The 69,126-nt window shown below is 32.5% G+C and overlaps 2 protein-coding genes across 6 annotated transcripts; one reads left to right on the top strand and one right to left on the bottom strand.

Annotated features, from left to right (window-relative positions):
- Positions 1 to 13,075: 13,075 nt before the first annotated feature.
- LOC134250880 (uncharacterized) lies at positions 13,076 to 60,823 on the top strand. 5 transcript variants are annotated; one of them, XM_062733234.1, is made up of 5 exons: positions 13,076 to 13,111; positions 22,736 to 22,874; positions 49,690 to 49,773; positions 56,887 to 56,978; positions 59,814 to 60,823. In XM_062733234.1, the coding sequence occupies exons 1-5, from the start codon at positions 13,091 to 13,093 to the stop codon at positions 60,015 to 60,017; spliced, it is 540 nt and encodes a 179-aa protein (XP_062589218.1). In that variant the 5' UTR covers positions 13,076 to 13,090; the 3' UTR covers positions 60,018 to 60,823. The 5 variants fall into 5 exon arrangements, with proteins under 5 accessions (XP_062589218.1, XP_062589219.1, XP_062589220.1 ...); XM_062733235.1 differs by lacking the exons at positions 13,076 to 13,111; positions 22,736 to 22,874 and adding an exon at positions 29,674 to 30,316; XM_062733236.1 differs by lacking the exons at positions 13,076 to 13,111; positions 22,736 to 22,874 and adding an exon at positions 35,011 to 35,186.
- A 4,566-nt stretch (positions 60,824 to 65,389) lies between these two features.
- Positions 65,390 to 68,133, bottom strand: LOC134250893 (peroxisomal sarcosine oxidase-like). Its single transcript, XM_062733252.1, has 8 exons — positions 68,024 to 68,133; positions 67,706 to 67,857; positions 67,389 to 67,602; positions 67,008 to 67,190; positions 66,529 to 66,675; positions 66,045 to 66,194; positions 65,819 to 65,894; positions 65,390 to 65,705 (listed from the first exon to the last, which is right to left on the bottom strand). The coding sequence occupies exons 1-8, from the start codon at positions 68,123 to 68,125 to the stop codon at positions 65,581 to 65,583; spliced, it is 1,149 nt and encodes a 382-aa protein (XP_062589236.1). The 5' UTR covers positions 68,126 to 68,133; the 3' UTR covers positions 65,390 to 65,580.
- Positions 68,134 to 69,126: the final 993 nt, after the last annotated feature.

The following is a 69,126-nucleotide window of genomic DNA, read 5'->3' as shown; positions in this document are numbered from 1 at the left end:
TACGCCTACCGGAAATCGCTCGAGTTGCGCAGAGGTAAAATATGTGAACTAGATCGGGCCTCGTTAAATTTTCTTGAATGTCTACTAACTTGTCTCTGGTTTCTTTTCACATATGACCTCAATTATCTAAATTAGCATTTCAGGCAGTTTTTTTTCCTTTTGGGGTAAATGGACGCGCCCTTGACGTCACGGAATGGCGTCGCGGACAACGGATATTTGAGCGAAGTTGTGGAGAAATGTCACCGCTGCTGCTGTAAAACATACATTTGAAATCATATGCATTAAGAGGCATAAAGAATGGTCCCTTCCAAAAAGATTGGTTTGTGTTTTATAATTTTCGATTGAAGATTAATTGTGCGACAGCCTTGATATTAAGGGGTTCCCCGGTGACCTAAAATGCGTTGCACACCTTGTGTTATTATTATAGGTATTACGTATCTTTTTTATTTACTGAAAATTTCGGTAAAATTGATAGGTACGCGAACTCCTGTGATCGAACATAATACGTGTTGTTATCCGCAATATTGCAAAATGATATTATTGACGATATATGAGATTGATTTGCAATTAACACATACACGGTATACATATACATTGTACGTCTTATATGATATTATTTTCTACGATAATTGACATAGGTATCAAGATAAAGATCATTCACAAAGAATGCATTAATATTATTTAACGAAGAATCTTGACTTGTCTGTATTTATTGTGAACAATATGCAATAAAAAGACAAAACCTCTGTATGTGATAGGTGTAAGTTCCAAGGTCTTTAAACTTACAAATATGTACATGTCGATGTGAAGAACTTTTTTTTATAAGTATCCTTCCACTGCAAGAAAAAATGCCTCATAAGTTCATATGTTTATTTTTCTTTATGACTTTCTGAGCACTTTTTGAAATCAATGTGTATAATTTGCATAGTTTGATTTATGTATGTGATAAAGAAAATTGAATTGTTTGGGCTTAATTATGCTCTTATAATTTAATCTTTTCAAAAGGTTACGAAATTGGCTTAAAATTAATTGAATATAATTATTATGATTGTGATTTATAATGAAAAGATATATCATGAAAGAAAAACATTCTTAAAATATAGCGTCGTTAACTTTATATATTTTGAAGTTTTAAACAAGCCGTTACTCAATTTAAATTTCAGATAGCTCACAAGTATGCTTTATGTATGAACAATTTCTATAAAGAGGTAAATTAATGACAAACAAGTTGATGAAACAAGAATTTCAGCAGTCTTGTTTAACGTCTTCATTTCCTAAGTTCTATGGTTGATACACTGACCTTGTTAGCAAATTCAATTTTTCAATGGAATCAAATGCTGACTGACATTTTTCATACTCATTGTTTGTCCATTATTTATACACTGAATTGACGACGGGTTTTTCCGTTGTTTTCCGATCATGACAAGGAGTACACTGCGCGTGTGACCGGTTGGCAGGGGATGCTCACTCCTCCATGGCACCTGATCCCACCTTTGATGTTTTGGAGGTCCGTGTTTGCTCTGCCCCTATTTTGTATTGTTTATGGACTTTTGATCTGGAATATTGTTCGTTCGTTATCTCCATATGTTTTATCCTTGAAGAATATCACATTCCTAAAGATCTAGTGAATATTGATGTCTTCTTCAAGTTAAAAAAAACGGGAAAATGCACATTCAAGTTAATGATATTGATCAGAAATAGCATTTACAAGGTCATGTCACACAGGAAATGATTGCAACATTCTATTTGCATGGGATTGGTATGATTCAGAAAGGATGAATTACAATTTGTTATATCACTTCCGTATTTTAGAAGAAAACATATAGGGCCAGATTTTTATTGATACTATTCTTTGTTCTTTCCTCAGAAGATATTGAACGTAGTTAAACGTACTTAAAATCTATTAATACACATACACTACCAAGAATTAAGGAAATCTTTGCATACATGAATGAAAGAAAATTTTCTCCAAGATTGACTGGAAACAAGCATCTTAAACTTCTTGTAGACGAGGCGCCCGAGGACAAGCTGTCCATACACAAGCATAACGGATTGAAGACTGTCAAAATAATGGACTTCGAAAAATTGCGACTGATAATTTGCAGAGAAAAATTAAGCACGTTCTAAAAGGATGTCATAGGGAATCAATGTATTTTAGTGATATGATTAAATATGATAACGAGGAAGACACAGCACCCGGGTTTGGGGGCAAATTGTTTTAAATTTGGTGAGTAAAAAAATTGGACCATTTGCATTTTCCAATGCGAATTCTTCAAATAGAATATATCTTTTTGTAGATATATGATCAAATGCCAGGGTCTACACAGGACATAAAAAGATGAAGCGGTTATGAAGGTACCGTCGCCCACAATGACTGCGAGCTTAGCCACAAAGTCACATAGATTTCAATCGACCTTACTATTTAGGGGTCATATGATTGATATAACTAAAAATGAAAGGGATGATGAAACGTGGAGGTCAGTATAACCTTACTACATCAATACACATTTGATATATTGATGTTCTAAGGATGGTTTTAACTAAAAATCGACTGCTAAGTATATCTGTAATTGAAAATTGACATTATTTCTTTAGAGAATTCCGACGTCTTCTTGTGTGGTAGTGGAATACAACGCCGTGAGTTAGGTAAAATTGGGTTTCCTATAGACATGCATACAGGCGCAGAAATGTAGCATAAATGAGACAAGCAGTGTTAAAAGAGGTAAAAAAAAAAGGAAAAAAAATTAAAGCACAGAAAACTTTAACAATGTCATTTTGTGTTGACTTAAAAATTCAGTGTAGAAAAATATTGACCAGGTGGTTGGTCCGAGGTTCCGTGCCACAGCAGTTGTTCACGCGAAAAAGATCCTTCGTTATCAAGGCTTTACATGAAGAGTATAGATTCAAAATTTGTAGCCTTTAATAGGCAAGTGCAGGGTCTCCTGCCTGTTTGAGTATATGAGTGAATATGTATGAGTGAAAATTCTCGACAAAGATTTTTAAACAAAAAAAAAGAAGATGAAATATGATAGCATAATGCATGTTTCTGAAAAATATAGGCATATTCCATTTTGTTTTTTCTGTTCGTATAAACTGTACATGAATATCTTGAATATATATATATATATATATATATATATATATATATATATATATATATATATATATATATATATATATATAAGCTCACTAAATGATATATAATGTATATATATATATATATATATATATATATATATATATATATATATATATATATATATATATATATATATATATATATATATATATATATATATATATATATATTGCGGATAAGAGATAAAGCGGTACAGACGGACGGACGGAATTTTTAACGACAGACACGTGCACAAAGACAAAGGGTTAAGCATCCCCTGTAGGTGACATAAAACAGCTATTTTAAAACTGATTTTGGAGAAGACTTAATGAGATATTTTGAACAGTGATCGATTTAACATGTTAAATATGGAGTAAGAGGGGGTTTGACACGTTTTGAAATTCCAGGGTTGAGATCAGGGGGTCGTAACATAAAGGCTACTTAAGTCTAAGACCGTGCTTAAGTAGGACTTAAGTACAGTTTAAAACGTAAGACCGTAACTAGAAGCGTGCTAAGATTTGGTAATCTTAGCAGAACTTAGGCGGCCGGTAGAGGTGACTTAAGTATATCTTAACTTTCATGTACATATATTTATAATTATTTAATGTTGACTTTCGATGTTAAAATATTCCTCTGTTCATATTATGCATTTAAGAAAATAATTATCTCTATTTGACGCCGATTTAAGAATTTTACTTTTTCGTTGGGGAGGGGGGGGGGGGTTGATCACTGATTCCAATATCACTCCCAACAGAGCATACATGTAAATACAAAATTTAATTTTAGGGATACGTCTGAAATTAGTGGGACCTCGGTTATAGAAGTAAATTGAACACAGTAATAAACCATGGATCTGTATGTTCGTTTTGAAAAAATGAGTTGAAATGATTTGTTAAAAACAGAAAAGAAAGAGGATGATGACAGTATATCATAAAACTTCTGCAGTTTTTGCTTCTGACATGCATGGCCTGATACATAGCGGGGATTCAACATGTATTGAACTCTTTAGAGTTTCAAATTTAAGTAGATAGACGGTCGATTATCTTTTCTTGTCTGCGATAATAACAGGGTAAGTGAACATTTGTCAAAACAAAAGAGTTACACAAGGAAAACTGAAAACATCTCAGGTGATAAAATAATTGCCGTAAATTTACAATGAACCACAACTCGCCACTTTCTGAACGTGCGGTATTTGCTTCCAAACATTCCGATTAATTCATAACATAATTATAAATTTTAATACGAAATCTAATCTAACATAACTTAAACCAATAGGCAAGGACGTCAACTTCAATATGTAATGAATTAAAACCCTAACCGAATCACTTTTAGCAATATATCTATATAACATCAAAAAACACAGGTTGGCTCATATGAAATATTTTAAACATAAGTTTGACTTAGCTAAGACCTAGCTTAGTTTGCTTTATGTTACGGTTTAAGACATACTTAAGTAGTACTTAGACAGGTCCTAAGATTGTGCCTAAAACGTACTTACGACCCTACTTAAGTCAAAAACTTAGCAAGCTTTATGTTAAGAGCCCCAGGTTCTTCGGAGTAAGCAAATCTGCGGAGATCCCTGTGTATTGATCAGAAAGACTAAACATCTCGTAGTCAAATTCAGCATAAAAACATATACCTTGCAATGGGTATGACCGAAGTCAGCCTAAATACTACCCAATGATAGGTTATATTTGCCAACGAGATCATTAAAACGTGGCGCATACATATTTTAGCGCAAACTCAAGTGAGAACGCATTAGCGCAAATAAATTTTAGCGCTTGCACTTGTCAGTAAAATATATACATTTGATATATTTTTTTTTATCCACACCCGTATTTGATTTTTTGGTTAGTCAAGCACGGAAACACATTAGTACTCCCGTATATCTGTAAACATTCGTTAACTTACCGCGGTACGTGTTGCTATCACATGGAAGTGGCACAATGTTAAATATTAATTTTATATCTATTTTCTATTAAAAGAAATGGAGTATTTACTCATTTAAAATCATATTAAAACAAAGCATGCTGCGACAGAAAATTACTTCGATAAAACGGTAATCCTAATCAGGTATTGTCTGCAAGCTCAATCGCCATGCTTGATTGCATTGTTTACCTCGAGGCGATAGATGATTGACACGCCGAGAAGCCAAACTTTGAAGGTGCTAATGATAATAATCGTTTAACAACTACTGGGGTAAGTAATAGTTACATGATGACACGAGATGATGCATACAAAATATCGTTGAGTTATTGCACGCGAGGAGGCGTTAGCCTCCGAGTTTGCTATAACGAAACGATATTTTGTATGCATCATCGAGCTGTCAATCATGTAACTGATTTATCCCATGACCCTTCATTTGACCTTTTCCCATATTTGGTATTTTCTTTACATCAACTAATAAAGACTCTGAAACAGAACCACGTGATAGTCTTAACGCGAAGGGTTTTTTGGTATCCAAGTAACGGATTTACAAATTTGGTAATTTTCATAGTACTGTAACACGTGATCAATTTCTTGAGATAATCAATTCATTTGTTCTATGATCTGGCGAAAATGGCAGAAGGGGTTCAGCGTAAAGAATCGTCGTTTTTCAGCAAGCCTACGACGAGGATAATTTTCAATCGAGTCAAGCAGTTCAGATGTATGAACTCGGGCGATGGGATTTAAAAGGCCCATGGGGCCAGGACTTTATGAATTTCGATTTATAGTTTCCGGGATTGAAACGGGAAAATTTTACGGAATGGACTGAAAATACAAGATTCGGAAAACATGTGTCGGCCATTGAAATAAGTGCGCTTAAAAAAATCAAGAAAGTAAATTCACGAGCCGTAACACTTCATGGGCAGTCAACATGGTTCAAAAGTTCAACGAGTGGAAATCTCAAAAACAGCAACTTTGAGTTTAAAACCATTCCCGAAATACTTAGTAAATACCAAGAACTTGTGTTCTTTATATATCACGTTTTGTACACTGTAATTGAAGCCAGGTGCGCATATGGTTTCCCCTACCCCGAGGACTTTATATCCGATTTGTTCCGATATTCTACGGTACATGAGAGCAAGGTGTTCATTATATGAACTTTTCAGAGGATGCCGGGAAGGAAAATGCTACTATTGAATGTGCGAATTTCTATCATGGGAGATGAAGTTATCCGCTTCGAGAATTATGCTTCGCCTGACGGTGTCGATGTCTTTTTTGTAAAGATTTGTGCATTTTGATTTAAACTGTGTAATCTGTTTTGTTTTGTTTTTCTCTTGTTTTTGTTAGTTCATTAAAATCTAGTTCTAAACGAATTTTTGTCTCATTTGCATAGCTCCTCCTACATCCGGAGTATAATCGTTGGATATCACTAGCTTTATATCACATATGTGATATTTAATATATCACCACACTTATGTTGATATGAAAAATACACCCTTGCGAAGATCAAAGAAAAAATTGTCGGTCATGGGATAACAATAGTTTAATTGAATTATAATTTGGCAGAACTTTCTGTCTTCCGAACATGTGCAGTACTAGTGTGTATATAAAATCCAATGACCCTTCGACATTACGTAATCGCGCGTTCCGGTTTATGTGTACTTATGCAAAAGCTTTGAACACACACAAAAAATGATATTTAGAAATCCTTTAGCGCACAATAAATTTTAGCGCTCAGGGGCTCTTGCGCCAAAGGCGCTAAAATTAGTAGTGCGCCAAATATTCTCGTTTTACAGTATGTTGTAGCCAGCATATGTTTAAAAAGTCATAGAATCGGAACATGCTTCTCGGCATTAATTAAACTGGAAAATGTAAATACCATATGCAGATGAAAGCCACAAGTTGTGCCAGTTGGAATTGTTAGAAGACTCAATAAATGTTGTCCACTACAGCATCCTTAATATCAATTTTAGAATATTAGTGTGTAGAATCAGAATGATTTTCAAAAAAGTCATTTTGTTGAATTCAATCTCAGGATTATAAATTAATGACTCCCATCATAATTAACAAAGCAGTTGTCGATATCGCAAAGGTCAGTCCTAATTATATCTCCAGGTATCATAGTATAAAGTTTAGAAAACTAATAAAAATTTTAATGTTTGTATTAACTTTAAAAAACAGATTTTTTAAAATCATTAAATTTTTTGGGGAGCTTTTGATAATCTCTTTCACATTTACAGCTCCTCTAGAATACACTGAAGCACAACACGTCTTTTAAAAGTTTGTCCTTCATAGCACTTTTAATTTTTTTCTCTATATTGGTATTTTTGTCATATTTATGGTCTTCTATTTATTTGTCATGTAAACCCGTTAACCAGTCTCTCCATCATTATGCACTGGAAGAAGATAGGTAACTCTTTTCAAACATCTGGAAATTCATGAGATGTTAAATTGATCTTTCCTTCCACTACCCGGTAATTATGATTAGAAAACAAAATTTTACATGTCTTTTCATCTTATTTGATTAATTTGATTTTCTAAGCACATTGTTTCCAAAGTCTTACCTTATAATTACTGTTTTAAGTACATGTGTGTATGTTGTTAATTCTGGCCATTACGTATAGATCAGAAGTTTTCTGTATGTTGCATTTCCCCATCGATCCTTTTACTTTTAAAGAAACAATTGAACTGTAGGTCCCTAAACAATTTTTGTATTTAACCATTAGTACACATTAACAATAGTTAACTAGATAATAGTCATAACAATTTCCTGGACATAAAAGTATTATATTTTGTTGATTTCGACCAATTTTTGAATTATTGCCCTTTCAACATTCGAAGAAAGACGTGAAAGATCATTTGGTCATTTCTAACTTAAAAGTTGGTTTTTCTAACCTTAAATTTTTCCCCTATTTTTAGCCGGGCTTATTGCTCAAAGAGCAATTGCCGGCTTATGTTATCCTGTTCAAGGCAGGAAGTCAATCCCATTGTCGCCATTTTAAAGTTACGTGCAAAAATATAGTTCTTACTCTCAACCGCTTTTACGCAAAATAAAGCAACAAAAATAAAACGAAGTTTTATCTATATAAATAAACATTTAGTAATGACTTTGAAAACTTCCGTCCTAAGTCAAAGAACATAATTCATTAGCGTAAGGATTTTTGATAATCAGTGTTATCGTAGTTCTCTACATATGCGAGATGAAGCAGGAGAGGAAATCAGACTGGCCTGTTTGTTCACATTCAGCTGAGATACCAGATTAATTCTGATTCTGACAAAATCGGACCGTGGTATTAGGATTGAAAAACTCACTGTCAGTGCCTTATCATTTATATTGACCTTTTCATCAGAATATAAACGTGATTCATGTAAGAAATTCATTCTACTCTGTAAATGAGCCCGGCTCTCTGTATTTCTGAGTACTTTGATTTTCAACCTGTGCTTTGCCTACTTTAAGATATTAAACTTTGGTTATTATTGAACTAGCAGATATAATTATGAACCATTGCTTTAGGTTTAATTAAAATATAGTTTGTTCTGTTTATTTGAGCGAATGTTTGGTGCACTAAAATTCAATTTATCTAATAAAAGTTAAGATAAATCGTAGCAAAACACAAAAGAAAAAATGTAGCAATGAAATTTATGGAGATAAAGAAAAGAAGTCGAGTTTAAAAGTCGATTTGACAATACAAAATTGGAGCAAAGAAACAATGGACCTCCAACAATGTCAGGGGTGAGATCAGGTGCCGTGGAGAAGTGAGCATTCCCTGCCGGTCACACCAAGCGAATGCTCTTTCTCATAATCGGGAAATAACAGAAAAATCCGTCTGTGTGTCTATAATGGCCTATCAACTAGAATGAAAAAACAACAGTCAGTGATTGACATTATAATAAATGGAATTGCTTCCAAGGTCATACATGTAGTATCGACCATAGAACTAATGAAATGAAGACGAGACTTTAAACGGGACTGTTGATATTCTTGTTTAAGAACCCTTCATGGGTAGTGCATGCTCTTGTGTATCAAATCAACCGAGAGATATAAATCCCGTATTCGGTTTACAAAGGTATATTGCTGCATAAGTAAGGGAAGTTGATGATTGAAAAGTTAAAATCATGAAGCTTGATTATAAGATTAGTAGATACCCATTAACATCAGAATGCAGTTCGCTATAATTGGTTTTTTCAAGCTGCAACAGGACAAGGCGATCATTTATGTACACATCGATTCAAGCGGAAAGCATATCATTTTACGTAAGCCCTCTTTAAAACTTCAATTAAATTTTAAGTGATTTAAGTATTAATGAGATTGCTTGCTTTTTTATCTTCATATTTTATATCCTTTATCGGTGTTTAAGGTAGGATTCTTCTCTGGTTTCTGACTAGATAAAACATTTAAAGTATATTTGCTGATATGTCTTGTATATTTAGGTGTAAGGGATTTAAAAGACTATATTTTTCTTTCCTCATCACAATTGTACAACCTTAAATAGAAATGGTAAACTGCGTTTGAAAAGTAGCACGGACTATATTTTTGGCGGAATGGTGGCGTATGAAAATATCCTCTTTTCTGTCTCTCAAAATTCTAACAGAAGAATGAATTTAGTTATAATTCTAACACAATCAAAGACTTGAAGAAATTTTCAAATGTAAGTTTAATTAATAATAAGAGACTAAAGTTTCAAAATATATCAAATAAATATGATTTTGCAAACATACTAAAACTATGTAGCTTTTAAACGCTTCCAATCAAAGTACAGATTTGAGCCAAAAATCCATAAAAAGTATATTTTCTCTCTTATTAAACGATTAAAACTTTTTGTTTTTATATCATTTTGTACATTTATAAGACTACTTTATTATATGTGAAAATAAGAAAAAGTTAAATATAGGAAGCATAGAAAAATAACTAATATGTCCTAAATAATTAAGAAAAACAGAGAAAATTCGGATTAGCCAATATCCAGTTTAGTTAAATTATTTATGTAAATTTGGTAACATCATGCTATAGACCCGATATAGTAATATCTTTTTATGCAAAAAGAACAATCTCTAAACGTTTGAAAAAGAAGTAGGCATCACATGATTGGCAACAGTATTTTTTTTATTCACAATGTCAAGACAAAAGATAATGACCTTGACCTGACCTTGCCTCTAATATAAAACGGTCAAATTTAATCTCACTGAAACGATCACTTACTGATATTGTCTTTTTGATTCTGTGAAAATTTCATTAATTTTTAAATATAAGAAATATGAGAAGAATCCTACCTTAATATAATCAATCAGCAGGACTTGTGTTTGTATTTAAGCAACAAAAACAAACAGGCTAATACTGTTACCATGATTTTATTTGCGATGACTTTATTTCACGATTGACCAGGGATAAACTAGTTCGCAATGATTAATTCAATTTTCGCGATCAAGTCTTTTTGAGTTTGTTGTTAATAGATAGAGAGACTGGATCGGTTGGCTGCGAGAAATATTCGGGATTACGAAGCTCTCGCAAATCTTTCAAACATTTCTTGCACGCGAATAAAAGTTGGTTTGCAGTAAATAAAACTGTACGATTTAACGTTTTGGTAAAGTGAAATACTTGCATAATTAAAGAGTTTTTACTGATTAATATTTTGTAATATTATGCCGCGAAAAACATTGAAATTGATATTCAGTATTATTTTATCAGGTGCACATAAAATTTTGATAACAAATGTCAAAATTTTTAAAAGTCACATATCGTTCAGAGACGTATTGCCTGTCATCGTCGCAAACCACGGCCAAAATGTATCTCCCATTCTGGCCGTGGTTGAACGAGCAGAGAATTCTTCGTAGCTCTTTAAAAAATTGACCAATGCGAGTAAAGCATAGTCGGATGATGAACTTTTTCGCGACCTTTCAATATCCAATCGCAGTATAGAAAATATTTCTTGTATACTTTTGACGTCAGTTGTTGATTTCAATTGCAATGGAAACAAAACTTGCCACTGACTGAATATGACGTCACAATAGAGAGGCGTAAATATTCAAGATTACGACACTTTTTGTGTTCAAGCAGCCACGGGTAGGAGAGAGCTATAAATGCGGACTCCGGACCGTGGCTTGAGACGATGATTGCCTGTATTCAACTTTGATTTTCAAAGTCATCACGAAACGACTTGGAGTCTGGTATTTTATTTTTCATTTAAGGAGCTCAAATTTGATTATAAGCATTTCCTCAACAAAATATCATTTTTTTCGCATTTGATGCAATATACATAGAATTGCTCTCCATGATTTGATTCACATTTTTTGTATGGTAAGGATTTTTTGAAAAAGTCATTCTCTTTGAACTCGATAAATTTATGAAAGGTTTTATGAAGTGATTCAGGAAACAATTATACATCGACTTCTTCACTTAAAAGTCCAGTAAACAATATTGTAAGACTATTGCCGATATTATTAGATATAGCGTGAAAGTTAAGATATTAAACAACATTTTTTTGTTATTTGCCTCGTTTTCTTACTATTGAGATCTGTTTTAATTCCTTTTAATGAATATAGATTGGGATTTTTTTTTACCTTGTACAATTTCTTTGGGTTTTTTCTTTATATTCATATGCAAACATTTGTTTCACACAATCCATTATGCAGGGATCATATCGTTAAATAAATGAAACGATTCTACAAATAGAAACATAGCCCTTTGCCTTTTTGGGGGGGGGGGACCATTGAAAATATTTTCCAAATCTATGCTTATTACATTGAGATGAAGTCCTTAACATTAAAAACAAATGAAGATGTGTATTAGTTGGAGCGACCTTGTCGAAGGACTTGCTTATGATAAAGTCAGGATTATTGAGAATTCAACGTATTAAGTCTACCCAGTGCTTCTGTTCAACGGCATTTGTCCACCACAGAGCCTCTAATAAGGCAGGCAGACTTAACGGACGCAAAATGGTGGACGGTATATTGCTTTATGCTATTAAATTTTACAGAATTGTTATCTTGGACAAAAGTTATTCAAAGCTGTACAATGCCGCTGAATTTACCAGAAGCACTGCTTTTGACAAATGCAACTTAAAAATACAGTGCGTCTACCATGCAGAAGCAGCGCCTTAGTCAAATCAATGTCAATGAATATACAATGTACCTGAAACAGTGTTGACTGCTGTCTTCTTTTTATAATCAGTGAGCTGAACAAGCTCATGGTGCTAATAAACTATCCATGGCATTGTTGATATATTCTTAATAATAAAAATAGAAAGACAATTCATCGTTGTTTTCTTTTGAAATTGTATTGTAAAAAAAATAATTGCGAAAATTTGAATTTGAATTCAAATTATTCCTAGATATGTTGATCAGTTTTTGGTGAGTAACTTTTAATCTTGGATATTTTCAATCTCTGACTTGTGAAATGTGGTGTTATTCCTACTTGACTTAAGTTCTAGTTTGCATGTAGAAACAATGTAGATTTCCCTTGAGTCTAAACACTAATCACATTCGTTAATTACTTTTCTCTACAGCGTCATTACAGGCGTTCATAAACAAATCAATAACAAGGTCATGCATGTCTGCAATGCAATGAAAATACGGGAAAACGTAATGCACAGTCTCCACGCTATACATCCAGGAATATAAAACATGGTACACTAATTCTCATCATATGTATATTATAATCTTATTTTCTATTTTTTTCACGAAATACATTCGAATGTTTATGCTTTCACACATGTATGCCTGTTTATTTGGTATCCTTGGGCCGATAATACACGAGAAACTCAGCCCAGGGGAAAAATGGAGGGCCATTGTTTATCAAGAGAGAGCACATCCAAAATAGTCATGAAAAACAGAATCGATTCGATTAGCTGAATACAAAAGCTCAGGTATATAACTAAGGTCACTACACTTTGTACCTGTTGATTAGCAGCAGAAATTAGCGCTCAGTGAAGTTGTTAAAGAGTTCTGAAGACGTGGTTCATAAATTGTTCATCATGATGATGGCTGAATCTATTTCAAACTCCTTGGCAGAGAAAGGATCTGTTGTAATGGCAGTGGACTATAGTGATAATGCCGAGTGGGCATTTGATTGTGAGTATTCATTTATTCAGAAGGATATACAAATTATATAGACTATTGCCTTCGTCAAAACGACCAATGATTAATACATTATAATTTGAAAAGAAAATTAAATTCCTTCTATATAGCATTTTAAGATGCAGCAATAACCTTTAAGTTTAAACCATAAAATTTTCTAACATGGAATAATATAATCATAAAATTTTTCAAAGAAGTTGAATTTCTAAAGCTGACAGCTAAACAAATTATTGAGAGATTTCATTTGAAGATCCAGCAGACATTGTTACTATTCACAAGTGTGAATAATGGATGCTGCTTGGAATTTTCAGTATTTCACATGCTCTGAGCCTGGAAAAAAATTATTAGAATATACTTACTGTTGAACTGTCAAATATACATAAGCAAAACATAGAAAGTTACAACAAAGAAAAATTGTTTTAAAAGGCAATAATGGTAGATCTATGTAATCATATCGTAATATTTTATGAATTTTAATTTTAATTCCAAATACTCATTGCAATGACGTAGATTTTTTTTTGTTATGTTTTTTCCCCTCCCGAACCTTATTTTTGTAAGACATAGACCTTGATAAATTTCTAATGCTGTGTGCATAAAATATTTTTAAAAAGATGAAATAATATATAAAAATTTAAAAACTACTTTTTATATAATAGAATGGTGGTCATTTGTCTTTGTAATTAGTATTTGTATTGATGCTTCTTTTTTAAAAATATTATTTTCATTAAATTGTTTGATTAATTGTGGGAAATGTTACAATTAGTAAGAGAAAGGAGAGCATCCCCTTATGAATAGTTTGCATACAACAATGCATGTCAGAGTATGTCGTGTATAGATAACGTTTCTTTGAACATTCAAAGTGAAAATTTGAAATTTTACAAATAAGATCACAAGATGGCTTGGTCGATTAAGAGGTGTAAGTGTTTAGTTTGTTCAAACAAAAACATACCCCGATATTTAAATTTATTTGTCTGCATTCATTTTCGCTTACGTTCAGAAGTAATTGAAAAGAATTGTCTTCACAAGGGTTTCAAAGAAATATCGTGGATCTGATTTTATCTAATGTATTATTGATGCAATCTCAAAATGCCATATAGTTGTAAAACGCTATAATCACTTTTGGGATCCCCGGAGACGTGTCCGATTAAATTGATATGTTTATCCTTTTTATCTATCTCGCGAAGAATTCCCATATGCGAATTGGTTGTAGTTTGAGCATGCATCGAAGAGTAAAATTATGGCCATAGCTAAAATAGATCTCTGATTTCTTCATTTTATGACAGTCAATATCATCAGTGCTCCGAGTTTAACATTGGGAACTTGAAGGACAAGGCGGAAATATTTTCATTGACGATAACACTGTCACTAGAAATTTCTGAGAAGATTTCGGATATCTTCTAGCCGTTTCACAGAATACAGTTGATGCGGCAGCATTACTAATACAATGCCTTTCTGTAATCAATGTCTTAGGATTTTTCCATTTCCATTTTAGCGTTAGGTTCTCCATCAAGATGTTAATTGTATGTAACTGATTCAGAAGCACCAGTGACACTATTGAATTCTGATTTTTTTCCTCAAACAAAATAATTTTGTTTCCTTCCTGTAATAGAGAAATTCGCTGTATCGATCAGGTGGAATTGATACTCTTTTTGTAAGTATTCCGATAAATTCAATTTTGTGGAAAAGGATTTGAAAGTGACTGAATTATAAAATCGATCATACCATATACACTCTTTACACAGGCACGTAGCAACAGGGGGGGGGGGGGCAAAAATTACCTTTACTATTGAAACTGTTCATTGAAAGGTTGGTTGCACCCCCCCCCCAGTAGTTAACATAGTAAAGTGATATCAAAGAAATGAAGTATTGTATGGGGAAAATGCTTGTTAGGTTTTACGGGTAAGTAAAAAAAAATTCTCTGGCTGACCGCTCCACTTTCAAAAACGATACTACATGCCTGTTAAATGTAACTACAGAACCATTTATACCGAAAAATAATCCTTCAGAATCCATTTGCATATTTCATTTAAAGGACATGTCTGTTAAATGTAACTACAGAACCATTTATACCGAAAAATAATCCTTCAGAATCCTTTTGCATATTTAATTTAAAGGACATGTCTGTAACTGATTTTCTCTACTGATTTAATTAAAACAACCATCCATTGAAACATACTCTCTGCGATCGACTTCCGTTAAATTTCTCCTATCCAGTTTTTTCAGTAGCTTGCGAATATATAGCAATAAAATGCTGTGTTTTCTAAAATGCATTATGAATTTTGCCGATAGTAATATTTGTCCACTACGATAGATGTATATCTAGCAGATCTAGAACTTTAATTTGAAATAATTCATAGAAAATAGAATGTTTTATGACAATTATATTGACCCATTAATCCTCTGTAGAGAAATATAGTTTCAGGTTCGACTGTCATACGAAAAACAAGGTAAGTGTGCAATACACTGATGCCACCATAAAACAGCTTTTTGTCAAATTAATTTTATTTCACAAGTAGGCTTAACTCCAAGATCAAGGTTAAAAGTTAAGAAGTAGTGTAAGATAAACATTGTTGATTTCCAAAGGAAGACCTTATCATTTGAAATACGTCTGTGAAATATAAAGGCTCCAGTCCTTAGTAGTTTTGTTCAAAGATTTTTAAAATAAAAAGTTGTACAAGCGTAAAGGTCAGGGACAGAAGATAGAAATATGTTCATCCATTGAAAGGATGCAGCACAATGAAGACACATGCGCAACTTGAAAGCAAAGCGGATTTTTTTTAATGACGAGAAAACTGCAATCAGAAAATTCTGAGAAGTTTTCGGATATCATTTAGCAATTCCAAGGAATGCGGTTCAGAGATGCAGCGGCATTACTAATACAATGCCTTTCTGTAATCAATGTCGTAAGACTTTTCCAATTCCATTTTAGCGTTAGGTTCTCCATTCATGTGTCAATCAACATGTTAATTGTATGTAACTGATTGATTAGTATCCGTGACACTATTGATTTCCTCATTTCATCATCAGCACAATAAATATTATACCAATTCTTTCCCTCTTTATGTTTCATTAATAGAGGTTTGTGTTGTATCGATTATTTGAAATTGATACTTTTTGTATATATTACGATAAGTTTAATTCTGTACAATGGGATCTGTAAGACACTTAATATGTAATCAAATAGTACAAATATCAGCTCTGCCCTTCAAAGTATTCTTTCATTATGAAACAGAAAGCTTAAATGTTAACAAAAAACCGAGCGAAATCTAACACTATACATTCTTATAATATGGAAACTTTTCTGCTGAAAAAAATCTTTTTAAAAAAGGTGTTATTTTGACATAAACTGTGTCATTTTGGCGTTTGTGAATAAATTAACAGGACTGGGGAACCTTGCTGTCTATTTTGTATATATATTATGTCTATGGCACATGATCCCATATCTGATTTCAGATGACTATGTTGGTTCTACTCTTAATTCATCAATGTTTAATGGCATTTGAGAATGATCTCTCTTCGGTATCTTCACTTTTTATTGGTAAAATAATTTGTCAAACAAAATAAAAAATGAAATCAAAACAATGAATGGATCTTTTTAAAAAATGTACTTTTAATTTCTGATTCATTTTAAGAAATATAAACTCATTTACAAATGAAATATCTTTCTGCAACTTTTGGGCATATTGCAGAATCAATTGCATTCAAATCAATAGCTAGGCCTAATCCTGACACTGTGTGCGTTCATATGTTGGAGACCTATATGTCATTCGAAGTGTTAACTGTGTCGAATAGATTGATAATGACAACTAAAAGTTATTGATTTCTACAGTATTCATCGAAGAGATTAAACTACATTTATTATCAAAGCACCTGGAACGTGATTAGGATGACGATGTTGCATCAAGATATATTTTTTTATATTTTTTTTTCTATTTCTTTTATTACATACATAAAATTGCATTTGATATTCTGGCATCAAAAAAATCAATAAGTGGTAATTATACATCTCAGCTACATAGATGAAGCACATCCTTAACACGTTTTAATTATCTTTTATAATAAGATTCATTTTATCTGAAGATAATGTTCAGTAATTAAACTTTCTTAGTTTCGAATATAAGACAGATAGCTATTTTTTTTTGATGGCTCAAAATGTTGTTAAGCATAGAAGCATGCATCTTATGGTTCTGTAGGCTGATCTTGATCTTGTATGTATATTATTTTGTATTCATATGTGTGGTCTTAGTTTGTGGAAATTGTTATACTAAGATTCAAAATTTATTTCCTTTAAATGTAAAATTCTATTTTATAAAAATATAAGTAAAAATATAAACAAAGAAAATATTTAAATTAGTTTTTAATTAAAGCGTCAAATATAACCTTATTCATTATGAAAGAAATGTCAGATAATTTAAGATATATTTAACGGAAAGGTAATTACAAGGAGTAAAGATACAGACTTTGTTTACGGCAAAATGTAAATATGTCAAAACTATTATGTAAATTCTGATGCTCTATGTTAACATAACAATGACAAAAACAACAACAATTTTTTTTTGTAATTTCTCATTATGAATTATATATGTACATGTACACCTTAATGAAACATATCGAGATAACGAACAGTATTAAAGATACATATGAAAACAAATACAAAATAGGAGCAAAGCAAACAAGGACCACCAAAACCACCAGAGGTGGGATCAGATCCCACGAAGGAGTGAGCATCACCTGCCGACCGGTCACACCCGCAGTGTGCTCCTTGTCATGATCGGGAAATAACGGGCAAAATCCGTCATCAATTTCTGTGCGTAAATAATGGTCAGACAGCATTTAACTCAAGGATAAATTGTATTTGCTGACAATGTCATTGTATCAACCACGAAATGATGACTTTAACTTGTTTTCACCTAGATTTAGAAATTGTTCACTGCAATTATATAAACTCTATATGCAGATAAAGATATATTCATATTGCTGCATAAGTAAGGAAAACTGACTTCCTTCATCAACTTGTTTGTCAATAATTTACCTAGATTTAGAAATTGTTCATATGTAAAGTATGTTCTTCCGTATCGAATCAACTGAGATATATAAACTCTATATGCAGATAAAGATATATTCATATTGCTGCATAAGTAAGGAAAACTGACGATAGGAAAGTTAAAGTCATAATGTTTATCATAGAGCTTAGATATTAGATTATCATCAACGTCTTTTTCATGTAAAATAATATAGAATGTTCTCTGGGTAATTCAATAGTACACAATTTACTCGTGCCAATGTCCTTGTAAATTGCATGCAGAACTAACAACTTTAGGACTAACGTGAAAATTACCTTTATCGGCATGAATTTATATTAAAATATTTACATTCAGTGTTATTATCTTCATGAAATCCATTAGAAATCTCTTAATCTGCGACATTCAAATCTATATGACAACGCATAAAATCTTGAAACTGCGCGGCAGAATACACAATATGAATATACATTTTCAATACCCTAGTAACATCAACATTAATATTGTTTTGACTCAATTTAATTTGAAAAAAAAATATCCTGGCAAATTAAGGTAAAAATACAACAACTGTGCTTTAAAATTAAACTTTTTTCTCTTGTAATGCTCATATCCGTTATGTTTTCACGTCACAAACGCCTATTACGTTAATTTTAGTACACCATTTATGTCAGGGGAAATTCATTATAAAGATTAGTAAAATGCACCATGGTCAAACTTTGTGAATGTGACCCTATATTCTAAAAATAGCTTTTTCTGTTTGTCATTAAGTTCTTTATTTAGTACGAACAGCAATGAAGATAGAAAATAAGAAATTGTTAATACACATGTAATCACCGGATTCGCATTTTATATATGATTTCTCGGTTCTATGGTCCTATATAAAACACCTAGCTCTCAGTGCCAACAAATTTTCCATTTTCAATTCCTAGGCACGACCAGGTTTGTTATAGGACCGACTCCAGCCAAAAATAAGAATCCATTGCTTAAATATCACCTGTATGGTAATTATGTCTCCCATCTGAGCCTCTTCTTACTTAAGAGCTCTTTCTGGGTACCATTATATGATAAACCGAGGGTATTTACTGACAAGTAAAGTCTTCAAGTATAGTGCTATAAAAATTGTATGTACAAATATGATTTCATATCAAACATGTCTTTCAGCATTAAAAATACTTGCTTTAATCTTAACAATCGTTTTTAATTCATTGACACCTTTCTATCTCATGCTATATACATCGTAGATATGCACAGAGAAGACATCGTGTATACGCTCTACTTTTGTACATTTATGGACATGATCTAAGAGAGTGATGTCTAATTGTCATATTACATGTACGTACGAATGAACTTGTAAATATAAGATTCCAATACCTCATAAACAATATTTCTTAACCTATACATACGTGTTACAAATTTGGAACGTATAAAGCTAAACTACCCATGTTCACCTCACAAATTTTACCCTCATCTCTTCCTATTTGAAATAAAAAAAATCAACAACAAAATATTTGTGCGGATGTAGAAAACTTGTATTTATCAAAATGTGGCACTGTATTACCTTAATTAAAAAGTAAGGATAAAATGTTCTTACAATAGGGATTCATGTGTAGATGCAATTTTTCAATGATATTTAATACCAATAATATTCAGCAGCCCGCATATCTAAATAATATAATGGAATAAATTGCTACATGTTGGTTGGAACTGCGCAGCTGATTCCAAAATGTTCATGAAAAAAATTATGAAAAAGAATCTTGTTGCCTAATGGCAAAACGTTGTTTAGTTTGCTTATAATAAAGGGTTATTAAATCTCAAGGTTACATTATTTTTCTTGAACAGAGGCAATTTTGAATCACGTGGTCGGATAAACATGCATTTTTTTCAAAGAAGTATGTGATATTATAATTAACAAGGTGTTTATATTTGAAGCTAATAATGGCAAACCCAGTGTGGGGTTGCCATTAAGTTCTAGATAATTCGATCATAAAATACAAAATGACTTGAGTGTGGGGTTTTTTTCATATTCTATCTTTTTTAAAAATCAAAGCCTTCACATTTCTCAATCTTAAGTTCAAAATTATATCGAATGATTAAGTGTCTTTTCCCCTTGATCTTCAAGATAAAATTACGATTGACTCTAAGAAACTGGATGTGAAGAAAAGCAGAAGGAAACTTTTGTTTTCGTTTCTGCAATCTTTCAATAACACTGAAGATAACTAAATATTTATTCCTATCTGATAGCGGGGCGTTGATATATAAAAATCAGACGTAGGGTAAAGTATCTAACAAGCGAATCAATGTTAAAGTTTACAAAAAGCTTAATCTCTCTCTCTCTCTCTCTCTCTCTCTCTCTCTCTCTCTCTCTCTCTCTCAAATATTGTAGAGGACTGTTTTGGTATTCATCTTAATTCATATATATTGCCTAAAATGTGAATGTGCTGTTGAATGTATTTTTAAGAAAATATAAGCGATTTATAAATGAATTCGACAGAAAAAAGTGTAGAATATTTTAGAGAAATATTCTCCAGCAGGGTAAAGTAGCACCTGCTTGAAGATCGTTCCGTGACATTGATGGTTACATTGCTTTTTCTGGGAAAATGCTGAGCAATTCCTTTACGACAAAATATCGTCAAACAGAAGTCTAAGGAGATTGATTGCTGAGAGATCAAAAACCATAACAGATCCATATAGGGGAGTGTCTTTGGCCTTCAAAATAGTCTGCTCTCCTTTACAATCTCTAAGAGATCATTAGGATCTCTAAAAGTTTCAAGAGATTGTTAGACGAACTATTTGGACTCTTTTCACTCTATTTCATAGACTGACTAACTCCTTCGTTGAAAGACATTTAAAGGTGGAGTCATAGCTTTCGAATTGCCAATGAGGCCTTTAGATATACATGGAAGATACTGAGATACCATTCCGATATGTACTAGTATCAGGAGATAATCAATATATATCGCTTATATAAGGAGACAATGCCAATTCAATCTCGCAACGGTCAATTTTACATTATTTTTCCTTTCACAGTTGTTTTTAAGATCTTAAAGGTTTCTTTTAATGTCTAAAACTTTCGCTGGAAATTACATTTTCTTGTAAGGATTCGTTGAATTGTCTATTAGAAATAGAAGGTTTAACGACTGATGTAATATCCCTTTTGTGGTCCTTGATACAACACCCAGCAGCGATGAGTTGCTTTGATGAACTCCTAAAACATTTACTGCTGAAGCTTATACGGTTGTCTTTGTATAAATCGGGAAAAAGAAGAAAGCAGGTGCTCTTTCACGCTTAGAAAATTGTTTTAATCATATTTTGTCCTTGGTAAGTTTACTTTGATTGTCTAACAAATCCGATAGGGATATTTAATAGCGTTATATGGCGATTATCAACAGTATCAAATCTTACTGGAACTTGTCTTGTACAGAATGATGAACAGGTTTTATGCGGTTTTTTTTAGCAGGAAATCATCATGTGGGTTAGATTAAGTGTTTGGTAGAGCTTAATCATAATAATTGTTTTAAAAAAGAAAATCAAGAAAGGTTCACCGTTAAAATATATACAATTATTGACATAAATAGGATAAATGTAAGATAATTATCTATTAACCAATGTTATAACTTGTATTTCATCATATCCTCTTGTAGTTGCTGATACACAAGTCAACCTTGAAAGAATTCACATTGCATGAAATTGTCTTATGCTAATAATAATTTAATTGAAGAGACGGGAGAAAACAAAAGGAAAGTGTAGAAAACGTTGCTTTCTTTGAGAACCCAAGGATCAGTTCAGTATGCAATTGTTTACGTACCCAAATATCAATATATATTGATCAACCTTATAGGCTAACAGAAAAGCAATACTCATCTTGTATCAAATTAGAAACGTCCTTGCACTGCCAATTAAAAATTACCATTAGTTATCATAATTCTTATTACCCAATTTAGCAATTGTCTTGCAATGTTCAAAACTACATGTAAATGAGCTTTGTCGCTACCATTCAGCTAGTTTTGTAATTCATGTATCATGGATTTGATGTATGAAAGGAACTTTACAGCAACAGAAATTATGTAAGAGGTTAATACTTGCACTCAGAGACATAACAAGCTTTTCTGAGAGAGATAGGTAAAAGACAATTAATTCTGTTATGTAGGGTTTTGGGAAAAGGGATAGACTAATATATTCAGATGATGAGATAACAGGTATCAAATGGTTTCGTGTTCACCAGGCATTAATGAACTTCCTTCATGTTTCAACCAGAAATGGGCTATTTTCCATTATTTCTTTACAACTAGTTATTGGAAGGACGAATCGCATTCGATCCGATTAATTTTCTGTCATATGAAATAGGTTAATTATTTGATATCTGCATACAATGAGAGCTAGGCACGACAAGCCGATTCAATAATGATTCAAAGAATCATATCAGCTGCAGAAAACTCTAGAACCGTGTCTTTACAGCAGGAGCATGTGATGAATGTGTTAGATGGGCAATTAATTAGTAAATAAGAGAAAAAAGGATGAAAGACTTAGATGAGGAATGACAAGAATATACTCACCTTTATTTGTTACATATGTATAATGTGTTTTCTTCTGTTAAAAGGAGACGTTATCTACTATGTTTAAGAAGATCTCTGATTTTCGTAAAATGCTGGCAGAATACATATCCAATGCATTATCGGAGAAGCAATCTGTGATAATGGCTATAGATCATAGTCTTGATTCAGAGAGAGCATTTGACTGTAAGTATATAACTGATATTTTTGTTAGATACGGTCATGGAGACTAAAGTTGAGACTTGTATCTTCATTCAAATGCTTCTAGCATTTACATTTATGCATACATGATCTTTTGGGGATGTCTTGGACAAAAGTTGAGGATATATTATGGATATTTATAATTAACGCAGTTGCTTATATTTTCCATAAATTAAAGGAATTTCCAAAATTTTCGAGGTGCTTCTGTAACACATGTGGAGATTTGTTCTCCTTTTTACTAAATGTCATTCTAGCTTGAAAGATTTAGAAATTTTGTTTCATGTGGGGCGATATGAATTCAATCTCTTAATTCTTTGAATTTATGCCCATTATGTCTTACAATCATTGCACCGAGAAGACCCTTTTAAACTTATCTTATTTCGAAAGTTTTATTTTCAATAACTTTTTTGAAAATGCTTTTTTGGAAATTTGTCCTCTTGATTTCTTGTTCATCTCACAATAATGCCTGTATCGTTTTTGGCCTGCACTCATTCTCTCTCATAAAAAAAAAATGGCTGATAAAGATGTAATTTCTGCTGATCGATTAGAGGCAGGAAATGGTTCCCGTCACCCGTTGAAGACCAGAAAAATAATCAATGGATAATCTTCTGATATCCTTAATGCTTCAAAGGAATACATTGAACCAATTATTTTTTAAAGACCTTACTTTTGTGAATCGTAGAAGAAGAAAAAAAAATATTAGAGATATTAGAGATTAAGGTTAAGGTTAGGTATTTTTTAATAGAAATCCTTTTCTGTGAAAGTATGTGTCCATTAATTATCTTAAAGAAAACTATAGGGAAACCGAAGAATTAATTACTTCACACTGAATACAGTTTAACTTGTTAAATACTTTTGCTTTTAAGTGCATTTTTCCTCTTTTTAAATAAATTCTGAAAAGAAGAAGGTTTGATCAATCTCAACTCAAACATTTAAAACTAATGCATCCTCGCTCTGATTTCACTTTAACACCCACGGCTAGTAATACTGAACGGTAAATTCCCATTTAATATTTCACGAATTTTGGGGTTTTTTATCCTACATTGCTTTCATGCTCAGAATCGATCCTCCGTTAGTGTTGGATTTTTATCGTTTTGCTGTTTATACTACCAGCATATACTCTGGGGCATTGGTATTTCATCGCACTCTCTTCCTTAGCTCTCTGATGAGAAATGTTTATTTCAGTTTCCTCATGCTACTAATTGATCTAGGAACCTTTAAGTATCTCTTGCCAAATTTAAAGTGTAATTTCAAGCCATTAACGGTCAAAACGAAATATGTATTTTTCTTTTCATTTATTTATTACCGGGATTGTTAAAAAATCAATGGGGTACATGTAAATAATTTCAAAAATCTAGTACTTTCCATTTTGTACTTTATTTTATTAATATAATAAATTGTATATACTTTATTAATAGCACAATTAATCAATCAGTTTTTGCTTTAATATATTATATAATCAAATCTTTTAACATTGCATTCTTAATAAGCAACAAGAAATCAAAATCAAAGAAAGATTAATTTGTGTTGTTTTCAGGTATTTTGTGTTGTTTTCAGGTATTTCCTGCACAAAGAATGCAATATTATTGTATTCTCATGTTAAAAAAACAAAAAAATTACTCTAGGCATATTTTTCATATGATTATTAAAACGCAAAGTGATTAATTTCATTAGAAATCTACAAGCAATACAAATACATGAATAGGGCATAAATACAGACCCCTGAAAAATCCTAAGATTGATGAGGCGACTCTTTCCTAGATATTTTAAAAATATTAATATGCTAATTGATTGTTGTTCTCTCTTTCCCAGTGAAAATATCTAAATCATTTTAGGTTAATACTGATATTGGTGGAAGGTTGCAAAATACAGGCCTGCACCCAACACCTATTGCTATAAATAAGTGCTGGATATGTTTATGTCAAAATCATATGCGACACGTCGCATCGGTTTTTTTTTTACAATTTTATCCACAGGACCGATTTCCTTAAGTTTGGATCGGAAGGTCATGTGTTTGAATTACGGCCGCGACTGATTAAGTCGACAAAAAAAACGTGGCAACTGTTTCTTCGCAAAGCGCCTGAAACTTGGAATGAAAGTTGCGGGTTTTTCGCTAAATACCTTAAAACCGAGGTCCCGTGTCCAGTAGGCATTGGCACGATAAAGAACCGCCACTTCTCAAAGGTCCTTCGTGCCGAGAAGGGGTCTAAATTGAAACTCTTCTCCGCTTTATGGTGACGTCTTTGTATAAGATGAAAATTTCGAACGGGACATAAAACAACATGCAATGAATTAATCAATCCATAAGTAATTAATCATTCCAAATGGATTCTGAAACTTCGCATCCAGGATTGATTACTTATTTTTATTGTTATTACATGATGATAACAAATTAATACAGTAATATATAGTTGTCAACATACAAAATATGCATGTAATATGTAATGAAATACAACTGTATAAAGATTCATGTAAGAAAGAGTAATCAAGCTCAAAAATACATTTGAACAAAATAAATTGGATTAGCAGAGGATAATCACGTCTAAAATATAAGCAGTGTGGCCAGGTGCCATTTAGGAGTAAATATCCCCTATCACACACCCCGTTGTTTCCTTATAATTCCCCTTATCCGTATATATCATCATTATATTTAAGCATCAGTCTGCTGTTGTATGCAAATTATACCGCGCGCTAGCGCGGTTGATAACAAGCTTGTGTTAAGATTTCATAGATAAAAATATGATTGAAATTTTACATTCCCTAATTTTCCTTCTTCAAAATTTCTTATTTCGTTAATCTCAAATGTGAATTTAGCGCCCTTCAAAATTGTCGTGGTTAATAGATGTAAGAGCTGTTTGTGACGTCAAATGACGTTAGATGACGTTGCAAAGTTAAATGACTCAAAAAACATTTGAACAAAATAAATTGGATTAGCACATTACGTTAATTTTTACATTAATTTTTCAGGGTTAAAGTTTTTTATTAAATTGAAATAAAACATTTTACATTTTAGGTGCCATATTGAAAATGCATATAGTTCCTACTTTGTACACACGCGCGGTGTTTTCGCTTGTGTTATAGAAATTTGAACGTCATGGATTTCTAATGGATTTCATAAGGAAAAATACACTGAATGTAAATATTTATCAATGGCTTGTCTTCCTTTAGAAATTGTTCGTATGTAGGGCAAGCTTTTGTAGATCGAATGGAATGATCTATTTAACTCTATCTGACGCCAGGTTCCATTTAAAATACAGAGGTAGTCGGCGTGAAATTATCCCAATAATTGCATGGTCCTAAATGCAGTCAGAAAAAAATAAATATTTAGGTAATACTGTAAACTTAATTGAATTTACCATGTGTATCTAAGGATTTTGTTTACATACGTTGATAAACTTAAGTTACATTCTGTTTTCTTTAATTTGAAAATACAGTGAAATTGAAATAAATATGATACTATTTAAAAACCTCTGATATAACGTTAATGATGTGGACGCCACCGTCCAATCATCCAACTGCGTGGAATACAAATAAATGTTACATGGAGATGACATGGCGTCGGAACATTAACGAGGGACAATAGGTGTCATTAAGATATCTAATTAATAACATTTTCTCCCGTCTAACATGAAACAGCACACCTTTAATCGAGTCTCACCTGGTGATGACTTGCGCCGCCTATGATTGATTGATGAATTGATAAATTCTTAATAGGCTGCTGATCACTATCAGATTGACTTTTTCCTGTGCATGCTTTCCGCCATGGATTTCAGCCAGAAAATAAGGTGTTCCAATGATGGCATGAAGTGATTTCAGTGTCAGGTTTAAAGTATTACCATGCAAAACTTCACGTCCGTTACATAAAAAAAATGTTAGCATAAGAAGTGCATCTTTAAGTATGATTAGAGCTATGAAAATGTACATGCATACAGGGTTTGAAAACAATGCATGTTTCTAAATGCAGAAAATTTGCATCCAGAAAAGGTTTAGTTTTGTTTTTGCAGAAATCCTATTTTTAAGTTCATCGACACAAATATCTGTTAATTACCTAAAAAAAAAACCTTGCTAACTAGTATGCGATTCTGATTAAAGCATGAAACATATGGAGATAACGAACAGTATTTAAGATCAAAAGTCCCTAAAACAATACAAAAAAGGAGCAGAACAAACACAAACCTCTAAAACATCGGAGGTGGGATCATATGCCAAAGAGGAGTGGGCAACCCCTGCCGTTTGGTCACACCAGGCAAGTACTCATGATCGGGAAAAAAAGGGGGAAATCCGTCGACAATTCAATGTATAAATAATGCAATTGGACTAACAATTAGTATAAAAACGTCAGTCAGCATTTGACTCAATGATAAATTGTATTTGCTGATAGGGTCATTGTATCGATCATAGAACTGACAAAATGATGACTTTAAACGAGACTGCTGGTATTCTTGTTTCATTAACTTGTTTGTCAATAATTTACCTCGTTTGAGAAACTTTTCATACGTAGAGCATGCTTTTGTGTATCGTATCAACTGAAATGCAACTCCGTTTGCAGGTGATGAAGGTATATCGCTGCATAAGGAAGGAAAGTTGGAGATAGAAAAAAGCATACGAATAATATTTATACATATACATGTTTTGACTTTACATGACGTAATGAATTAATTGATAAATATTCTTAATGTCAGAAATATATGAGGGAAATTGAGATTGAAGAAAAAAAACTACTGCCGTTGTTTTAATCATGGAACTTATGAACATGTACTAATGGCTGCAGATTTAAATCATATTAATGTCCCTCATCTATGAAACTAACTCCTAGTAATATATATTGCACACGGTTAGGAATTAAATGCAAAGTCGTATTCCCTCCGGCTTAAAGATGAGAATCTTATTTCATTTTATTTATGAATTAATGTGTAGATAGACACCTTGATTAAAACGGAAACCAATACCATTGGTCATATTCTAAAAATCAATGTATATTTAGAAAGATCACATACTTTTGGATCAATGCATGTATTCAGTTGCTATTGATGAAATCAACAAGATCTGAATTCAGAAATGTGCACAACAAATCGGCTAAATCACCAAGAAGCCTCCGTAACTTATTATGTTTCTAAGGGTGAACACTTTCGTAAACGTTAATTTTCATTTCACGTACATCTTCAGGCCTATGTATTGGAATAGAATGTATGTTAAAGATTCTCATTGTTTTATTCCCCTTATCTTTATTAGTTACGACTGCTTTGGGTTATATTGGACTTAGTAATAATGTGTGTTTTCTTATACATTTTCTTATCATAGAAGTAAGTTGCACCTGAAGCAATGTTATAGTCTTTCAATATTAGCTAGTAAGTCTGTAAAGAAATCCATTTTATCAATGATTCCGATGTTTTTGTATCCTGTAAACGCTGATCTACTTTTATGTTATCTCTATTGTGTTTTCCTTTATTTGCATGTAGAAAGAGAAGACAGCAGTATAAACTAAGTGCATTTCTAGCTTCTAAGATCATGGTAAATAAATATTTCAACCATATATTTATTAAACATGTCTACTTATATCTTAGTAAAAGTCTTGATAATTGACAATGATCTTTGAGCTAATCCTGTTTTAAAAGAATTTTTTGTACAGCAGATGCTTCTGCATGTTTTCTACAGAGTACTTCTGAAATAATGCATTCAGTTGTCACAAAAAAGCTTTATTAAAACAAAACCATAATAAACGAAGCTTTTTGCTTTACATGTATGAGACAGTTGCTTCATCTTTATGAGCATATTTTTCTATGCAACATGCAGTATCACATCCATGTGAAATATATGGAGATAATGCACAGTATTCCAAGCTCAAATGTCCATTAAACAATACAAAATAGGAGCAGAGCAAAACTCAAACCTCCAAAACATCAGAGGTGGGATCAGGTGCCATAGAGGAGTGAGAGTCCCCTGCCAACCGCTCACACCCGCCGTGTGCTTCTTGTCATTGTTGGGAAATAAGGAAAAATATGAGAGGACATAAAAGAGAGCATGCAGACTATTATATAAACAATTTTAAGCTGATGGTTAACCAGAACTTGGTATTTATATAATTTACACAAAATGCCACTGAGCCTCTTATGAAAAATTAGATAAAAATAAGTGGTATCGAAATTTTTGAAATAAAATTACTGTTAAGAAAGCATTGTACAATACATTTTTTTGTATAAAAGCATACATGTATGCATTTCTTTTATGACATTGTAACCTAATGCAACACGAATAGCCTTAAGTATTTCATTATTCTACAAAAACGATACCAGGTAAAAAAAAAATCCATACTTTGATAGGAATTCAACTCTGAATGCAATTTCCTTTTAGTAAAATTACGTTTCTATAATTTTGATTCCGAAAATAGTTTTATAACTTATATTTTATTATCATGTGTTTTTCTAACGTGAAAAGCATGAAAAAGTTAATCTGAAAATACTAATCTTGACATTAAGCAGCGGTTTGTGCACCAAAGAATGAAGCTTTCTGATGCATAGCATAAGAAGACCTGGAAGATTGAAAACCCCAAAAGTTGATTAATTTTCTTAACAACGTGATCTTATGTCATGTTGCTTATAAATCAATAAAGAAGTTTCTGTTATCATGCTTATGTGAAATAAAGCGAGCATTCAGTCGGCAGACACACATTTTGATTCCCGTTGATAGTTCTGCGGAAGCGAGTCGTTCCAAGCTTCGCCAATTGATAGCTACCATTGAGAGCACTTCTTAAATTCCTTGTCTCTAATAAAACCATCCCTCATCTATAGATTTGAAGCCATCGCAACACAAGCCTAACTCCGTTCCGGAAAGCAGGGTTTTGCAACCTTAGTTATAAGTGCAATCAGAAATCCATAATTCTATATTTAATGATTTGTCAATTTCACGATCTGGTGAGCTCCAGGGTCAGTACCGAGGAACATAGGAAAATTATTGGATAAAAGCACAACCTTGGACACGCACGTCGGTATAGTGAATTGTGTGAAAAATAATCATATAAAACTTAGGCTGTGTTGAAAAAAAAATCATTTTGAATGAAACGCTGATAACAGTCAAAAACCGAAGGGTTCTGAAAATTCTGTGTTTAAGAGATTCTGGATTGTTCTTAACCTTATTGTGTTTAAATCTCTCCATACACCGTGAAAGGAAAATCATCCACAACTGCTAATCAAAATCTTAACGAATAAAATTTCATCTGAAGCAGCAATATAACATAAAGCTTAATCTGAAGCTGCAATATTTCATAAACCCTCCGGATAACGTTTTATACGAATCAAAAACCGTGTAAAACCAACTGCAAAATCCTTTATCTATCATGATGGCTGAGTCCTTTACAAATTCAGTATCTGACAAAGGGATTATTGTTATGGCGGTCGACTACAGCAATAACTCGGAATGGGCTTTTGACTGTAAGTATAATTTATTTAAACGAACAAATACCTGATTATGGAAAATAACCGTGGGGCACATGGTTTGTCTTTTACTTTTGCTAAAGAGTAAATGCAAGAGAAAAAAATATAATGTAGTAAGGGATAATGTAGCATGCAACTGCAAAATTCAAACTTTGGGATTGTCAGGAAAATAACTTCTCAATTGAAGGAAAAATAATTGTCTCTGTTGAGGGAAAAAAGAACTCACTCTTTTTGTTAAGAATGCTGTCGGGAAAGCAATAAATGACCGAACAGATTGAAAACCTCGTTTCATAGACTTCGAGAAAATAACAAAATTGAATATTTTTTTTATTGCAGACATAAAATCAATAAATATCACGTGTAACAATCGGATCAACTTACAGTTCGTAAACCGTTCCTAGAATTGTCTCTGTTTTGTCAATAAGGCTTTGGTTGTACTAATGTTTAAAACGACTTTGTTGTGAGGATATACCAATAAATTAAACGGCATTTCTATTCTTTAGTTGACTTCCTTCAGTTTAGTAATTTTGCTTTATACATTAATCGCTATTTATTCCATTAATGTTTCCAATATTATCTTAAAGACTTGAGTTTCATAAAGTGATATCCTCGACTACATTGTAAAAACATCAATACATGTAAGTGTTGTTTAAGAACTCATATATCTTTAATAGCTTGTTTTTGCAAACAGAAAAGGAGGATAAAAATTGTTTATGTCATATGTAACTGGAAAAATATTTTCATTAATCTGAAGCAATATCGAGCTCATATATTGCATACAAAGGCAGTCGCGTAATTTTTTTTTTTTTTAAACTTTTTCATGCACATTAATGCATTGTTGTGAACTGGAAAACTTTAAAGCTAAAAAATTAACTCATTTTGATTGTGTCTTAATTCATAAGCCTAAGAAATATGCATTTTTTGCATTCGTATTTGATTTCTATTTTGGGTATAGACATGATTTTATATTAACATATCCTGTTTTTATATTGCTCAATAAAAAAATTAATAAAGCTTATCATAAGAAATAAAAATATCTTTATCTGGTTTCTTTCCTTTTTTATTTCTAGGTTAATTGTATTTTGTTATGAAAAGCTAATAGGAGCTCATACTTGTTAAACATTGGACATCCCTTTTAAATGGTGTACACTTTATATATTCTAAAGTATATCGCACTGCATTAGATAAGGAATTGTGAATGTAGTAAGTGCAAGATACTGACGATTGATTGATTGATTGATTTATTGATTGATTGTATATTGTTTTACGCCCCATTCGAGGATTGTAGAGACGTCACCATATACTTGTGAAGGCTTCAAATTTTGACTTGAACTCGGCACTCAGGGCAATATTGAGCAGTGAGGGATCTTTATCCTGCCAACGCCTGCACACATGGGGCCTCGGGTTTTTTTAAAGTCTCGTCCGAAGGACCCGCAACTTTCACTTCAAGTGCCCTGTGCATGGCGAAGGATGAGTTTTGCTACTCAATTTTAATCGACCTAGGCCAGTCGTGAACGGTAGTAACTAACTATGTCAACGATGAAATTAATTAGACACACTGTGTGGATTTCTTTAAATACATTATGTTGGTGTCTGTTCGTTCTATACTGACCAAAACCTGCTCCCTTGGATACTCACTGTTAAAAATCATAAAATAAAACAATAAACCTACATTTTACAAGGAAAAGTTTGTTGTATAATAAAAAAATCTTGAAAAGATACAAATTTAAATCAAAATCATTTTTAGAGTAGAGAGTCGGAGAATCCATTTTATATTTCTGTTATCGAAGAAAATCGGGACAAATAATTTTTTCCTGTCCATCCTTGACCTTGCAGTATTACCTACTTGTTTGCAAATTTTAGAAAACTTAAAAACTTGGTCATACTTTTAAATAACTAGTGTAGAGACTTTTAAATTTCAAATTTCTATGTGATGATTTATTGGAGGTTGACCTACTATTGTAACATTTTACCTTGTTGCCTTAACCTTAAGCACTTGCCCTGTACTATGGCTTTCTTTAGCTTGTTTCACTGCTGTTTTAATTGTGACAATACTTTCTTTTTTATATATATCTTGACCTTGACTTTGGAATTTGATTCAGCTTTCCAGTGTTTCAAACAAATATTTTTTGAGCATGCACTTATCACACAAAATCTGTTATTTTGATATAAATAAAAGTCAAGAGGTGAACCCCGCAGACTGTATTTGAGATACACTGTACCTCTGACACAGAAAACGCAGAGCGTATTCCTCTTGGAAACACAATTATCAAAAAAAATATCACGAACCGAGATATGATTTTGAAAGCTAATTTGTTTTTCCACGGAGGAAAACGTTATCTTTTGTTTCGCCAATTTCTTTTCAAACCAAAAATTCTGTAGAATATCTTTTTATATATTGCAGTGAAAGGTCAAAATTTAGAATTTTTAATCATCACAAAAAATTAAAGGCTCCGAAACATTTATCTGGCAAGCTTTGCAGATGGTGAAGTGTTTAGAAATAAGCATTCTGAGAGTATTATTTAAGCAATACTTGTCCCGATACCTAACCGGGATCCCTTTTTCCCTTTAGGATGTCATTTTATAAGATCCTGTATATGAAAAGTGTTCCCAGAATGTGCTAATTTTGGTTACTACTTGTTTTTCAAATGAAATGTCTTGGAATTAATCCGATCTGCCTTACAAAAAAGACGTATTTGAATGCCATTAGACATACATGCATGCTTTGATCAACACAGCTCATTTTACATGGTTAAAAACAACTTAATGAAATATAACCAAACTTGATCTATGGTTTGTTACTTTAAAGTTATCCAGCAAGTTTCAAATAAATAATAAAATATGACAGTCTCGTTGTATTATTAATTTAGTGCTGCACGAACCCGATTGTGAACCCAATTATGAAAATTTTTTTTTAAAAAAAACATAATTGCGTCAAAAACGATGTGGGGCAGACTGACAGACAGTAAGACAGCTAGATAGACGATGATACCTATAGTCCCCTCCCGTTTCACCGTTTGGGAAAATTGGTAGAACAAAAAGAGAGTTCTTTGGATGAGATAATTCAGAATAAAGAGATAACATTGTCAATGTCTTGTTGTTAACTATAAGACCAAGCAATGAAATAAGGAACCCTAAAAATATCGGAAATCAATGGCTTGCAGTTGTAAACAGATATAACATGTATAAACAAACTAATTAAACTAAACTAACAATCTGAATAAAAAAACACGGTCGTCTCTTCTAATGAATTACTTATGCTTATTTCTCTTCTACTCTGGGTTGGCTTTCAGAGACGTTGGAAATTTTGAGTAATTACTTTATAATGAACGATAACCAGTTTATCTAAATACGACGGTCGTAATGCGTTGACAGAGAATCTTCGAAAAATAATGAAAAGAGAATGTATCGATTAAAAAGATTGTCCAATTCCCAGTCAATCTCCTTTACTGGCTTATATAGGACAGTCGCCTCTCTTTAATCACAGATGGCCGCTTCATAATGATTCCTTCCTGTGAAAAGTCTCTTATAACAAAAACAACAATGGACGAAAAGCCTTTCTCTTCATTCATTTTATTGTATATTTTAATTTGAGTGTAGATTTCTTCAAGAGATCTGTTTTCCAATAGCCACTTACGTTTATTCATACGGTATATACAAATGTCGTGGAAATTAAAATTATAGTGTAAGAATTCAGAGAGTATGTGAGTTTTGGAGGTCCGTGTTTGCTCTGCTTCTATTTTGTATTGTTTTATGGACTTTGATATTGAATACTGTTCGTTATCTCCATATCCTTCAAGCTAAAGATTTTATATCCGTTTATCGTTTCTTTAGAAAATGTGGTAAATGGACTACTTTCAAAATTATCAGCGATTCTTATACATCAAAAAAGAACAAAAGGATTCTATGAAATGTTGATTTACTCGAATAGGGTTATAAATGTTTATCATCGATTGCAAATTTAGTCGCAGTAAAAGTCTTTTCAACCATGTATACATTAATGAATTCGATCACTCATTGTGAGAGACTTGATGAAATATATAAATTGTTCAGATGATAAATATTTCATTTTTACGAACGCAGCATTGTTTAAATGTAGATATTTGTATATAAATATGTCAGCAATACCAAACGCTTGGTTTATGACAGTAAATATATAATTATATATTGATTGTAATTTTACTTCAAGAAAAATTCATTTCAACGTTCATTCTTTGTCGTAGACACGATGATATATCTTATATTTATTAAGATAATTTATATTTCAAGAGTGAAATATATAACTGGTTCATTATGACCAACCTGCAAGTATTTGTAAAGCACTGTATAGATTCCTTTCTTTGAAGAGAGGTGTCATTTCAGTATACTGAGTGTTTCATTTTGCATATAATTGATCACATGACTTTTGTTTAAGAATCAAAAATACCAAAAATATTAAAAATGGATCTTACAATCAACATGTGTGAAAAACATGTGTTTTGGATTATCATGCAACCAATTGAAGAGACGTTATTCTTGAAAACATATGGCGTTAAATATAACAAAAATACTGTGCATCACAAAAAGCAGATGTTACGTAATTTAGAGGTAGATCTTCGTGAAATATCATTATCTCTACATACAATATTTTAACTGTCAGCCACAAGGTGGGAATGTGTAGATTGTAGAGATTCCGATCTCCCCATTTGCTTCATGCTCTAGAAAGTGGCAGAATTCATTCACAGAAATATTCCTCACTGAGATTATCTGCATAAAATATTCTTTGTATAAATCACCAGAATTATGGCAGAAACTAAAGTAGATTCAAAGCAAGGATGTGCTCTTATGGCCGTTGATGACAGCGACCATTCTATTTGGGCATTTAATTGTAAGTAATCACTTAAAGTAATAGTCTTTGTATGCCTGTCTCTAAAACGTTAACTAGTTTTCTAAATATTCATAATTTTTAACCTCATTCTAACAGAAATATTTGTTTTATGCATGTATAAGGGAATGAAGTATCCATATTCATGATTGACCAATGTTCATTTAATAAAGATTTTTCTTTAAAGAGGTATTTCACAGCATATCTTTATTCATTTCTGAAAAATCAAAACGCTTTTACTTAATTTAACATTTTCTAAAAATTTTCTGTGTAATCTGATTTATATGTTGCTAAAGCAGTTCATTCAAGTATATTAAAAAGGATTATTTACTGTCAAGAAGGTTTTTTTTTTTATATTTTCGTGTGAAATGTTTTAACACATGTACGTTGTGATATTATACTGCTAAGCAACTCCAAATCTGCCGTTCCTGTTAATACCGCCTGGGATAATTTCTTCGATGATTCAGGCTAATAATAAATAAAGTATCTGACATAGGTAACATTCAGAGTCTTGCTGTTAGAGAAAATCCAAGGAATTTCAGATAGGCAAATCCATACAGAACAAGAACTGTCTTAAAATTCTTTGAATACAAGGTGGTCTTAAGTAGACATTTATCTTCTACTTTGGCTAAGGAAAACATTTGCATAGAGGAACTTTTATAAGGTTCTAGATATAGCAAAAGGTATATACATGAAGACGATTCCATGCGAATGAGAAATATATACAGAGACCTCATTTTTGTAAATAATTTATATTAAAGAAAGAGTCACTTAAAATTCTAAAGCAGGATGCTTGTGATGGTCAATTATCTAGTAATTACTGTAAAGTGAACCCACTTCAGAGTAATTAGTCAGAGAGCTCGCCTGTTAATGATAGCCAGCTGTTTTATCAGTCTCACCTTTATTTCTCGTGATGAATTGCAACAAACGTTTGAACAAAAAGGCACTTTTTTAATTTTATTTCACTTTGAATCAGGAATTCCACATAAATGGTTCAAGCATTATTTCATTAAGCCCACTGTTTCCAGATCCTGTATCAGTTGCGTGAGGCTGACGATGCTGTGATGTAGATTTTACCAATCATTCTGGCAACTTGCTACCTAAAAGATTAATTGGATTCAGTATCTGAATAATTCTTTTACTTAGTATAATTTACCGTTTTGTACAGGGTTAAGACTATGACAATAGTGTCACTTAAATTTCTTCTGTTCAGGAAAGGTGGAACTTAGAACGTTCATGGTTTATTATAAACGTTTAAGAAAAGAGTGAGCGGAATCTGGTACGAGAACTGGTGAAAGGAAATGTTTGCCATATAAATAGACAGGTCAGATGTAGGATCATTAGATCTGGTTTGATGGATGGTGGAGTAAGGGGGAATTTTGATTATCCTAGAATCCTACAAGCGGAAAATATAGATAGAAAATGTTAGAAAGTTTTATTTCTCTCATCCAATATCTTAAAATGACAACTTTACAACATTTTTATGAAAGTTATCAGTATTTCCGAAAGCATACAGATGTCGAAATAGATGTATAAGTTCTTATCTTACAGAAATTTTATATGCAAAAGCTTCTATTTTGAATAAAGTCATTTCATACAAATTATTGTAATTGAAAGCAATAACAGTAATCATTCAGAACTGCCCTAAAGAAGCAATATTGAAGTTTGATGCAAAGTTAGCTGCTGCTATGTTAAAAGCTTGCAAAATTCTGATTTTCAGAAATTTAAAATTTTCTTTCCTTGACAATCGCAGCTGTTTTGCCTAATCCAGATAAATCTGTACATACATTACGCGATGGTTTAACAAGATAAAGCTTACGAACAGTTAGGGATCTCAAAAAAAAAAGAATTAAAAAAAAAAATACAAATCTGTACGGAGGACGCTAAAAAAGGGTATACTGTATGGAATGTGTAATGAAATTTGAAGATAACGAACAGTTATCAAGCTCTAACATTCATTGAACAAAATAGATTGGGAGCAGAGAAAACTCGGACTTGTGATATAGAAACATTAGAGGTGGGGTCAGGTGCCTAGGAAAAGTAAGCATGATCTATTGGCGGTCCAACCCGTTTGAGGCTAGTCAAGTTCCCTTGAGAAATAAAAACTTAATGACTGGTGTGAAGCAACGCAACTTCCGTACAATATGGTAACAGACTATGCCATTTTGCTACCATTAAATTTACAAAATTTTTAATTCAAACAAGATTGTTAACACTTCTGTAACATCAGTTTATAAGTCAATAGTCTCCATCAGTTTCAAATTTACAGTACCCGAAGCATACTCTTGACTATCGATTAAGTTTGGAAATGAAAAGACTAAATACATATTACACTGGACTTTAACAGCATGAATAAAGAATTTTGACGATGTAAAAGGAGAAGTCATCTCGTTTTTCATGCAATTTAATAATATTGTTAGGTTCGCTTTTACCGTCTACAGTCAATAAAACCCACAAATACAAAACAGATTTGACAGACTCTGATGTCTTTTATTTCATATTCACTGGAATATGTCGAACGTCATTTGTATGGAATTAACTACTATAAATTGATAATACAATATCGTCAATATATCTAAATGTTGAACTGAAGGCCGAAGCAATTGTTTTCTACTTCTCGTGTAGAAGTTTTTGAAATAATTCTGCATCACAGGAATTAGAAACCATTCAGGAAATAACGAATGTAGTTATTGCCCAAGTGAATTCCAACAGTCTGTTTGACAACCTGGTCTACAATTCTACACAAATGAATTTCATCTTCCTTTTGATAGCAATTTCTGGGTGCTTGTTGTTTGTACATGTAGTACCCGTTATTTTTAGAAAGTTTATGTTGATGACCAAGTACAAGTTATGAAATTTCTGACTTCCATTTTATATTCAGAAACTTATTTTCTTTGATTTCAAAATGACTACCTTTTTTTTCTTTCTTCAGGAATGGCTTAATAAAGTTCAATAAAAGTTGTACGTTTTAATGTTACCAGCTATTTGAAAGAAAATTCGCTTTTAACCTCTGAAAAGGTTGTTTTAATTTTTTGAGAATCCACATATGCTTTACAGCATTTTAAATTATACTTAAGATAATATGTTGTAAAATAATATTTCTTAAAGTTCTCCTTTACAGCAGTATGCGGTTTGAAATACGTTTAGAGTGAAAAATAAAACAAAAGATCACGTCTTTAATTTTTTTTTTTACATAATGTTGTCACTTTGGTAACATTTATAAAGTTTGCCTAACCGTTGAACCGTAAGAAATCAATGAGACAAAACGGAAACACAGCAAACATAGACCTCTTAAACAAATACATGTATGTGGGACCAGGTGCCATAGAGGAGTGAGCATCCATGTTGGATGATCGATCACATAGATAAAATAAGCGCGTGTTCCTCGTCATGATCGGTAAAATAACGGAAAAAACAATCGACAATGTATAAATAATGGTCTAACAGTTATGAAAAATGTGTCAAAAAAGTGCAACTGAGTTAAGGATAGATTGTTTTTGCTGAATGATTTTAAATTAAGTGAGAAAATTAAGAACTTTCTTAAGTGGTAGACAAGTTGAAGAACCTAATAAAGAGAAAAAGATTAAGTTCTTTTTCTACCAAAAATTTTGAAAACAATGAAAACACCTTTGATTGTAAATACGTAGACCAAAAGCGGATAAGAGAGGATTAGTAACTGTATTTAATTTTTCTACTTTTGTGGTTGCAGAAATTTTAGTACAACGTAGCATATTTAGAGAACTCAATCCTGGACATACTCAGGTTACAGAGGGTTTTTTATTGGCTTAATATTCAGTAAAGTTTACAGAAGTGACTATTTGATTCTTACGATGAAGGAATATTGAGTAGATATCCCTTTGAGGTTTTAATTAAAATCTATGCATACGATATTGTTTTTGACATTGAAAAAGCAATTACTAGAAAAGACGCAAACAGATAAAGCTGTCAATATGATAGACGTATCTCCGAGAAATTCCAGATTAACTCATGTAAATTTTAGTTGTCTTTTGATCAAAATTACAGTTTCCTTGTATAAATAAAAAATCAAAATTAATCAGACGAGTACGTGTGGTGGCCTTGCTGGATATCAGTAGAACAACATGTAGAATGAGGTCATTACTAATTTCCTTGGTTTGACGTTTCTGCTTTTTTTTCCATTTGAAGATCCGCCCGATCTTTATATGTCTATAGATCTACTGAGTTCATGTAGGACTGCCTCTATTCTTATCCATAAACGCGATCTCTTGCTCCTATACTTTTTTTTTACCTTGGTTTATCCATTCGTTTCTCCTTTAAATCTTTTAATAAGCTGTAAACACTTGAATTAAAACAAGATAGCCAAAAACAGCTCAGTGATAACAAGGTTATATTTATTAACAAGGTCATTATAATGACCATTAAATTGAAGAAGTACTAGTAATAATAATAATGCGAGTCCAAGTGCTTTAAGCTACCAGAATGTGTGTGAGTTCATAAAGATGCAAACTATCGCTTTAATAATCCAAAATAGAATTTTTTTTTCATGCAATAGTACGATTTCTGACTGTAGTTATTTTATTTCTATTTGTCATAGTAATCAACATTAATGGCAGTCTTATCATATATTGACGTCTTGTGCATGCTGTACAGATTAGCTACCGTCCGCAGTTTGCTGTCTGAGACATGGAAAAAGGAGACTGTGACATCAATACCCCAGATAAGGCAGGGATGACATTTTCAATGAGATTCCAACCAATCCTTACTTTTAATTTTTTTCCCTTTTCAGCCATTTGCGACATGGACAACCAAAAATAGTGACATGAGAACGTCATTAAAATTACGCAATAATTTCATTCAGTGGTCCCATTCGAGAAAGGACAACTAATTACATTTTTAACGAGGCCTTCTTTCCGTAATATTGATATTTCTACGAAATGCAATCGCGTTGAGCTTTTTTTTTTTTTTTTGCATGTTCATGCAGTCTTGAATTTTGACGTTGATTATATAAATTGCTTTGCACTACTGCTGAACCTGTCTTTGAAATATTGTAGTATAATTATATTTCAAAATTTGCTTCGATTTAGAAGCAGTTATTCCCCCGTCTGTGTTTTATGCAAACTTTGTAATCTCGGATTTTATTTAAAAGAACTTTTTTACAAGTACATTTACTTTAAACATATTTTATTGAGTATAATTCAATCAGGATTGGGCAACAGGCAATGCCTATGTACACCCTCTCCTTGTATAATTGGTCAAGATACAATAGTAGGAAATAATACATGGACATGATAATCAAAAAAATTATAATGAAAAATACAGATTCACAATCAAGTATTATTTATCAATATTATATCTCAAAAAAAAAATGACAGCCCCCTAACTGTATACATATTATTTACATACTGTTCCAGCTTAAAAATAATACAAATATTTGAAAAAAAATTATGCATTTAATAGAATATTTAATATAACAGTGTCCTAATTTAGTCTTTTAGAAGATTTAATAAATTCTTGTACATATGAAAATATTTTACAATTTGTTTGATAAGAGTATTGAGATTTTCCTCTTAGTAGAGCGTCGAGTTCAAAAACAACATCAATATCATTTGATTTTTTTACCAATATGTTTCTTTCAACATTATACGATGGGCAGTTGATAAAATAATGTTCAGTATCTTCAGTATGAAATCCACACTTTTGACATGATTGAATATCTGATAAAAAATGATTTTTTAAATGTGCATTAAGATTACTAGCATTGTTTCGCAACTGACAATGCAAGATATTTTCTTTTCTATTACCAAAGTTAAAGTACCTACAAGGTTTATTAGTTGCTCCCCAATTCTTAAGTTTTGCTTTAAAGATAGCTAATGAAGGAGCAGTTTTTTACATCTTCACTAAGACTGTTCCAAAGTTTTACGGTTGAGGGAATAAAACTATTATAGTATGACATTGTTTTACAAACTGGTATACATAAGTTATTACATCCAGACCTTAGGTTGTAAGCATGTTGAACAGGAATACAAGGTTGAATCAAATCATACAAATAATCAGGTGCAGAACCATTAATCATTTTATACATCAATTGAAGTTTGTGTTTTTCTCTTCTAAGATATAATGGTTCCCATCCTAGTTCACCATACAAACAAGTTCTGGATGAATTAACTCTAAGCCCAGTAATAATTCTGGCAGCTTCTATCTGAACTTTTTCAAGCAATTCTGAACTACTTTGGGTACAATTATCCCATACAACATCAGCATATTCTAAAATTGGTCTTATAAAGGCAAAATAATTTTTTATTAGTGAATTTCTATCAATACTATGTTTCAGTAACCTAATTATATTTAATCTTTTACATGCCTTTTCATATATATTCAATATGTGATTGTTCCAAGAACCATCTGCTTGAAATTGTAATCCTAAATGAACATGAGTATTTGATTGTTTTATATAATCACCTCCATATCCAAACTGAATATAAGGATAACTTATGTGTTTTCTAGTAAAATCAACTTTAACAGTTTTTTCACTATTAAAATCTACAGCCCAAGCTTTGGACCAATTTCTTATCTTTTCAAGATCTTGAGTAAGGGACATTGTTGGAGCATTGATATCATTGTCTATAATAGCAAACAGAGAAGTATCATCAGCAAACAGTCGAATATTACAAGATATATCTTTAGCTATATCATTTATATATAACAAAATCAAGAAGGGACCCAGTACAGACCCCTGAGGTACCCCAGCATCTATTGTTTTATATGATGATGAAAAGCCTTCTAAATTCACTCTTTGTTGTCTTTCAGTAAGATAGTCTTCAATCCAACCCAGTATATTACTTCTAAATCCAAAGTTTTTAAGTTTGAAAATTATTCCCTTATGCCATACCTTGTCAAAAGCTTTGGAAATGTCACAAAATATAAAACGTATATCTCTGCCTCTGTCAAGGTTTGACATAATTTTATCATATATTTCAACTAATTGGTTAACAGTAGAATCCCCAGGTTGGAACCCAGATTGGTATTTACACAATAAGTCATGTTCCTTAATATGATTAAACATATATTTAAAAAGTATTTTTTCCATTAGTTTACATATAGAACAAGTCAATGATATTGGTCTGTAATTATTAGGTTGTTGGGGACAGCCTTTATTTTTAAAAATAGGTGAAATATGTGCTTGTTTCCATATGTATGGAAGAACTTTATTTGTAAGTGAAAGGTTAAATAATCTACATAGAGGTTTATATATGGAATAACGGGTTTCCTTTAATATTCTGGGAGAAATTCCATCTGGTCCACATGGTTTAGAGGGATCAAGTATGCTTAACTGATCAAGAACATCTTGATCATTTATTTCAAAATCACAGAAGTAGTCTGGAGGTCCAGCTCCATGTTCGGGCAAATCTGGCTCATTTTCAATATGTGATATATTAGAAAAAAATTATTAAATTCTTCAGCTTTATCAATTGGATGAATCAATATTCTACCATCTTGTGATTTGATAGAGGATGGGGGAGAGCTTTGTTTCTTTAACCTTGCAACGGATTTTGCTATACGCCACCACTTTCCTGGTGGAATAGATTTGTCAATGAGTTGAGAGACAAGTTTAATTTTGTACTCCTTCCTACTTTTCCGTACTAAGTCTATTACTTCGTTACGGACTTGTCTGAATTTTTGCCAGTGTAATGGATTTTTAGTATGCTTTGCCTTTTTATGAATTCTTTTTCTTTGCCTCATTTTCCTACGAATTTCTGTGGTAATATATGGTTTATCTGATGGACGTATTGTAATTTGCTTTTTTGGTATATGTTTATCTACTAAGGTAAGGTAAGTGCATGTAAAATTTTGATAGACTTCATTCATATTATTAGAGGTAAACACTTTTTTGGTATATGTTTATCTACTAAGGTTAGGTAAGTGCATGTAAAATTTTGATAGACTTCATTCATATTATTAGAGGTAAACACTTTTTCATCCCAATTAACATTTTGTAAGTCATTGTTTAGGCCTTGATAATTTGCGTTATTATAATTTCTAATTGTGCGTTTGAAGGCATGTTGCTTATATGTTTGAAATGAGATTTCTATAGAGACAGGTGAATGAGAACTACAAATGGGTTCATCGACTACAACACTCTTAACTTTGGGTGGATCATTAGTTAACACTAGGTCTATGCAAGTTCCAATATCAGTTGTAAAATTGGTAGGCTCTAAGACAACATTACTTAAATTAAGTTGTAGTAGTCGGTTTTTAAATGTATTATTCCCAGGGGCTAACATGTTTACATTGAAATCGCCTAACAAAAACAATTTCATCTCTGTATCTAGAGCTCTCTCTACAGTACTTGTAAACTTATCCCAAAAATCAGACCCAGAGTTGGGAGGTCTGTAGATGACTCCAATCAAAAACTTTTGATTTCGTGACTGGATCTCTGCCCATAAAATTTCAATATCAGAAAAATTTAAATCATTTCTAACTTTAAAATTTAATCTAGTTGAAATGTACAGTGCAACTCCTCCACCATATCTATTTCTGTCTTTTTACAAGTACATTTCGACTTGTTATAATATAATTTTTTTTTTGCAAAGCACTTGTCAAAGAAGAAAATTGAGGTAATGAGGAAAATCTGTCGACAATTCAGTGTGTATATAATGGCCTAACAATTAGTTTGAAAAACAGCAGTCAGGATTTCACTTAATGATAAATTGGTTTTGCTGATTTAGTCATTGCATCGACCATAGAACTAAAAAAAAAGATTACTCCAAAGAAACTGCTGATATTCTTGTTTCATCAACTTTTTTGTCCATGATTTACTTCGTTTAGAAATCATACATTCTTAGAGCATGTTCTCACGTATTGAATAAACTAAGAGATATTAACCCCATATGCAAGTGATGAAGGTGTATTGCTGCATAAGTAAGGGAGGTTGACGCATGAAAAAATAGGGTCATCACGTTTATCATAAAGCTTTGCTGTAAGATTATCATCAACGTCTCTTTCGAGTAAAATATTCAAATATGAATCCAACTCAGTGGTTTCGGTTTCTATTATTTCAACGTTTTTAACTTCTATACGTTGTTTGAAACTTGCAGATATATTTGAAGAATTGCATGCTTCATCGATTTATGATGATATATCGATAATAATTCCCTGACATACTTCTCTATCTTGATTTGTTTTTCAAACCCAGCTGTTAATATACTTTACTAGCCAATAAGATCCATTTACAAATCTTTATTATTATTATATTAATAAACAGGCTATTTTATGTATCTAAATAACCATATATAACCTGCTGCATTGCATGAACACATATCAACAGAAACATTTAATTAATGAGTGACTAGCAAATATATATTCTCTTTCTATATTTTATGGTAATTTAAGCAAACAGAGATAAAAAGCCCCAATTTTTTATTTCTTTCAAGCGTGAGTTTGTTGCATTCTACGAACAATTCTTGCTCATGATATTTTTTTAGGGATTATGATGCAATCCATTGTATAGCAATTAAATGCCTGGTTTGAACGTTAATTTGTATGAAAACCACTAAAGAGTATCGGATGGATGCGAGTACAAAGTAGATTTCGCGTGATGCTGATAATAAAGCTTTCAAATACACATTGTTTGATATCTCTTTATCTGGCTTTCGTGTGCCCTGTTTTCCGCCCCATGTTGAAATGCTGCAGATGTAAATATAAATATATGTATGATAAAGGTTAGTGCCCTTGCTCACTAAAAAGAAACAGAGCAGCGATAGGCGGGTCTGTTTATACGTAGAAGTGTGAAAAAATATAACTCAATCATTACTCTTTAAAAGAAATACTTCCTTCATCATGGTGCATGAAGGTAATCTAAGAGAGCATTACACATGTTACAATCTAATTCGTATTTTTTAGCATTATACGATGTATTCCCGAGAGGGACGTTAAACAAAAACAAAACATTAATTTATATTGCAATGTTAATATTTTTAAAGAAAAAATCTTTTTCTTATTTGTTAGCAGTGGTAATTTTTGTCACGTAATAAAAACAATAAATGTATCAGTGGAAATATTTCATGACTTGAAGTCGGGATTTCTTTAATTATATATACAGTGTACGATTGGGCGGCGCGTCTACCTGCATAAAAATAATGATGTGTTGTCAAAAAATAAGAAGCTGCTATCGATTGTTTCGCAAAAAATCTTTACCGAAAGAGGAAGAAAGCAAAGCATAAGAGCATATTACTCAAAAAAACCGTAATGTTGCATAAAAATGAGTATTTCCGTCTCCCCAGTAATACGTTCTCATCAAATCAATAATATGATCTCCTCAGCACACGTAAATCTGTCACAGACAAGAACGTAACGAAGAACTGGACTGCCAAAGAGACGTTCTCTGTCCTATCAAGCAAATTATTAAATGATTTATTAAGCAGTTGTCGCCATTAAGGTTAGGTTTTCAATAATGCTGACGGTCGTATTTCTTCTTAAAAAGTAAGTTTTATTTAAACCGCTTTAAAAAGTCAGCCTCCGACAAAAAAATGTTAGTTATCAAGACGTTTGGGTATGCAAAATTTTCTTGTAATTAGAATGAGAGTTACTCCCCTTTAACTGTAAAAAAGATTTATCATGATTAACTTACAATTGGCTGTTTAAAAGGTCCATTGTCACAGATGTATTTCAATCTGTTTTACTTCAGTACCGAGAAACGATGGCCACAGTTCTTATAGCGTTAGATGAAAGTGAAACTTCGGATATCGCTTTTGGTTGTAAGTACAGAACTTTGAACATTTGAGGGTTCGACATCTTCTGAAATTTATAATTCTTTATCTTTCCTTCATCTAAAGCAGAATTTAAAAATTAAATTACATACCAGTAATCGATGGAACATAAATGTCACATATATATAAAAAGAATTTTACCTATTTTGAAATATTTGCAAATGAATTAAAGATATAAAGCTTAAGAATAATTATTTTACGTCCATCTTTAAAACATTTAAACTTTTCTCTAATTGAATTGTGCCTAACTTTGATAGATATATAAATGACGAAAGGTGACATAATTAGGCCATTTTATATAATTTTACTAGCGTAATTCATTCGTAGGTATATATACAATGGATTTGAAGAAAGATGTAATTATAGAAGTAAAGATACATGTATGCGACTAGTTGAAAGAAATCAATACACTGACAGGAAAACTGACATTAAAGATAGTTGCCGAATCTAGGTTTGTTTGATGTGTACATATCTTCAAATATTATATTATTATTATGTTTATTCACCAATCAAGGGCCCACAGGGGGCATGAACAATTATTACAAAATGATAACATTGATTACAATTCTATATTAAGGATAATGTAACATGACTTGTGATTAAGTTTGACATTGAGAAGTGCATCACCACACTGGATCAAAGGCATAGAAACCATAGAATGATAAAAGAAAACACAATTAAATAAAAATGATAGATATAAGGTAAATTAAAAAAAAAAAAAAAAAAAAAAAAAAATCTTGTAGTAATGGCAGTACTCTAATATAAAACTAGTGCATCTTGAATACAAAGGGCACCAGGGGATGATACCTATACACAGCCAGTCTGGCAAACCTGTACCCTAAGTATTGAAGATGGTCATTCAAAAAAAAAAAAAAATCATTTAAGTATTAACAGAAATAGTAATTTCAATTAATAAGTACTTAGCATATAATTAGAAACTTAATGCAAACTAATCTCTTGGAGTTAGTTCAATAGATATTTGACATATGCATACCCACATACACAAACACACACTTACTGTTACACAAATCCATGCATACAAAAATAATAATTTATATACAAATATATGTATGTATAGTATATATTATAAACATACACTTATTGTTACACATATCCATGCATACAAAAATAATAATTTACACACAAATATATGTATATATATAAACAAATGGTATGCGATAATTCAGTTCATTTTTTTCTGTAACTGAATTGAACGTATCTGTAAAGGAATTAGTGAAAAGTTTAATAATTCTGAATTCATATTCAAGTATTTAAAAGATATGCATTTCTTTTATTTAGACTTTTTTAGTCATTTAAACCTAGCTTTAATTATTCAGTTGTACCTATCTTTAATTCATTTAAATGTTTGAATATACCGGTATTACTTTTTTTTTTTTGATTTAAAAGTTACACAAATTTGAATTTATATTAACTTCGCGTTATTTAAACTTTTTTTAATTGAAGATCTTCATTTACGTAAGACAGGAAATTTAGTTTTTTTATGACACACTCTTAATCAGAATGAAATTAATCTAAAATTAAATTCATTTATAAACCCGAAATATTTCTGTATATAGACTATACATTAGATCCGCCACCATAATAAGAATGTTAGGCCCATTGCAAGCAATGTGCATGGATGCATTGTAGTAATCGAAATAACAGCTGTTGGGTAAAGAAACACGTTTCATTAAGGGGAACCTGGTTACATCAAGTGCCGCAGAGAAATTGTGAATATTCTGTAAATCAAGAGCTGGATATTTTATTGAGTTGTGACCTTTGACCTGTATCAGATTGCTTTAAATACCAGGAATTAATATTGGACCACATTTAAAGCTCTGTCTGTCGTGGGATATATAGAGAGGATTTTAAGTATGGCCACGGTTGTTATTTCTGTAGATGAGAGCGAGTTTGCCGACTATGCATTCGAATGTAAGTAAACTTAATGGTTGTTTCTCGTTGGATTGAAAATTTGTATATTTTTTTCCCATTTGATTTAAATTTAAAAACTTCGTTCATAAAACATTTTAGTAGGGAAGAATGAATTGCTTCTACAGTGTATTTCTATTCGTGATCAGGAAATCGTGTTCTAATTTTGTTTGCTATGAACGTGTGCACATGTTAAGGGTTTAAAATTGTTAAGTATTTTAATTGTAATCCGTTGTTTTGTTCGAATGTCAATTGTTTTAAGACTTAAAACTGCCAACAATTGATTCATTCATGTTTCTCTAAAAAAAATGGTGAAGCATGTACACGTAATTGTATATGTCTGTATAGTTCAATTAAAGTCAAAATATCTATTTTTTAAAATGACTTCCTTCTTATACAAATCTCCATTTTTTAAGCATACCTCAAAAATTTGCTGGATGCCTGACCTTCAGTAAAACCGTCTAATACCAGTGTGACCCTACATTTATTAAAGTCCACTCTACTGCCCTGGGTTATATTAACATTCTGTGGTGGTCAAAAGGCCTTATCAGGTAGTAGTGGACATTAATGGCCAACATTGAGGATATTATTTTGCTTTAAATTTAGAGTACAAGCGGTGTTTCATTGTTAACATCCATTCCAAAATTCTAATTGAGTACTCGGACAAACATAAATCAAGATTTGAACTCAAGCTCCATCTTTTATTCTAAAATAGACAATAGAGATGTAGAACCTGCTTTTTATTTTACAGCATTTTGATTAATAAGTAGTGATAAACAGATAGATATTTGATATGCCTCTGTGGTTTTCTGGTTGAAAACAGGTTTACAAACCTCTTCTTGTGTATTATCACAGTATAACATCAGTTCAGAGTTTGTGAGAAATGACAGTTTACAAGGTGTACTGCATAGCTCGCTGGATATAAGACAGCTGTTCACAGCGCACCGATAGCGAAGGCTGATTCAGTTACTGTACAAAAGGCTACTTTATAACAGAGAGCAGGCTTGGAAACAATGTACAAGTAGTTCTTTGGTTGCGTGGACATTGTGTCTCAATTACCTCCAGAATTACTCATGGGAAAAAGACCTTGACACTTATCAGAAGACAATTTTAGTATATTCCTCTTGTTTGTAAATCGCTCTGCATGTAAACTTGAAAGTATTATTCATGAAAGATTAGATTTACCCTTTTATATCGGAACAGTATGTTTTTTCATGATTCTCGGCTTGCTGACTTTTTACCATCTGTCAAATGTCAAAGAACATTATTTCATTGTTGAGTTGATTTTCAGATGGAAATTGCATTTCATAATGATGCAATAAAAATTCAAACTTCTAAAAAAGGGCATGAAAGCCCTTTGGGAATCGATACGCTTGGTGTCTTCAATATCTGTTTGACTGACTTTGTTATTGGAAATGGTTGCATTTGAAAAATATTTCGCACACTTGTACAGTCAGCTTCCTTGATCGAATTGCTTCGATTGATGTATAACAGAATGTTTTCTGGCAAATAAACGAAAATACATGTACATGTATGCGTGTACCTATATAATGAAAAAAAAACAACCATGTTTTAACTACATGCACATACTTGCCTGGTAATTCTCTGTCTAAAATAAACACATGTGATTGGAATAAATTATTCCTATCCGTGTACTCTCTATCTTTATAGTTATAAAGGCATTCTGTTCACAGGTTGTTTAAATAACTGAACACGTATTATTGACATAAAAGCAATCCTTTCATGAAACATGATTTAAATTGTTTTTAAGATATATGACCAACGACATTTCTACTCTGAAACTCTTAGAAATGAATATTTTATATTTTCAGGGTATGTGACGAACTTCCACAAACCAGGGAACAAAGTGATTCTTCTTCACATTCCGGAGAGTTACATCAATGCCACTACAATGAGTGAGTGTTCATAATGACAAGGACAAACACAATGATCAAAATATTTATCCAGATCATTAACTTCTTCGTCATTCACTGCAATTTAAAAATTGCATTCATGATTATGCAGCTCTCGAAATCTCAATTTATGGTGCATTTTATTACTTTCAAACAGGAAATGAAGGACATTACAGCTTAAGACGTTTAAAAGTAGTATTTTGTTATATCTACATGAGACTTTGCCCCCGATTTTTAATGTTCTGTCTCTTCTTAACTTCTCTGACTTTGCTTATTGATCCCAGGGTATAATTCTATTACATCCATCGAATTCATATTCGTGTTTAATTAATATAATATATCCATCATTTACCTACTTTGAAAAATATAAATCCCTGCGAGATTTCTTTGAGATATTTTTTCCTATTTATTTAGATCGTATAAGACGTCTTTAGTCGAGTCAAATCACTGAGTCAAAGACTCATTTATCTCGACATATTTTTACATGCCTTCAAAATTGTAACTTAAAGTAAAGACTATTAACGGCTTCTTTTAACTTTGTTGCTGTGTGCTCCGGATGATAATGCTTATACTTTTGAAGCTTGGTAAAATTGTCTGGAAAATCGACAAACAAAACTATCAAATTCTGGATAAAATAGTAAGCTAAATTCTTTGAATTCACCCTTACAAAAACCAAGTTTCCGATAGAGAGGTTGTCGAAGAATTTTAGGGAAAACCCTCGTGGCTGCAAAGCACATAACATCAAGCAAAATTTGCATAATTTAATAACTGAGATTGAAAAAAGCAAAAGCATTTCCGCTGTAAATTGACTTGCGAAGTTAATGCATATTCATTTATTCAGCTAGAATGGTGGTGATAACCCTAGAAAAAATGTTTCTTGCTGTTCCAGCTTCAAAACCTCTGGTCAATAGGCAGAGGCAGAGAAGTAAGGTTTGAACATATTTTATTGTATAAATACTATACAAATGGTTTGAACACAAGTTCTAACAACTTACGAGGTTCTCACCATAAAATGCTACAACTGTCAATGTCTATACATAGGAAGAAAAAGGAAAAAGAATATTGATATACAAATATGTTTGTTTAAAACATAAGGTAGAGTCAGTAAAATTGAAAAATCTTGCTCGGTGGCAAAATCTCATGTCGATATAACAAAATACTTTTAAACTGTCTTAAATTGCATTACTCTCCTGTTTGAAAGTAATAAAATGCACCATAAATTAAGACTTCGAGAGCTGTGTAATCATGAATGCAAGTTGAATTGCAGTCATTGTTGATAATTGATAACACTTTTCTTTTAGTGATCAGTTGTTCCAATACAAACTTTAAAATTCCCCTAGCAATGACTACCGAAGGAAGTCGTTTGTTAGTTAGGATTTAATTCAGATCTGGACATGTTTATTTTTGTATTATAAAATTAATTATAAAATTTAATTGCATTAACAGATCTCCCTTGATTCATGATTGGCTATATTAATGTATTAATGAACAGTTATCGATCAAAAAAAAAATCCATGAAAATGTAAAGAGGGCATAAAAACATTTCTGGAAATTTCAGGGTGGGATCAGGTGCCTTGCGGGAGTAAACATCCCCTGATGACAAGTCACATCTGTCACTAGCCCTATGTGCTGATCAGGTAGTAAACGGAACTTTCCGGAGTCAAATTCAGTACACAAAGGACTAACAATTTATTTGAAACAAGTCTGCCTAGATAAGACCAAGGGATGGGTTATATATATATTTCCTTACAAGGTCATTTCAGCGACTAAATAATTTCAGAAATTCCCATCATCAAAAAGTTTGTTAAAATGCCTGTAGCGTCAACTTATCTGTGAGTTTAAAAAAATTGTTGAACTCAGAGCAAGCTCTTGAGAAGCGAACAAGGTTGGAGACATCAAAACCTTAGGCAGGTTATAGTGAAATATTACTACATACATATAAATAAGGAAAACTGACCGTTGAAAAGCTGAAATCATCACATTTGTTATACATGTAATATAAAATAGTTGATAATTGGCCTTTATTGTATAATATCATTTAATAATAATGTAATTATTAAAATTCAAGTCGTAATTTCCATTCTCATTTCGATACGATATATCCCGGTGAGCTCGAGATAAAAGAAACGACAGAGTCTGACACATCTGTTTCATATATGGATATTTTACTTGAAAAACGTTAATGGTAATCTAACAACCAAGCTCTAGGATAATTGCAATCGTCAACTTCCCTTACTTATGCAGCAATATACCTTCATCGCCTGCATACGGAGTTTATGTATCTTGCATATTTGGATATTTTACTTGAAAAAGACGTTAATGGTTATGTAACAACCAAGCTCTAGGATAAACGTTCTGACTTTAATTTTACAATCGCCAACTTCCCTTACTTATCCAGCAATATACCTTCATCACCTGCATACGGAGTTTATATATCTCAGTTGATTCGATACGCATCCTCTACGTATGAGAACAATTTCTAAAACGAGGCAAATTATTGACAAACAAGTTGACGAAGTAAGAATATCAGCAGTCTCATTTAAAATCATTATTTGGTTAGGTCTATGGTCGATGCAAATGACCTTGTCAGCAAATACAATTTATGAATGAGTCAAATGCTGACTGACGTATTTCGTACTAATTGTTAGTCCATTATTTATACACTGAATTGACGAAGGATTTTCCCGTTATTTCCCGATCATGATTAGGAGCACAGGGTGGGTGTGACCTGTCGGCAGAGGATACTCACACTTCCATGGCATCCGATCCCAAATTTGATGATTTGGAGGTCCATGTTTGCTCTGCTCCTATTTTGTATAGTTTTATGAATTTTTGATCTTGAATACTGTTCGTTATCTCCATATGTTTCACAGATCTGGCAGACTCTGTGGTGTCTTTTAGTGTACGTATTTGGAATAAATCGAGTCGTTATCATATACATGAAAATAACTAAGTATTTGGAATAAATCGAGTCGTCATCATATACATGAAAATATTTATTGTTAATTTATAAAACATCGTGAAATAACTACATTTCGAATTGAATGCCACAACAAATATTTTCTTCTTCTCTTGTCTTTTTCTCTTGAATAAATTCTGCTTCTGCAGTTTTATTCAGTCTTCGTTATTTCAAGAATATAAGTAAACGCAATACTGATTCTCTCCTCAAAAAATGCATAAAAAATTGTTTTTTTATTTCCTGTTTCTTTTTTTTTCGTTATAAAATATATTTCATTAGTCTATACAAATTTGTGTTTCACGGTAAAATAGATGAATTCAATCATCTTCAAAGGAATCATATTTTTCGTTTGATACTCTAACGAGTTCTTTCAGGGGATAAGATAGAGAAAATCAATCTAATATGTAAATGCTGCAAAACTTGCAACAAGATTCTCCAGTTTTTTTCTTTGTAACAAAAGCTCCACCCCTTGCATTTTCTGATCTTCGACTTTGGAGTGCCTATCCCCCACATTTTATATCAAGCCTCAATGGTCCCGTCTTCTATTCTTTTCTGCATTAAAATACCCATATTATTACTTGTGACTTGTGACTCTTGGGATAGAAAGCACGGCTGTATTAATCATACAGTGAACAATGCACTATTTCTCTACCAATTTCCTCCTTCTTAGCATTTACCTGAGAAATTAAATGCATAGTAATGATTAGCTTTTTTTCCAAAATGTGAACCTCATGCCCCTAGACACAGGGATTCTGAGGAATATGTCGTTTCCATAATGATGAGGATTCGAATCTTTTGCACTTCTTTTTTAATCAAGCCTCTTTCTTATTCACATTGGAAATTTATAACTATAATAACTGTAGATATTATAAGTTTCAAAATTAAAAACGATTTAAGACAAAATTTCACAGTAAAATGCAAAAAAAATAAAAGATATGTTTTAAAGGTTTTTAAAAAGTTGGGCAAATAGGTAAATAAAATTTTGGCAAAATACCTTACTTAATTATGTACATTTAGTATCACTGAAAGCTTAACAGAAACCGATTGCTTGGGGTTATCTGCAAAATCTGTGTAAAATATTTTAGCAGTATTGCATTACAGCTCAACGCACTTTTTAAGCTTACATGGATTTTCGCACAAACTAAGGTCATATTATTGTAATAAAAATTTAAAATTACCATTTTCGAACTGCAGTACAATGACAAAACCCTTCGTTATATTACATATATAATGTCAAGCATAAATGTCTTAAAAATATTATCTTAAGTTTCCAAAGTGGATGTTTTAAAGGGGAATTTATAAATAAATGGTAGAATGTTTTGACTATACGATTCTACCATAGATTTTTACAAATTGTATAAAACGAGCTTTCCTTGATACCATGTAGTTGAAAATTTTAAATTTTCTTCTTCAAGGTGAGTATTTTTAAAAAATCTTTGCTAATTTACCATACTCCTCTTGGTTTTGTCGAAATTTAGCGCCGAAAGGGAATAACATTGCAGAAGGAAACCACACTAAAGGGTAGGATAATGAAGTATTGTTTATTTTTTTGAATAGTAAATTCCTTCTATGAAAAGGAAAATTCTTCTGCATTTACGGTTTGAAACGTTAAAATTTTGCAGTGGGTTGAATCTCTTATGATTCTAGATTTTAGAACTTGACTCTGAAAAATCCCACCTTATTTACATAGAAAGCAGTCAAACAGATGAAAAATACTATTACCACCCCGAGTAAAGTGTCAAAATGTACAGAAAATACAAGTTACAGTAGCTGTACTGTGCCAATGTCTACGTTTCTGCCAAGAGCTATTGCTTTCAAAAGAACGGATAAAAAGACAGCTGCAATTGGCAAGAAACCACAAAAATTCAAATGAGAATAGTTGTTATTTTTCAGCCATGAATATGTCAAAGTTCTACCAATTGATTTGTGTGAATTATGTTTCAATAAATGAAATAAAACTCAAATTATGTAAACAAATACTTTTAAAATGTATTTTGTTGTCTCGAAACACAATATTACATCATAACAATGTGACCTTAATTTGTGCGAAAAACCATTTGAGCTTAAAAAGTGTGTTGAGCTGTATGTATGGTACACAAACATTCAAAATATTGCAAGGGTGACATACTGGTATTCACAACAATAACTACAAATGTAAGCTCATACATACAGCATGCATTTAGGATATTTCTTTATCACCTAACCTACAGTACGTTATCTACAGTAACACGGGAAGCTGCAGAGCGAGTAATTATAATCACTTGCATTTGCAGGGCATATACACCTCTAATAAACTGATGGTCATTCGTTTTTTTAATTACTAGGTCAAAACTAATTCTATGTAATCAGGTGATCTGTCATCCCTCTGTTCCTCTCCGTCGTCATTTGTAATTCATCGTGCGTTTGAAATTTAATATTCCATTATCTTCTTTGGAACTGTTGTTCCACTTCAATTTCAACCAATCCTGGCAAGTAGCATTTTTAGCAGAAGAAAAGCGTTAAAATGCTATTTTAAGGGAGAACACAGCTTTATTAATCAAAATTAAAGTTAAAATGTTGGTATAAGAATTGAGAAGATCTTAATTTCTGAAATCCATTACCACTGTTGTAAAAGATTCTGGTGTATGGGTTGGAGCAGGTGTCATGGAGGAGTGAGCATCCCCTGTCTACCGGTTACACTCGGCGTGTGCTTCTTGTCTTTGAGGGGAAATAACGAAAAAAATTCAACAACACAGTGTAAACAATGGCCAAAAAATTAGTTTGAAAAAAGCCGGTCAGCATTTGACTCAATGATAAATCGTATTTGCTGACAAGGTCATTTTATCGACCATAGAAATTACGAAATGATGACTTTAAACGAGACTGGAAAAGAGGTACAGGAATGAGAATTTATTAATTATTTATCATAGTAAAACTACAAGAATTCTTTGAGCTTCTTTCCTCTACTCCTTAGTATTTAAAATGCAATTCCTAAAATTTAGATTTTATTTTTCATTTTTATTACTTCTTTTTAGATTATAACTAAGCAGAAGTATAAGTAAGGTCAAACTTATTTCAATGGAAATGAGGAAGTGCTTTTAATGTTCTGTTGAGTAATAGAAATCGGATTTCCATCTCAGCAGAACAGAAATTCCGATAATATAATCCATTTTTAAGGACTCAGATGGCAAATAGAATCTATACTGAGTTCTCTCCGTTACCGCATTCCTGACGATTGATTCCCGATTTTTTGTGTCCACTAGATCTCCTCTGGGAAATATGGCAGCCAAAATCAATAGTCTTTCCCAGATAATTGTTTACTTTTTCTAAACTCTTGTAGACCAAAAAAAGAAATCAGTTGATGATGTGGAAAATAGTTCGTAAGGATCGACTGCGTTAGTCAATAAAGCACAAAATATGGCTTTCCAAAATCACTGATGATTATTGCATCACTCTTTGACGGCGACCCTTTATAAATAAAATAATTATATTTGATCAGTTATTGTAAGACTGATTAATCAGAGATAATGGGGTCCAGCGATACATGTTGAGCAGTATCCATAGCTATAAGGATGATTGATTGATAATTTCTGCGCTGTTCCGTCTGGATCCGAAATATTTCTTCTATATATTACAATTGTTAACGATGTAATCACAGCCTGATTGATGAAACGATTAGATAAAATAGCATCTCTGTCAACATATGATGAAAATGTCTCAGTGCACCGAGAGCAAACATAAATATTGAATATATATATTATACTTCAGCGATGTAATATTTTCTTTGAATTTTGTCATTTTTCATATGATAATGCAAGTTCTAGCTGATGTAAACAAAAACTAATTGATAAAATGCTTAGATGAAATAACATTTAAGTTAACTTATAATCAAAATGGTCTCGTCACTACGAGGACAAACCAGAATTCAATTGATAAATTTGTTAACTAAGAGATAATTTGTTTAGAGAACCTGATAGATTTATTAACAAACTATCGGGTCTCAAATGTTTATAGACTATTTCATTAACGCTCTTTGATTTCTACAATAAATTTTGATGTCTTTGGAGACCCATAGACCTTCGTCTTTTTTTATTTAAAACTGTTTCATTAAATCTTTGATTTCTATTGTAAGTTTTGATGTCTTCGGAGACCCGTTGACCTCGTTTTCTTATTTACAGGTCCCGGCAGGGTTATGGAACTACAGCGAGAAACAGACGGCAAAACAGGGGAACTCAAACAAAAATTCATAGACAAAGCAAGCAAACTTGGGGTATAAAATTGTTTAATTATTATTTATGTATTAATATACTTAATAGATCTTTAATAAAAGGTTAATATAGGGACAATTGTTGGATTTCCATAGCTTGTGTAAATTTTATGTGGCGATAGGTGGAGAATGGGCTCCTGGCAACAAACCTCTTGTTAAGCCCGTGTCACACTGTCACGATTTTTGGCTACGATAGAGTACGAGTTAAAAAATCGCAGTAATTCGGCGTTCATCTTAGAGATAGTCGTAGGATATCTTCTTAACTCGTGTTTCATCGTAGCAAATCGCCAAACGCGGCGATTGTTTTGAGCATGTTCAAAACAATCGTGGCCACGGTACGATTTTTAATTATCCGTAAGCGATCGTACAGAAATCGCAATACACTCGTACACATAATCGTTGTAAATCTTCGAAATTCGTAGGAGACTCGCAGAAATTCGTAGAACTTCCGACTCTGCGAGTTTCCTACGATTTATCGCGAGTGTCCCACGAGTTTCTTCGAGTGTTTCTCGACTCAAAAGGAATGTCCTACGATTTCATGCGAATATGATACGAACACATGCGATTGACGGCGAGTGCAATACAAGTACCGTGCGAGTGAACTATAAAGTACGATTGTACGCGTTGACTGATTGCTGATTGCTCCTTATTCACGGTATGGATTATTTTAAGTTATGATTGGTGTTTTATGTTATTTTTATTTTCTTTACAAAGTACATTGTACTGTAATGATTATCATTAAAGTTACTGATCTACATGTAAATGTACATGTAATTCAGTTGTTGATTGTCAGGCTTTACACATATGTAATTACGAGTGTTTGCATTTTAAGTTTGTGTTTTATTTCTAATTTGTTCAGAGAATGAGTATTAACATTGTCCAATGCTTCACGTTTATTGATAAACAATAAATTTAAAACAATATCCTGATTCATTTATTCATTACAATATGGTACATTTAAATAAAACGGCCGTCAGCAGAATCATCAGAACACACATACAAATCTTAAAAATCATAATCATTATATCATGTCATTCTGCCAGGGAACCGCCCTAGCAGGTGAATTGTAGTAGTGCTGCAGGTACAGTCTCTGGGTCTTCGCTGCTATAGTTGCTCGATTACATCCACCAACGTTATTCAAGTCTGTAAGGTTTGCACAGTCTCTCCAAGCTCGCGGAACCACGTGATGATTTAAGTCCTCCTGGTCAAGATTTTCGTTTTGGAGATTTGGAAATCTCATTCGCATGAAATTATGAAGACAGCAACATGCTAATACAATAGATGAAAAAGTTTCTGGTTCTTGACGCATTGGAGCTAAGAGGCATTGCCATCTGTTGGCAAGTATTCCAAATGCATTTTCTACAACGCGCCTTGCTCTGCTGAGTTACGCTCCTCATTGGTCAATGTCTTTCTTGCGAAAGGTTTCATAAGCCATGTCCTGATAAGGAAGGCGTCATCACCCACGATGAAATTCTGTTATCATTTGGTAGAGGGACATCTTCTGGAAATCCAATATTATGATTTTCGACGACATCTTTTAATTCTGAGTTGTTAAACACTGTAGCATCTGATGCAGAACCATTTGCACCTACGTCAACCCAGATGAACTTATAATCAGCATCAACAAGCCCCATAAGAATGAGGAGGTGGAACCCTTTGTAGTTGTAATAAAGTGATCCTCCGTTTCGAGGGCATTTTATAGCAATATGTTTCCCATCCAAAGCACCAAGGACATGGTCCAGGTTCCTTCTATTTCTGAACTGCTCAGCTATTTGTTGCCACTCATCTTTAGTTGTTGGACATTTAATTACTTCATCAGCATATTCCGCTACTATACTTTCAAAACTTCACGAACCAGCAAGGAAATCGTATTATGTGGAACTCGAAATCCGTACATCAGACTTGTGTAAGACTCTCCTGTTGCTAAATACCGAAGTGTAATGGCCAACTTTAATCCAGGTTTCAAAGCCTTTCTGAACCATGTGTCTTGTTTTTGTAATCTAGGACTCAATCTGTCTACAAGCTCTCTAAACATACCTGGCTCTACTCTGAGAAAGTCTGGCTCTACTGTGAGAAAGTTTTTGAATGACAATACATCCTCCGTTTCAAGTTCTTTCATCAAGCGATCGAAATATCCATACTGAGTCCGTCTGGTGATCCATGGTCTTATCCAGTATCTTCTTCTTTGCCTCTGTGGACGCCCGTTATGTAATAAATGGCAATTGCCTCTTCATTTTCTGCAATATTCTGATCAAGTTCCCCCAAATATATATTGCAGCAGTTGAAGCCTCCGCACGGTAGCTACTGCCATAATTATACAACTTCGAAATTAAGCCACCCTTTCCCTCTATATATATACTCAAATCAAGTATAGTCGTAAGAACTCGTCACTGTTCGTGGGAATATCGTGTGTGCATCGTACAGACTCGTAGGTATTCGTAAGAGCTTCGTTTAAAATCGTGTCTTATCGTACAAATTCGTGTAAAGATCGTATTGCGTTCGCTATGTGATCGTCCTTGTTCGTACATAACTCGCCAAAACTCGTTCTGTTATCGTGTAAGCCTCGTACATTGTTGAGCGGACATCGTAGTCGTATCGTGACACACTGAAAAAAATCATCCTCTGTCAAAAAATGCTAGGCTAGCGTGGCGATTGTCGGCGATTTATGGTTTTTTGTAAGTCGTCTGGAATCGTAGCAAAAATCGTGACAGTGTGACACGGCCTTTACTCAAGTACCAATTTTAATCTGATCATACAGGGTAACAGCAGTAAAGGTAGCTACATTTAGTTTAGGAGTATTGATAAAATGGTTAATTCTTTCTTATGCTTTCTTGATAGATTGAGGCAGAATTCAGGGTGGAGAACGCCGACAAGCCAGGGCACGCTATTGTAGACATTGCCCAGAAAGAAAATGCAACTTTTGTTGTCACAGGAACTAGAGGAATGGGCAAGTTCCGGAGGACAATTATGGGCAGCGTCAGTGATTTTGTCGTCCACCATGCCCATTGCCCAGTTCTAGTTTGTAGACACAAGGATAAATAGATTGACAATAAGTCCTTAACATTGTACGAAAGCATCACTCACCTTCAGGATGCGCACCTTGAGCCTTGTGCAGTCATGTGATACATGTAAGATTGAACAGATATATCAATGTACTAAAACATTTTGTGTTAAAAAAATCTGTTGATATTTTATTTCGATTCATGTGCATTGTACTACCTACTCAAAACAAGTTTGATGGGTGTTGACATTTTTTCGAACGATTTTTCTTTCATTGTGTTGACTTAATTTCTTTACTGAGCAAAAGTGTAGATAATAAAATTATATCACAAAAAATGATCATACATAAATTTAACATTTTTGTATATTTAACAATTGTATGTTACCATAGTCGTAGGGGATTTGGACACTTTAAACACTCTGTTACGATTCTCTATGTGTACAAAGTATTGTATAATGACTGGATGTTGTATGAATATGGAAATCGTTGTATCTCGATGTCGTGACTGTCCTGTGCCTGTATCTGACAGAAAATTGTTTTTCTTGATCGAATATTATCCTCTAAATGCATGGAAATAAGCACGCAAATATTCAGTTTGCAAAATCCGCAAATATGATACGACACATTAAAAGGCTGGGGTTTTTTTCTTTATATTGATAAAATTTTACGATTAATAGAGAAATCTTCACAACAACCAGAAGAATATATATCATATGTACATGACTCTAATTTGTTGTATAATTCTAACTTTGTTATACTTAGAAAAAGACCATTGCATTGACTTGTTTCAAAAAAAAGAAATTATGTATGGAAAAATGTCAGGAAATAAAACTGCTTCTAAGTACAAGTTGTAACAATTTTTTGAAAAAGCACTTTGGAACATTGAAGGTAATGTGCACTCTTCAAGGCGGATATTTGCAAAAATACATTTTTATGTAGAAATTAAAAGTTGTTCGCACTTCATTAAAAATACCATCCTCCGAGAAAAAAAATGCCAGCGCTGTTTTATTCTGATCAAAATAGTTATTTTTATCTTTGAAAGGTATGCACTCGATACACCCTTTCGATAAAAAAAAGGTTTGGAATATATTTTGTCATAGACATGTAGAGTACAATGTCAAGTTGACAAATAACTCCCGTTTATTTAGGTTTATAAAGTTATAATTTTATTTATTCCGATTTCATTTTGAAAATGATTTGTTTTAAGATTAATAGTTATTTTCCTCCATCATTTCTTTTTCTCATTAAGAATTTTACATTAGAAAAATTCATTAATGAGGGATTATCATTTGTACATGTAGATATTTGGACCATCCTTTCCAACATACATCCTCTTAAACAATATTCTAATCTTCTGTTCTTATGTGTATGAATATTCCTCGAAATTACATTTTAAAGAACTAGTAATGTATTGGCTTCCGCAAACATTTACTCTCCCGAATTAAAAAGATTTCACGGTAAATTACGGTGTATCATATGTATGTTAAAATCTCTCATTAATAACTAGGCAATTGAGGGGCAAAATGAAAACCAGCTTTGATTCTGTGTTAAGTAATTTAGAAGTGATAACGAATTCGATAAGGAATGCACGATTACATACTGAAGTATGTAGTGGTCCGTTGTATTGAAACAATTAAAAAATTGTCTTTGTAAGGCTCATTTTTCGAATTGTATGATAGAGGACAATGGATTTAATTCTACTGTCTAATGAAACTTCAACTCATAAATGTACTCATAATTTTATCTATCTATCTCTAAGGGGAAAAATTCTTCAAAAGCATATACTGTAAAATCACATATTTTCTCACATATTTTCGTGGGGTCAGATTGGTTTGAGAAAAATCTCTTGGTTCGTGGACATTTGATTTCGTGGATCAAGAATTGATGAGTACTTATGTATAAAACATTTTACATCTCGTGATTTACATGAATTCGTGGGTATCGTCATACCTCGAAAACAACAAAAATTAAACCCCCACGAATATTTTTGAATTCACAGTATTAGTTTTGAATAGTTTTAATATTTCACACAACCAGTATGAATTTGTATTCATCTATTCTGGATTCCAAGACTTCATTAAATCCTTACAAAGATACATAGTAGGATCCAGTGAATGTTCTATCAAGCCTTTTTCCTTACTCCTCACTTAGATATAAACAATAGTGAAAGAGAAACTTAATGAGTACTGCCCTTTTTGGAAAATTGAAATTCACAGAATTTTACTAATTTGAAAATAAAAAAAATACATAAAAAGAAAGAGGGCGTATAAGGCGTGTACAATCCCCCGCTCTGAGACAAAATGTTTCTCAATTTTCAAAATTCACAAAAAAGTTATATTTTTCTAAAATCATGTTCTCAGTAATGTCATCTTCAAAATATTTTATTATTTTATTTTACTGAACGACTTATCATTTGATAATCTTTATTTCAAAGTTGACAGTTAAGCATATTTAGTGGAAAATGTGTTTAATAGAGCTATAAAAAACGAATTTTGAACATGAATGGGTCAAGTCTCCATTGTTCGTGAACGCTTAAATAATGGAAATGTAAATGTGAAATCCATTTCATTTGTCCAAAAAATGGAATCTGAACCCATTCTATATGAAAATCGAACTTTTCTGAAAATTTTTTCGCTTCAACAAACCCGTCCATTTAAATCTCACTGAAAGACCTCAATAGTGCATATACCTCGTAGCGTAGTGGTTAAAGCGGTTGGTCTTGGACCAAACCTGCGCTTTGGAGAGAGTTCGAATCATACATGAAGTTTTTCTTTTTTTTTCAAATGTTTTAAAAACATGAGTACAAATAAATTATTCATAAATTATTAAAACAATGAAATATAGAATTTGATATGTAAAAGATGATTTAAATCATCAAATTTTGAAAAAATACTACTTTTTGAATTGAGAAATGTCTTTTTTCAGAGCGGGGGATTGCCCTCGCCTTGTACGCCTCCATTCTTTACAAATTTTCAACTTTACATACAACCAATCCCAACCATAAATAAAAGCACAGTCTTTTAGGTATTATTGACAGCTGCTTTTACAATAGGGATGGAACTCGTAAATTTACTTATATTGTCACCGATCATTTTCAAAATCATTTCGTTAAAAACAAAAACATTCTGATTGTACATTCAAGTACTCTGAAGCTGATATTAAAAGAATGCTTGAGTTTCGAATTGATCACATCTATGTTGTTTTGAGGCCAGGTCTTACAGCAATCTTTAGAATTCACATGGATACCAATGAACCCCTTTATTAGTAGACCTAGTTTTGTTTTCATGTGAAGGAAAAACTTTCCAAAATCGTACACGTGAAAAACACTTGTTGTGGCCTTCAACTCGACAATGGTTGTTTCCATTCTTATGTTGATGTAATATCTCTCGGTGAATTTGTAGTTATAAAAGATTCCACAATGTCTAACACATCAATTTCATATTTGGATATTTTACTTGAAAAAAATTATGATAACAACAACCAAGCATTCCGATACACATGAAGACTTTGTCTTTTCAATTGTTCAACGTCCCTTCCTCATGCAACAATATACCTTTTTCATAACATTTATGCCTCTCAGTTGATTCGAAACGCAAGAGATTATTCTACGTATAAACAATTTCTAAAATAAGGTAAGTTATTGAAGGGAAAATTGATGAAACAAGAATATCAGCAGTCTCTATAGCCGATACAATGACCTTGTTTGCAGATACATTTTAATAACAGGAAGATATTAACTGACTGTCAATATTTATACACACTAAATTGTCGACGGACTTCTCCGTTATTTCGCAATTATGATAAGGAGCAAAGAGCAGGTGTGACCAGTCGGCAAGTATGCCCGATTTTCCATGGCACCTAATCCCACATCTGATTTTTTTAATGTTTATGTTTGTTCTGCCCCAATTTTGTTTGGTTTAATTGACTTTTGAGCTTGAATATTGTTCATTATATTTATATATCTCATTCAAACGATTGTAGCAACCAATTAATTTATTATAAAGATTTAAACAATTTGCATAAAATTAATTGTAGTGTCGTGCAGTGAGAAGAGCGACGACTCAAGAATCCAGAGTAAGGAGTTGATTCTTTTGTCAAGGGTTTGAATCCTATTGTGAGACGTGGAGACTGGTCCTTCGGATAAGACCCTATAACCCGAGTTCCTGTGTCGCAGTAAATGTTGGTACTTACAAGCTCTCACTGCTCAACATCTGTGAATGCCGAATATATGTCACAATTTGCAGCACTTCATCAGCAAATTGCGGCGTTTCCATATAAGTGAAATTGTCTGCTCAAACTCCATATTGTTTAAGGGACCTTTGAGCTTTAATACTGTTCGTTATCTCCTACATTTCATTTTACGTTTAACAACAATCAATAACAAAAATTATAAAATCCAGTATTGTATTTTTCACGATTAAGATCTTTCAATCTGATACCAATCATTAATTTTTATTTGAACATGAGATCGCTATTAAAGCGTCACTTTGACGTCATCCTTTTTTAATTTACATATTGCCGTGGCCCCTGAGTGTCTCTATCTCAGTAAGTATTCGGAATATTCGTCATCCAGTTTTATAATTGGTTATTTGGTGTCATTTCTGTCATATTTCATTGAAATTAAATTACGACAACATCTTCCTGGCTTATAATTAAGGACCTTCTTGCAAGGAAATGACTTACATGTATTTATATCTTTTATGATGAACCCATTACCCGTTACTGATTTACATAAAGCGAAACATCAAATTTCTTTTATTTTCACTTTGATAATGTGTAGTTAAGGTACTACGACCCCCGACCAGGATAGGTAACTCTTTAATCTATAATTTAATTCAAAAAGCCTTAAAATGAAGCATCTATATACTGCGACACTGGACTTCGATTTATACGGTCTCATCCGAAGGACCGGCCTCCACGTCCCAAGTGGGATTCGAATCCGCGACGTAAGGCAAATGCAGTTCATCATTGAGTCAAATGTTGATTAACGTGTTTCATACCAAGTGTTATATGTAGTCCATTATATAAACACTTTGTTTTTCAATCAAAGTTCAAAGAGGTATATACATGTATATATACATAACATTTTTAATGAAATCTTTTCTTCTTTTAATCAGTTCTAAATATTTCTGCCTGACTTTTCTCTCTAAATCTTTCCCAGTGTTATTAGCTTCCCTACTTTTTGTTATTTACATGTATTAATATTTACATCTGTGGGTAAAACATGAAGTAAAATTAAATATTTTCAAACCCTACATCCAAGTGGGATCAGACCACCGAAAAAATAAAATAAAAATCCTATACTTACCTTGCTGAGTAAAAATGACTGGACCATTACTTACAACCTCTGTAAACAAATAAGGCTACGAATCGTAAAATAAACAATCGAACATTTGCAAAGTTATCCAAAAATTATTTATTTATTTTCAGTTAACATTTGATATCAATCATGAACATTTTCTCTCAACAGAAAAAACAGAAGACATACACAACAGTACGTATATATAATTGTAATTGAAATTAACATAAATCATAACTTTAATAGCATCGATTAATGACTTAACAATGTTATTTATTTCTTCAGATTACATTACATGGAAGACATTATAATTTAGCATTGTGACGAAATCGTTGAGCTTTAAATGGCGACATGTCGTATGAAGGTGGTTTATTTGTGGCTAACTCTGCCAGAACTTTCCCAACTACTGGAGCCAACTTAAATCCATGACCTAATACGAAATAAAATCAAACAGATATCGTTTTACATTGATTTCCTCAATATTGTTCTTCTTTTGTTTAAAACAAGTTCTGAATAATTTATTTAATGAACTAAAAAATATACCCGAGAATCCAGCACCGATGACAATGTTTCTCCAGGCAGGATGGTGATCAAGGATGAAATTTTCATCTTCAGACCACTGAAATTTTGAATTCTATGACGTCAAAGATTGAAACATACTTAAAGTAAATACCTTTAATGCAATTCAGATTTTAAATCACGAAATGATATAGGTCTCTATATCTGCAACATTACCCTAAAATTTTTTTCAGACTAATAAGCCGTTTACCGTGTACATGCATGTTTCAGATATAGCTGGCTCTGGTTCTAGGTCCGGAAAATGTTTTGATATGTATTTCTTCATCGTATTAATCACCCACGTGTCATCGGCCTTGTCTCTAGTGTCAGGATCTACTTCCGGTCCACAATGGAGGCAAATCTGTTAGATAGTTCATAACGACGAAATAAAGTATATCTATCTACACAGTCCCAAATGCGAAGAATTCATTGATTGTTTTTTACACTTTTGATATCGAACATTCGTTGCAAAGCCAAAGAGAACATTACTTCAACAGAAAAAAATGTATCTGAAATATTATACAAAGTGTAATTCCTGTTTCTTTTATTCATAAACATTTTTTGCCGTAAGTAAAAATAGAGTGTAAATTTCAAGTTTTTTTTTTAATTTTGCCCTCTAACATTCTATAAAATAAAATTATCGTCATACTAAGCTTATAATTGTATTTTTCCAAACTTGTCAATGTCCTTCTAACCTTGACGAGTCCTGGGTATTCCTCACTAGGCAGACCATAAACTGTAAAACCACTATAAGCATTCTCTTGTAGGAACACAGGGAACTTGTCAGGACCGTATCTACCACTGACCTTCTCTTTCCAGTAGAGGACATTAATCCTCATGACCTTCAACATGAGGACAGAACATACTAGAAAAGTTTGATACTGCTTATTTTGATTTATTCAAAATACTTAAAACTTTGATTGCGACTTTTTCTGTGTTCAGTTAACAAAAAATAATCAGTAATGTTGGAATATTTTTATTAACAATAATTTTTATAAAGGTAAATTATCTAGAAGCAACATTAAATATTTCAGCACAATATAGTGTCTTTATCTTCAAACCTACATTGTTTAAAATATTATATATGCCCTCATAATTACAAGCAGTTGAAATTAAGTAAAAGTACAAGTAAGTGAGACTGAGTGAGACTGTACTGTATAATGCTTTATTTTACCTTTATTGGCAGGTGAACTTGAAGTTTGGGTAGCAGTTTTGTTGCCCACGCTCCTACTGCCAGAACGACCGATCCTGCTCTGTATCTATTGGTAGCGGTCCGTAACTCCACCCTATCTCCCGGAATTACCTCCAACACTTCCTCCCCATCTCTGATTGTCCCACCGTAACGACGGAACATGTCCTGTGATACAAAGTAGCGATAATTACTTGTCATGACATAATAATAGCCTAAGTATTTTTAATAGGATGCTACAAAGATAATAAAATTGATATTGGAAAAGAATAAATAAAAATACTTTACAAAAATTGTATTACATTTTTATTTAAGAAATGAATAACTACTTTATAAAGAGCCATTTAAAAATTTTCGTTTACATACGTGATATGCCATCAGAGCCTTGTCCGCCATTAAAATACCCCCACTCTTATCGACTACAAACGTAAAATCCTTTGGAAATTCTACCATAGGGTACGTTTGCTTCATTTGATTGTAGTTCAGTACGGTGTGTGGGATAGCATGACGTTGCAGACATCGGATCGTTCCCATGGTAAACCTGTCGTCTGCTGACCCCATTGTCAACATTCCCGTTTGCCTATTCAAGACAAAAGCTGCAAGTTCTTTTAAAAATAATTTAAAAGTAGTGTGTACCGTCATAACATTATTCAACTTTAATTGTTGGAGGGGTTCCGGCTTACTTAAAGATTTTTCGTCCTGACTCCTTCTCCAGAGTTTCCCATAGATTGTACGACTCCTTCATCATCAGCGTGTAATGTTCCATCTCCCCGTACGCCTTCCTCGTGATCCTGCTCTGGCCGTGGGAACTCCCACGCGAGTGAGGCAGTGGAAACTAAAAGACACAAATATTAAAGTATTACGAGACATAGGGTCGTTTTATTGCGAATCATTTCAAGATCTTTAATTTACTTTTTTTTTTTGCAAAGTTAACATATATTTTTATTTTAGAGCCTCCTCTTAATTTAAACAGAATGTCAAAATCAGATTTTTTGTATTACCTGTTCTAACAACAGCGTTTTCTTCCCATGTTTTGCCAAATGGTATGCTGTGGAGGAACCCTCAATACCAGCCCCCACTACGATGACGTCATACAAATCCATTGGTTCTGTCAAAAATTATTAAAAATCATTAACGCATCATTATTAATGAAGTAAATTTTTTTTATTATACTTGATTTTTGAACCTTTTGAATGTACAGTTTTTCAGATTGTCTACATGTCTTGCTAGGAATTAAACAGTGTACATTTTGTCCTTAGCACTTCACCATACACAAGATGACGGTTACCGCCCATCAACATTTTCCCCGCTCCAATTAACAAAGGCGATAGCGTCATTTTAAATTGCATATCGCCAACCATTTGCCATTAGTTCAACTATATGAAAAGTAATATGTGTGTCCTGTACCTTGACAATAAAAAGGTTTGTCTAGAAAAAAGAAATTTATTGCATCGAATATAATATACTTACATGTTGGTTGCTTAATATAATTTTTTCCATATGTATGGATGTGCATTCGGGTATATCTTTACCCTGCATATTACCTTTAACATTTCTACATCATTAACCATATTAATTGGGGGGACCTTAAATATACGATATCCTTACGGAAGCCCATTTATTACCTATCGAAAAATATTTTTGAATCCGATACAACGAATTGTCGCATTAGCGTCGGAATCAAATTGAAAGTGGGGGGGGGGGGGGGGCTAAGTGTAAAAAAAATTTTTTGTACCTTCAAAAAAACCTGACAAGCAAAAAACAAGGGGGAAATGTCCATTTCCAAAACACGAAAATCCTATTTCGTGGGGGGGGGGGGGGATAGGTTCGAACTTCAGTACCAAAAAAAGTTTTTTCCAAACACCACCACTTTCCCCATTCTTAACCTGTACTAAAACGTATCTGTGGAAAGTGGGGGCTAAACCTACAAAGATATGTTCAATGTCTATACTAAGGATATATTTGGAAAAAAAGTGGGGGGAGGCTAAGCCCCTCTAGCCCCCCCCCCCCCCCCCCCCCCCCCCCCCCCCCCCCGGTTCCGACGCCTATGTGTCGAATTTGTTATAACGAATTTAATTCGCTATAACAATTTTTTTAATTTAAT

The sequence above is a fragment of the Saccostrea cucullata genome, unplaced genomic scaffold (assembly GCF_032062105.1).
Source record: "Saccostrea cucullata isolate Sc308-1 unplaced genomic scaffold, CSIRO_AGI_Scuc_v1 ctg15, whole genome shotgun sequence".
NCBI lineage: Eukaryota > Metazoa > Mollusca > Bivalvia > Ostreida > Ostreidae > Saccostrea > Saccostrea cuccullata.
This window is presented reverse-complemented; position numbering and strand designations above follow the sequence as displayed.

Excerpts from the sequence above, each read along its gene's own strand:
- LOC134250880 (XM_062733234.1), top strand. The coding sequence starts at position 13,091 with ATGCCGAGTGGGCATTTGATT. Across the intron at positions 22,875-49,689 it reads TTCAGAGAGAGCATTTGACT|GGTATGTGACGAACTTCCAC; the intron begins GTAAGTATATAA and ends TTATATTTTCAG. Across the intron at positions 56,979-59,813 it reads ACAAAGCAAGCAAACTTGGG|ATTGAGGCAGAATTCAGGGT; the intron begins GTATAAAATTGT and ends CTTTCTTGATAG.
- LOC134250893 (XM_062733252.1), bottom strand. The coding sequence starts at position 68,125 with ATGGATTTGTATGACGTCATCGTAGTGGGGGCTGGTATTGAGGGTTCC. Across the intron at positions 67,858-68,023 it reads AAACGCTGTTGTTAGAACAG|TTTCCACTGCCTCACTCGCG; the intron begins GTAATACAAAAA and ends TGTGTCTTTTAG. Across the intron at positions 66,676-67,007 it reads AAGTTCACCTGCCAATAAAG|GTCATGAGGATTAATGTCCT; the intron begins GTAAAATAAAGC and ends CTCATGTTGAAG.